Source organism: Scyliorhinus torazame, chromosome 26 (genome assembly GCF_047496885.1).
Source record: "Scyliorhinus torazame isolate Kashiwa2021f chromosome 26, sScyTor2.1, whole genome shotgun sequence".
NCBI classification, from domain to species: domain Eukaryota; kingdom Metazoa; phylum Chordata; class Chondrichthyes; order Carcharhiniformes; family Scyliorhinidae; genus Scyliorhinus; species Scyliorhinus torazame.
Window position 1 is genome coordinate 9,854,239 of NC_092732.1, and position 72,089 is coordinate 9,926,327.

Genomic DNA, 72,089 nt, shown 5'->3' on the forward strand with positions numbered 1-72,089 from the left:
TATTGATTATAGACATATAATTTACAGTGCAGAGGAGGCCATTCGACCCAGCGAGTCTGCACCGACCCTTGTCAGAACACCACACACCTCCACTCTATCTCCATAACCCAGTGACCCCACCCCCTCACTTTAGCGTGGGCAATCCACCTAACCTGCACATCTTTGGACGGTGGGAGGAAAGTGGAGCCCCCTGAGGAAACACACGCACACACGACGGGAACGTGCAGACTCCGCACAGACAGTGACCCAAGCCGGGAATCGAACCTGGAACTCTGGTGCTGTGAAGCACCTGTGCTACCCTCTGTGCTACCGTACTGGTGTGCCCTTTATTTTACAACGTTTCTACGTGTTCACCGGACTGATATGACCGGCCCTGAGAACAGGCCAAAACATTTTAATTTATCAAACAGGATCCTATTTTGTGCTGGTCCGCGTGGGGAGGTATGTTCTTTCTCAAATTCTTTATTCGACACCCTCGATCGGTTGATAAAAGGAGAATTTAAAAGGAACCACATCCTCCGTAATTAACTTCGGAAAATCATTTTTTTTTGTTTCAAAAGAGCAAATAAATAATTACCTTTCCAAATCATCAGCAGCTCCCATGACAAATATATTCTCCCTGTGAGCAGCGCCTATCCTGGCTAATTCTCCCATCCTGTGGCATGCCCTACACTGACTAATTCCCCCTCCCATTGTACAGCCCCAACCTGACTAATTCCCCACTCCTAATGTGCAGTCTCTACCCTGACTAATTTCCCCTCCCTGTGTACAGCCCCACCCTGACTAATTACCTCTCCCTGTTTACAGTCCCGACCCAGACTAATTCCACCTCAAATAAAGAATGAACAAAGAAAAATTACAGCAACGGAACAGGCCCTTCGGCCAACCAAGCCTGCGCCGATCCAGATCCTCTATCTAAAACTGCCCCCTATTTTCTAAGGATCTGTATCCCTTTGCTTCCTGCCCATTCATGTCTAGATACCTCTTAAATGACGCTATCGTGCCCACCTCTACCACCTCCGCCGGTAATGCGTTCCAGGCACTCACCAGCCTCTGCATAATTAACTTTCCACACGTATCTCCCTTAAACCTTCCCCCTCTCACCTTGAACTCGTGATCCCTCGTAATTGTATCCCCCACTCTGGGAAAAAGCTTCTTGCTATCCACCCTGTGCATACCTCTCATGGTGTTGTAGCCGCAATGAGGTCCCCACTCCACCTCCGTCTTTCTAATGAAAATAATCCTAATCTACTTAACCTCTCTTCATAGCTAGCGCCCTCCATACCAGGCAGCATCCTGGTGGACCTCCTCTTCACCTTCTCTAAAGCATCCACATCCTTTTGGTAATGTGGCGACCAGAACTATATGCTGTATTGGAGATGTGGCCGAACCAAAGTCCTATACAACTGTAACATGACCTGCCAACTCTTGTACTCAATACCCCTTCCGATGAAGGAAAACATGCCGTATGCCTTCTTGACCACTCCGTCGGCCTGTGCAGCCACCTTCAGGGTACAATGGACCTGAACACCCAGATCTCTCTGCACATCAATTTTCCCCAGAGCATTTTCATTTGATGTATAGTTCGCTCTTTAATTGGATCTTCCAAAATGCATCAGCTCGCATTTGCCTGGGTTGAACTCCATCTGCCATTTCTCCGCCCAACTCTTCAATCTCTCTATATTCTGCCATATTCTCTGACAGTCCCCTTAACTATCTGCTACTCCACCAACCTTAGTGTCATCTGCAAACTTGGTAATCAGACTAACTATCCCTTCCTCCAGATCATTTCTGGATACCACAAACAACAGTGGTCGCAGTACGGATCCCTGAAGCATACCACTGGTCACAGTCCTCCATTTGAGAAACTCCCTTCCACTACTACTCTCTGTCTCCTGTTGCCCAGCCAGTTCTTTATCCATCTAGCTAGTACACCCTGGAGCCCATGAGACTTCACTTTCTGCATTAGCCTACCATGGGGAACCTTATCAAATGTCTTACTGAAGTCCATGCGAATGACATCTACAGCCCTTCCCTCATCAATCAATTTCGTCATTTCCTCAAAGAACTCTAATAAATTGGTAATGTCATAATACACACCAGTATATCATGGTGCAGATACACACACACTGATGGACACACAGCGGGACCAATCAACACACATACCACCGCAGCCAATCACCAATTAGAGCACACGCACTATAAAGATCAGAGTTTCCGCTCATCGAGATGCAGCCTCCTAGTAGGACAGAGCTTACAGTTTGCAGCACAGATCTTCACAATTTGCCGAGTGCAGAGACTGGTTAGGACAAGGCATAGGTCTTTAATTCAATCTAATGTCGTGTTAACCCTCAGTGAAAGTATGTTCAACAGTTTCTGACTTAATAAAATAGTGTTGCACCATTTTAAGTGTTGGTGGCCGGTCTGTGTTCCACGGGGCCCGAGCACCCAACACATCATGGTACCACTTGAGGGATATTAGAACTTCTTTGACCTACCTGCAAGTGATCTGCCTTCCACGAGCATACAGTCATCCTGCAAAATGGACAGCGTCTGCACGCTGCCGCCGCTCCGCATCACCGGTAACCTAGGGGCCAACTGGAAGATATTCAAATAACGCTTCCAGCTCTCCCTTGAAGCCTTAGCCCGGGAGGATGCCTCAGACACCAGGAAGATCGATCTCTTCCTGTCCACAGCCGGGGACCATGCCATCCACATTTTCAATTCTCTCACCTTTGCGGATGATGAAGATCAAACAAAGTTCAAAACGGTCCTCCTCAAGTTTGACACTCACTGCAGCACAGAGGTGAATGAAAGTTTCGAGCGCTATGTATTCCAACAGCGTTTGCAGGGTAAGGATCAACCTTTCCAGTCCTTTCTCACCCACCTCCGCATCCGTGCGTAGCCCTGTAGCTAGGGCCGACCTCCAACTCCATGATACGTGACCAGATCGTTTTCGGTGTTCAGTCGAACCCCCGATGCCAACAGCTCCTCAAGGTAAAGCAGCTCACCCTAGCGACCGCCATCGAGACCTGTGTGCTATACAAAAACGCCACTGGTCGTTATTCCCACATCCAAGCGGCTGAAACGGCGCGCCAAGGTCCCCACGAGGCGGAAGGGATCCAAGCAATCGAGCAACTCCAGGGCCTCAGCCTGGATGAGGGCGGCCATTTCGCACGCTTGTCACGGACTCCCGCGCTTGTGCGCACCAAACGAGGGAACGACGACGTCGACAAACGTAATGCGCAGGCGCGCAGCACGTACGACCGCACCGCGCATGCGCGGTTGCGTAGCGTACGTACTGACGCTACGACGTGAGGTAACTGTGGCTCCACCCATTTAAACTTGCAATGCCCTGCCAAATCCCGACAATTCCTGAGATAATGCAAACTTGGCCACTATTGTCCTTTATGCAGAGCAGCTCAGCTTGCCAACTCATATCGTTTTAGCCAGCCTCGCAGGAACGTCCGGGTCATTCAACACACGGTCACCGAGTCCGATTTGGTCCTGCTACCCAATATTGACACTGAGGACCCAAAGGGGCCTTTTCGAGTCAGTATCGTTACAAAACACAGGGTGCCCCGAAGCAAAGAATCCAGCCTCTATCGGTATACAGCATGGACCCAGACGATGAGTAGTGTGCCACCCTGACGGTCAACCAGTTCCAAATACGATTCCGCCTGGACACTGATGCCTCCACCAATCTCATTGCGCGGTCTGACCTCCAAAGCCTCTGTGTCAATCTAGCCATCCTTCCATCAGCCTGCCAGCTAATAGATTACAATGGCACTGCCATTGGTGCCAGCGGCCCGTGCCAACTTGAACTGATGCACAGAGATCACGCAAAGCCATCCTTCCCTTTGAAATCGTGGTTTCCTTGAAAGCCTCCCTGCTTGTCGCGCAGGCTCGCAAGCTGTTAAACCTAGTACAGAGAGGTCACTCTCTCTCTCCTGCTGACACGTGTGCCTTTCAGGACACAGACTTCAGTGCTCAACTCGACGCCATTATGAACCAGCACCATGACGTCTTCGAGGGCATGGGCACGCTCCCATACACCTACAAGATCTTATTAAAACAGAAAGCTGCGCCTGTAGTGCACGCACCTCGCAGGAACGCAGCACCCCTTAAGGACCTCCTCAAGCAGCAGCTTCAGGACCTCCAGAACCAAGGAGTGATTTCCAAAGTCATGGAACCAAACGACTGGGTCAGTTCCATGGTATGGTATGTGGAAAAAAAACTTTCCGCTGAATTGAGAATTTACATTAAACCCAAGGATCTAAATCGCAATATACTGAGGAAGCATTATCCAATTCCCAAGCGCGAAGAGCTCACATGTGAGATGGCTCACGCCAAGCTCTTCACGAAACTCAACGCCTCAAAAGGATTTTGGCAAATCCAGCAGGAAACTTTGCACAGTTAATAACCACTTTGGCAGATATTGTTACAACAGGATGCCGTTTGGGATCATATCTGCTTCAGAAGTGTTCCATAGGATGATAGAACAAATGATAGAAGGCATTTAAGGTGTTCGCGCCTATGTCCACGACATAATCATTTGGCCCACCACCCCGCTGGAGCATGTTAGTCGGCTCCAGCGCGTATTCAAACGTATACATGAGCATGGCCTCCGCCTCAACAGGGCCAAATGCTCTTTTGCTCAGACGGAACTCAAGTTCCTCGGGGACCACATCTCTCAATTGCGTGTGCAGCCGGATGCGGACAAGGTAGCTGCTATCACAGCTATGAAAACACCAGAGGACAAAAAGGAGGTCCTCCGATTTGTGGGCATGGTCAATTTTTTAGGGAAATTTATCCCTAACCTCGCCTCCCATACCACGGCTCTCAGGAACCTGGTCAGGAAGACGACAGACATCTAGTGGCTCCCTGCCCACTAGCACCAATGGAGAGCACTCAAAACAAAACAAAGCTTTCTTCGATCCAGCAAAGGAGACCAAAATTTCGACCGATGCCAGCCAATCCAGCATTGGGGCAGTGCTCCTTCAACGTGATGAGGCCTCAACATGGGCACCCGTTTCATATGCGTCACCTGCCATGACCCCCCCACGGAGCAGTGCGATGCGCAGATAGAAAAGGAGTGCCTGTGCCTTCTGACCAGTGTGGTTAAGATTCACGATTATGTCTACGGACTTCCTCAACTCACCGTCGAAACCGACCATCGTCCGGTGGTCAATATAATACAGAAAGACTTGAACGACATGACGCCTCGCCTCCAGCATATTCTTCACAAGCTTCTGCGATATGACTTCCAGATGGTATACACCCCAGGCAAAGTCCTCATCATTGCTGACGCTCTCTCCAGGGCAGTCAACACTCCATGTGACCCAGAGTAATTTGTCTGCCAGGTTGACGCCCATGTGGCATTCGCGGCCTCCAATCTACCTTCCACGGATGAACGCCTCGTCCAAATTCGCCGCGAGACGGCGGGTGACCCTTTGCTAAAGCATGCCTTGCGTCACCTAACAGAAGGGTGCCTCAAGGTCCAATGCTCTCAGTTCTATAATGTCAGAGATGATCTGGCGGTAGTAGACGGGTTCTTCTGAAACTGGACCGCATTGTCATCCCGCATAGCATGCGCCAGCTTGTCCTGGAACAACTACACGAGGCCACCTTGGCGTGGAAAAGTGGCGCCGACCGGCCCGAAAGGCAGTGTACTGGCCCGGCATTAATGAGGACATAGCCAACACAGTGCTCAACTGCCCCGCTTGTCAGCGCTTCCAGCCGGCCCAACCACGTGAGACCCTGCAGCCCCATGAGTTTGTCACGTCACCATGGACCAAGGTGGGCATTGACCTGATCCACGAGCTGGGTAGAGACTATGTCCTGATCATGGACTACTTTTCGATTTACCTGGAGGTGATACGGTTGCACAATATCACGTCGTCTGTTGTGATTCGTGCCTGTAAAGAAACCTTTGCCCGACACAGCATACCGCTCACGGCTATGTCGGACAATGGCCCCTGCTTCGCCAGCCAGGAATGGTCCAACTTTTCCAGGTGGTACAATTTTGCCCATGTGAAATCCAGTCCCCTGTACACCCAATCCAATGGCAAAGAGGAGACGGGAGTACATATAGTCAAACGGCTCCTCTGCAAGGCTGCAGATGCTGGGTCCGTGTTCTACATCACCTTGCTGGCCTATCACTCCGCCCCACTTTCCACTGGCGTGTCGCCAGCCCAGTTGCTCATGGGTCGTACCCTGAGTACGACGGTGCCGTCCATTCATGTTCCACACATCGACCACGATCCGGTCCTTCGCCGGATGCAGCTATCTCATGCCCAGCACAAGGCGGCTCATGACTCCGTGCAGCTGAGCGCCCTGCTCTGGCTCCAGATGACAACGTCTGCATCCATGTTCCGGATGGTGGCTGGTCTGCAACCGCTGTTGTCCTTCGGCAGGTGGCCCCCCACTCGTTCCTGGTTCGCCTACCGGATGGCTCCATTCTGTGCCGCACCCGACGTGCCGTTCTTCTCTTGCCATGCTCGCTACGTGATCCTCCACTGTCGCCTCGACCACCTGCTAACCCCGCCACGGACTATGCAGAAATCCCTGTCACTCTGCATCTCACTGACTCTGCCGCAGTCCAGCCCGCTCCAGAACCGGCGGCTCTCGACCCACCCTTGAGGCGGTCAACCAGAATTCGTCACCCACCTCAGAGACTTAATTCATGAACTTTGCGGACTGAAAGACTTTCTGAACTGTTCCGTAGCTTCGTTTGATCGTTTCCCTTGTTTGTATATAGTGCTAATCTCGTTATCCTTGTTGCATACTAGCTCTGCACCAGGCGCATTCCCATTTAAATAGCTTAGTTCTCATGTACGTAGTCCGGTAAATATGTCTTCGCACCCCACACGTAGTTAGGAACATTCTCGCCATACATTATTTATTGCCACACACATACATTCTTGTATAAAAGGGGGGATGTCATAATATACACCAGTATATCATGGTGCAGATTCACACACACTGATGGACACACAGCGGAACCAATCAACACACACAACACCGCAGACAATCACCAGTTAGAACACACGCACTATAAAGACAGGGGGCATCAGAGTCATCGCTCATTCGAGATGCAGCCTCCTAGTAGGACAGAGCTTACAGCTTGCAGCACAGATCTTCACCATGTGCTGAGTGCATAGACTGGTTAGGATAAGGCATAGGTCTTTACTTCAATCTAATATCGTATTAACCCTCAGTGAACGTATGTTCAACAGTTTCTGACTTAATAAAATAGTGTTGCACCATTTTAAGTGTTGGTGGCCGGTATGTGTTCCACGGATCCCACGCACCCAACACATCATGGTACCAGTTGAGAGATATAAGACCTTCTTAGACCTACCTGCAAGTGATCTCCCTTCCACCAGCATACGGTCATCCTGTAAAATGGACAGCGTCTGCACGCTGCCGCCGCTCCGCATCACCGGTAACCTAGAGGCCAACTGGAAGATATTCAAAGAATGCTTCCAAATCCTCCTTGAAGCCATAGACCGGGAGGATGCCTCGGACACCAGGAAGATCGCTCTCTTCCTATCCACAGCCGGGGACCATGCCATCCACATTTTCAATTCTCTCACCTTTGCGGATGTTGAAGATAAAACAAAGTTCAAGACGGTCCTCCTGAAGTTTGACACTGACTGCAGCATAGAGGTGAATGAGAGTATTGAGCGCTATGTATTCCAACAGCGTTTGCAGGGTAAGGATGAACTTTTCAGTCCTTTCTCACCCACCTCTGCACCCTTGCGCAGTCCTGTAGCTACTGGCCGACCTCCAACACCATGATAAGTGACCAGATCGTTTTCGGTGTTCAGTTGGACCCCCTACTCCAACAGCCCCTCAAGGTAAAGCAGCTCACCCTAGCGACTGCCATCGAGACCTGCGTGCTACACGAAAATGCCACTGGTCATTATTCCCACATCCATGCGGCTGAAACGGCACGGCAAGGTCCCCACGAGGCGGAAGGGGTCCAAGCAATCGAGCAACTCCAGGGCCTCAGCCGATATGAGTGCGGCCATTTTGCGCGCTTTTCACGGACTCCCACGCTTGTGCGCACCAAACGAGAGAACAGCGACGTCGACAAACGTAATGCGCAGGCGCGCAGCACGTACGACCGCACCGCGCATGCGCGGTTGCGTAGCGAACGTACTGACGCTATGACGTGCGGCGAATGTGGCTCCGCCGATTTAAAGTGGCAATGCCCTGCCAAATCCCGACATTGCCTGAGATAATGTAAACTTGGCCACTATTGTCCTTCATGCAGAGCAGCTCAGCCTGCCAACTCATATCGTTTTAGCCAGCCTCGCTGGAATGTCTGGGTCATTCAACACATGGTCACCGAGTCCGATGCGTTCCTGCTACCCAAAATTGACACTGAGGACCCAAAGGGGCCTTTTCGAGTCAGTATCGTTACAAAAAACAGGGTGCCCCGAAGCAAAAAATCCAGCATCTATCGGTATACAGCATGGATCCAGACGATGAGTGGTGTGCCACCCCGACGGTCAACCGGTCCCAAATACGCTTCCGCCTGGACACTGATGCCTCCACCAATCTCATTGCGCGGTCTGACCTCCAAAGCCTTCATGTTAATCCAGCCATCCTTCCATCAGCCTGCCAGCTATTAGATTACAATGGCAATGCCATTGCTGCCATCTGCTCGTGCCAACTTGATCTGATGCACAGAGATCACGCAAAGTCATCCTTCCCTTTGAAATCGTGGGCTCCTCGAAAGCCTCCCTGCTTGACGCACAGGCTCGCAAGCTGTTGAACCTAGAGCAGAGAGTTCACTCTCTCTCTCCTGCTGACACGTGTGCCTTTCAGGACACAGACTTCAGTGCTCAACTCGACGCCATTATGAACCAGCACCACGACGTCTTCGAGGGCATGGGCACGCTCCCATACACCTGCAAGATTTTATTAAAACAGAAAGCCACGCCTGTGGTGCATGCACCTCGCAGAGTCCCAGCACCCCTTAAGGACCGCCTCAAGCAGCAGCTGCAGGACCTCCAGAACCAAGGAGTGATTTCCAAAGTCATGGAACCAACCGACTGGGTCAGTTCCATGGTATGGTATGTGCAAAAAATAATTTTTTTTTAAAAATAAACCTACCGGTGAATTGAGAATTTGCATTGAACCCAAGGATCTAAATTGCAATATAATGAGGAAGCATTATCCAATTCCCAAGCGCGAAGAGCTCACATGTGAGATGGCTCACGCCAAGCTCTTCACGAAACTCAACGCCTCAAAAGGATTCTGGCAAATCCAGCTCGACAAATCCAGCAGGAAACTTTGCACAGTTAATAACCACTTTGGCAGATATTGTTACAACAGGATGTCGTTTGGGATCATATCTGCTTCAGAAGTGTTCCATAAGATTATAGAACAAATGATGGAAGGCATTGAAGGTGTTCGCGTCTATGTCCACGACATAATCATTTGGTCCATCGCAGGAGGATGTTAGTCGGCTCCAGCGCATATTTAAACGTATACATGAGCATGACCTCCGCCTCAACAGGGTCAAATGCTCTTTTGCTCAGAGGGAACTCAAGTTCCTCGGGGACCATATCTCCCAATTGCGTGTGCAGCCGGATGCGGACAACATAGTTGCTGTCACAGCTATGAAATCACCAGAGGAAAAAAAGGAGGTCCTCCGATTTGTGGGCATGGTCAATTTTTTAGGGAAATTTATCCCTAACCAAGCCTCTCATACCACGGCTCTCAGGAACCTGGTCAGGAAGACGACAGACTTCTAGTGACTCCCTGCCCACTAGCACGAATGGAGAGCACTCAAAACAACACAAAGCTTTATTTGATCCAGCAAAGGAGACCAACATTTCGACCGATGCCAGCCAATCCAGCATTGGGGCAGTGCTCCTTCAACGTGATGAGGCCTCAACATGGGCACCCGTTTCATATGCATCACGTGCCATGACCCCCATGGAGCAGCGCTATGCGCACATAGAAAAGAAGTGCCTGGGCCTTCTGACCGGTGTGGTTACGTTTCACGATTATGTCTACGGACTTCCTCAAATCACCGTCAAAACCGACCATCGCCCGGTGGTCAGTTTAATACAGAAAGACTTGAATGACATGACACCTCGCCTCCAGCGTATTCTTCACAAGCTCCTGAATTACCCAGAGGTGATACGGTGCACGATATGACCTCGTCTGTAGTCATTCATGCCTGTAACAAAACCTTTGCTCGACACGGCATCCCGCTCATGGTTATGTCGAACAATGGCCCCTGCTTCGCCAGCGAGGAATGGTCCGACTTTGCCAGGCGGTACAATTTTGCCCATGTGACATCCAGTCCCCTGTACCCCTAATCCAACGGCAAAGCGGAAAAGGGAGTACATATAGTCAAATGACTCCTCTGCAAGGCTGCCGATGCTGGGTCCGAGTTGTACATCGCCTTGCACTCCGCCCCACTGTCCACTGGCCTGTCGCCAGCCCAGTTACTCATGGGTCGTGCCCTGAGGACGACGGTGCCGTTCATTCATGTCGCAGACCTCGACCACGTTCCAGTCCTTCGCCGGATGCAGCTGTCTCGTGCATAGCACAAGGCGGCTCATGACTCCCGTTCAGCTGATCTCCCTGCTCTGGCTCCAGATGACAACGTCCGCATCCATGTTCCGGATGGTGGCTGGTCTGCAGCCGCTGTTGTCCTTCGGCTGGTGGCCCCCCTGCTCGTTCCTGGTTCGCCTACCAGATGGCTCCATTCTGCGCCGCAATCGACGCGCCGTTCGTCTCTTTCCACGCTCGCAACGTGATGCTCCACTGTCGCCTCGACCTCCTGCTAACCCCGCCACGGACTATGCAGAAATCCCTGTCACTCTGGATCCCACTGACTCTGACGCAGTCCAGCCCGCTTCTGAATCGGCGGCTTTCGACCCACCCTTCAGGCGGTCAACCAGAAAGGGGGTATGTCATAATATATACCAGTATATCATGGTGCAGATACACACACACTGATGGACACACACAGCGGAACCAATCAACACACACAACACCGCAGCCAATCACCAGTTAGAACACACGCACTATCAAGACAGGGGGCATCAGAGTCCCCGCTCATTCGAGATGCAGCCTCCTAGTAGGACAGAGCTTACAGCTTGCAGCACAGTTCTTCACAATGTGCTGAGTGCATAGACTCGTTTGGATAAGGCATAGGTATTTACTTCAATCTAATATCGTGTTAATCCACAGTGAAAGTATGTTCAACAGTTTCTGACTTCATAAAATAGTGTTGCACTATTTTAAGTGTAGGTGGCCTGTATGTGTTCCACGGATCCCGAGCACCCAACACATCAGGTAAGACGTGACCTTCCCTGCACAAAACCATGTTGCCTATCAGTGATAAGCCCATTTTCTTCCAAATGGGGACAGATCCTATCCCTCAGTATCTTCTCCAGCAGCTTCCCTACCACTGACGTCAGGCTCACCGGTCTATAATTACCTGGATTATCCTTGCTATCCTTCTTAAACAAGGGGCTAACATTAGCAATTCTCCAGTCCTCCGGTACCTCACCCGTGTTCAAGGATGCTGCAACGATATGTGTTAAGGCCCCAGCTATTACCTCTCTCACTTCCCTCAGTAACCTGGGAGAGATCCCATCCGGACCTGGGGACATGTCCACCTTAATGCCTTTTAGAATACCCAACACATCCTTCCTCCTTATGCCCATTTGACCGAGAGTAATCCCTGTGTATATCCCCTATACTGACTAACTCCCTCTCCCTGTGAACCGCCCCTAACCTGACTAATTCCCCCTCCCTGTGAACAGCACCTAATCTGACTAATCCCGCTCCCTGTGACCAGCTCCTTCCCTGATGTGGAGATGCCGCCGTTGGACTGAGGTGAGCATAGTAAAAAATCTTACAACATCAGGTTAAAGTCCAACAGGTTTGTTTCAAATCACTAGATTTCGGAACACTGCTCCTTCCTCGGGTGAATGAAGAGGTATGTTCCAGAAACATATATATGGACAAAGTCAAAGAGGCAAGACGATACATTGAATGCGAGCATGTGCAGGTAATTATGTCCTTACAGATCCAGAGAGAGGGTGAACCCAGGTTTAAGACATATGAATTGTCTCAAGCCATGACAGTTTGTAGGATTTTGCAAGTCCATGCCTGATGGTGGTGGGGTGAATGTAATGCGACATAAATCCAAGGTCCTGGTTGAGGCCGTATTCATGTGTGCGGAACTTAGCTATACATTTCTGCTTGGCTATAAGATTCTCCGTTGTTGCGCTTCCTGAAGGCCGACTTGGAGAACGCTTACCCGAAGATCAGAGGCTGAATGCCCTTGGCTGCTGAAGTGTTCCCCGACTGGAAGGGAACATTCCTGCCTGGAAATTGTCGCGCGACGTCCGTTCATCTGTTGCCGCAGCATCTGCATGGTCTCACCAATGTGCCACGCTTCGGGACATCCTTACCTGCAGCGTATGTGGTAGACAACATTGGCCGAGTCGGACGAGTATGTACGGCATACCTGGTGGGTGGTGTTCTCACGTGTAATTGTGGTAACCATGTCGATGATCTGCCACGTCTTGCAGAGATAGCCATGGCAGGGTTGTGTGGTGTCGTGGTCGCTGTTCTGGAGGCTGGGTAGTTTGCTGCAAACAATGGTTCGTTGGAGGTTGCGCGATTGTTTGAAGGCATGTAGTGGGGGTGTGGGGATGACGTTGGCAAGATTTTCGTCTTCATCGATGACGTGTTGAAGGCTGCGAAGACGATGTCGTAGTTTTTCTGCCCCGGTGACCTACTATACGACAAGGGGTACTCAGTCGATTGTGTCCCATGTTTGTGTTCTGAGGAGGTCCGTGCGGTTGTTTGCTGTAGCGTGGTGGAACTGTCGATCGATGAGTCGGGCGCCATATCCCGTTCGTACGAGGGCATCTCTCAGCATCTGTAGATGTATGTTATGCTCCTCCTCGTCTGAGCATATCCTATGTATACGGAGGGCTTGTACATAGGGCATGTCTTCTTTAGTGTGTTTAGGGTGGAAGCTGGAGAAGTGGAGCATCGTGAGATTATCCGTGGGCTTGCGATAATGCGAAGTGCTGATCTGACCGTCCTTGATGACCGTTCGTGACGGAGTCATATTTTTGGTTAATTTTTATCTGAAGTCTAGTCTTTCTTTTATTGAGTAAATTAATTTAAAAGTTGGTATTGGGTTCGAAGAAGGTGCGTCTTAAACCAGCTTTAAATAGAGTTTCTCAGGCTCTACTTGCAGCTGAATCTTGTTAATTAGTTAATTGGATTAAGCCAGTTTTCAGTGGCGACAGTGAGACAGTATGAAAATGGACAATTCTACAGTGTTGGCTTTGCACTGAAGTGCTGACGGGGCTGCATTTTAGTGCTAAAGTGGGAGTTCGGTGATGGAGGAAAATTAAAGATTATTTTTTATCTCAAGTCTAGTCTTTAATTTGTTTAGTAGATTAACTTAAAAGTTGCTGTTTGGGTTAGAAGAAGGTGAGCTTTTAACCAGCTTTTATTTTCCTGTTTTTCAGTTAAAAGTTCAGTGTCGAGCTGGCCCCGCACTACTTTCTGAGTGGCAGTCATCTGTCAGTCACCTGAAGCCTGAATAAGTGGAAAAAGGTGTGAATTGCATTCTTCTATTTAAGTTTAAGTAGTGTGAGTCATCTTAGTTTTGCTGGGTCCCCTATAAGAGAGGCATAAAGCGCACACTCAGTAAACTTTGCGTAGGTGATGTTTGCCAAAGTCTGAATGAGTGAGACAGTCAGCTTGGGGATTGGAACTTGGTAATTTGGAGCAGTGAGGTAATTCGGTATAGAGTTGGGAGGGGGGGGGGGGGGGCATGATTTTCCCCTTTTTGTTTTGTTTTCTTCTTCTGGCTTTGTAACTGTTAATCTGCAGGGAGAGACCTAGAGAGCATCCGGGGAAGGCAAGTGACACAAATACCGTTTCAGATTGTGGTGAAAAAAACTGAAGTGACATCACAGTAAAGCTGTGAATTGGCTGTTAGGAAATCTGTTAAATTTGAAAAAGAAAATGCTTGAAAAAAATACGAAACACACTTATAACTAGGTAGAGTAGTAACCAAACCTGAGGGCAGAGATTAGTATTTATTAATTAATTTTACAGTAAAAATCTAGCACCATGGCCATATAATTAATCGTAACTCAATCTCACAATAATTCAAATATTTATTTTTAGTTAATTAACTAGTGCTTAAATGCCACTCAGTGGGGTGCAGTGCTACTGCTGTGAGATGTGGCAGATGCGCGACACTTCCAGCGTTCCGGTTGATTAAACCTACAGCAAATGGAACCAATGGCAATTCATCACAGAGAGCGTGGTTGGTTTCGACCAGCAGGTGAATGCACTTAGGAGCATGCAGGTGGCGGAAAGCGTCAAAGAAAGGCGTCATCGAGACGTGGTCAAACACATGGTACAGGCACACAGATGGGTGACCGCTAGAAATGGCAGGCCGTCAGCGCAGAAATCCCCTGTGGCTGTCCCTTTTCCTAACAGGTGTACGCTTTAGTTGCTGTTGAGGGGGATAGCCTCTCAGGGGAAAACAACAGCAGCCAGAACAGTGTCACCACAAGTGGCTCTTTTGCACAGCACAGGAGGGCAAAGTGCAGGAGAGCGATAGTTATAGGGCACTCTGTAGTAAGGGGCACAGATATGCGCTTCTGTGGACGAGATACACCAAGATGGTATGTTGCCTCACTGGTTCTGGGGTCAAGTATGTCGTTTAACGAATACATAACATCCTGAAGGGAGAGGTCTGAGTATACAAAGATACTGACGACATAGGCAGGAAGAGTGATGTGGTCCGACAGAAGGAGTTAAGTGAGTTAGGCAGTAAGCTAAAAAGCAGGACCTCTAGGATTGTAATCTCAGGATTACTCTCTGTGCAACGTGCCAGTTAGGCTAGAAATAGGAGGATAGTGCAGCTAAGCACGGGGCTAAACTGGTAGTACAGAAGGGAGGGTTTAAGATTTTTGGACTATTGGGATCTCTTCCGGGGCAGGTGGGACCTGTAGAAGGAGGACGTCTTGCATCTAAACTGGAGGGGCATCGATATCCTCGCTGGGAGTTTGGCTAGGTTCACTCACGGGGATTTAAACTAGCATGGCAGGGTGGTGGGAACCAAAATGTGAGCTTACAATATATAATAACTGAAGGGGGAAGAAGGACCAAAATAAAATAACAGCATCACCCTCAGCAGAGCCAAAACGGTGACAAGTGTAAAAAGGGAGATGGTCAATGCTGGATTGAGGATGTTGTACCTAAATGCATACAGTTTACGAAACAAGGGAAATGAGCTAGTTGGCACATTCCTTAAAAGTCTCCCACATTTCAAATGTGGATTTTCCCATAAAGAGCTGCTCCCAATACACATTCCCTAGCTCCTGCCGAATTTTGTTATACTTGGCCTTTCCGCAATTTAGCACTTTTCTTTTAGGACCACTCTCGTCTTTGTCCATGCGTATTCTAAAACTTACGGAATTGTGATCGCTATTCCCAAAGTAATCGCCGACTGGCACTTCAACCACGTGTCCGGGATCATTCCCCAATACGAGGTCCAGATTGGCCCCTTCCCGAGTTGGACTATTTACATACTGCTCTAAAAAACGTTCCTGGATGCTCCTTAGAAATTCTGCTCTATCTACGCCTCCAACACTACATGAGTCCCATTCAATGTTGTGAAGTTAAAATCTCCCATCACGACCACCCTATTGCTTCGACATTTTTCTATAATCTGCCTACATATTTGTACCTGTACTTCACGCTCGCTTTTGGGAGGCCTGTAGTAAAGTCCTGAACAATGTTACTGCACCCTTCCTGTTTCTTAGATCTACCCATATTGCCTCAGTGCTCTAATCCTCCATCGTGCCCTCCTTAATCACAGCTGTGATATCACGTCTGACCAGTAATGCACCTCCTCCACCCCATTTACCTCCCTCTCCATCCCTCCTGAAGCATCTATACTCTGGGATATTTAGTTGCCAGTCTTGCACTTCCCTCAACCGAGTCTCAGTAATACCAATAACATCACATTCCAGGTTCTAATCCAAGGCCTAAATTCATCTGCCTCACCTGCTACACTTCTCGCAGTGAAACAAATGCGCCTCAGACCACGTGTCCCTTTGCGTTCATCACCTCTTCCCTGTCAACTCTTCCCCTTAGTCACATTGAGTTTATTATCTAGTACATTACTGGCTTTACTTGCTGACTCTTTACTGACCTCTAACTTCCTAATCTGGTTTCCATCCCCCTCCCACGTTAGTTTAAAACCTCCCATTAGTTTAAAACCTCCCATTAGTTTAAAACCTCCCATATCTATTAAAGAATTTAAGTAACTCCTCCACAGTACCCTACCGGCAAAACTACTTGATGAACTTCTGCCCACTTTTCATCCGCCTGCATATTTGATGGTCTCCATTTTCTCATCAAGACTTCACTTTTCCGGTAATAACACTCTGGTATACACTCAGATTCCTCTTCCTTATATGCTGTCTTATACATCCGTTTTATTTCTACATCTTTCTGTTGTAACTCCACCAATTTTCCTGAAATAAAAATATCCACCACATCCTCCACCTGTTCTTGTTCTTTATCAACCATCTGATCAAAAATCGTTTCTGATAATTGCACTTCAATCTTATCTTCACTCTTTGATTTCTCCTCTTGTCTTAACCTGTGACTTTGCGACATTGTTACAACACAATCCGGAAAAATCCGAGGATATTGGTCCTTCAATACTTCAGTTGTCTGATTTTCCACTGGCTTATCAACTACAGTAGGCATCACTCCCACCTGCGATCCAGCTATATCATTACCCAAGATAAACTGTATACCTGGACAAGATAGTTTCTTTATTACTCCTACTACCACTTCTCCACTCTTCACTGGACTTTCCAACCTTACCTTATAATGGAACACTACTTCTCTCACCCGGAATTCAACATATCACTACCTTTTCTGGCAACATTCTTCCCAAACTACATAACTCCTCAGCTCTTACCATTAAAGATTGACTATCTCCCGTATCTCTTAAAATTGTGACTTCTTTACCTGCTCCTCCTGATACACATGAGTAAACTTTACCCACACTTGTAAATTCTTTAAGTAGATCTGGCACCTCCTAATCAATCACCTCCTGATCAGGCTGTACAATATTTTGTACCTCCTTCGCTTCACTTGAGCTTTCCTTTACCACTTTAACAAACCCCACTGTCTTATCCTGTTTTACCACATCAGCCACTGCGATTTTGCTTGGCCTTGTTTAATACAGTGAAAACATTTGAAACTTTTCATTTCTTTTCCACTCTCCTGGATTTAGTTTTTAGTCTGAGGTACACTCTCCTTATTATCTCCTATCAGATCACCCTTACCTTTACCACTTGAGTATTTCTCATGTCCCCAGTTTCTATCTCTCACAGGCTGAAACTGATGCCGGCAACCAAGCTTTGATTTATGAACTAATTCATAATCATCTGCCATTTCTGCCGCTAATCTCGCAGTTTTAACCCTCTGTTCTTCCACATGAGTTCTCACTCCATCACAAAATTATAATTTCCCTGAGAGCTTCATATGTTTGATCTATTTTCAAAACCCTTATCCACCTGTCATAATTACTCTGTTTGAGCCTTGCAAACTCCATGTATGTTTGACCAAATTATTTCCATAAATTTCTAAACCTTTGTCTGTAAGGTTCAGGCATTAGTTCATATGCACCTAAGATGGATTTTTTCACCTCCTCATACGTCTCAGATACCTCCTCCAGTAATGAGGAAACTAGCCATAATTACCTCATCGTTTCGCATTTTGTCAGGTAATGTTTCCTGCGATGTTTTTCGCCAAATCTGACCGTCTGTTTTTAGTCTTTGGCCGTAAGGTATTGCATGTGACCGTCTCCATCCCCAAAAGCTTCTAAGACTCTGAAAGAACCATTGTCCACAACACACTCCCTACTTAAACTAAAATACCTGAAATGCACCCACAATATGCTCACCCCTCATTGTCTTTAAGTTCACTGATCCAATCCAATAGATAGACTTTTAGCACCCCCCCCGAGCCCCCAATTTGTTATGGGCCAGGGTTTAGAGAACCCCAAAGTGTATCATGGAGTTCACCTGACTCACAACTTTGAATATATTGTGGTACGGGGAGCACACGCCCCACTCTAAAGGTGTGGTAAAGCAGAAATGGAAAAATATTTTTTAAAGCAAAACAATGTTTATCCTATTAACTCACGTTAGCCTGTTTAACAGTGAACATCTTAGCAACCGTTAATTCAAGTACAACCCCCAAAGAATACAACACTAAGTAATCGGTAAGATGTCCTTTTAACATTCATAAGACTTAAAAAAAAACCTTTAAACAGAAGCACATCAGGTTAATGTCACTACTTCGAACATTTATAATTCTGAATTCACCAAATGATCAAGAGATAGTCTTTTGAGAGAACAGCAGTACACCTAGTTGGTCTGGCTTCAGCTCCAACACTGAAAACGAAACTAAGACACACTCTGCAGCAAACATCCTAAAACGAAAGTTAAAACCTGACAGGCAGCCCGGCTCCACCCACACTCTGTCATCACTGCAGTAATATGGGCAGCCAAACACATCTCAAAGCGACATTCTCATGACACTTGCCATAGAGTGAATTCGGCAAAAGGTTACCAGACCGATTCCTGGGATGGCGAGATTGGCGTCTGACCAGCCACTGAGGATAAAATGCACGGGTCAACCTGGAGAGTCAGCTTTTCAAAGAATTTACAGTGCAGAAGGAGGCAATTCGGCCAATCGAGTCTGCACCGGCTCTTGGAAAGAGCACCCTATCCAAGTGCACCCCCCACACGATTACCACGGCCCAGGAACGCCACCCAACACTAACGGCAATTTTGGACACTAGGGCAATTTAGCATGGCCAATCCACCTAGTCTACACATCTTTGGACTGCGGGAGAAAACCGGAGCAGCCGGGGTAAACTCACGCACACACGGGGAGAACGTGCAGACTCCACACAGTCAGTGACCCAAGCCGGACATCGAACCTGGGACCTTGGAGCTGTGAAGCAATTGTGCTAACCACTATGCTACCGTGATGCTCCAGCCGAAGGAGATTTTTGACAGGCTCCAATGTGATTTCTGGCTGGAAGGGAATCCTTTCTTTCCGACAGTCTTTCCTCATCATCAGCTCAACCTGTCCATGATCAGAGGGAAGGTGTCAAAGAAAAAAGAACAAAGAACAATACAGCAGAAGAATAAGCCCTTCGGCCCTCTAAGCCTGCGCCGATCATGATACCTGCCCAAAGTAAAACCATATGCACTTACGCCGTCCGTATTCTTCCATTCCCACCCTAATCATATATTTGACTAGATGCCCCTTAAATGCTATTATCGTAACGTGTTCCCACCACCTACCCAGGCATGGCGTACGATATATTCAGCAAACTCTGTGTAACAAATGTGTAAAGATCAGCCTCACAATTCTGTTTGCAAAATTTCCCCACGAACTTTAAAATTATGTGCCCTAGCACTTGGCTCTCCTAACCTAGGAAGCAGCATCTGACTATCCACTCTGTCCATGTCTCTCAATATCTTGTAGACCTTTATCAGGTCGCCTCTCAACCTCCGTCGTTCCCGTGACGACAGACCGCGTTTAGCCAACCTCTCCTCATAGCTAATGCTCTCCATAGCAGGCAACATCCTAGTGAAGGACCGAGCCATCCTACCGAGCCATGTAATAATACCACATTTGATCTTTTAACTTTTCCTTATCTCCCTTCCTTCCATGTTTGTCAGTGTATTTGGTAAAGGTATGAGGAGATTGGGGCATTGACTCACTGTAGACAGCCCAGTGGCTACCACATATCATGAACGACTACATTGCGAGTGCGTTGTATTTGGTCAGGGACTTGTCCATCTGATATGCTTTATTATTCCATGAAACTGACAAAAGCATTTCCATCACCCTTTTCAAAAGAAGCGAGTGTGCTGTGGTGACGGAATGGCGCTCATCACTCAGAGTTGATGACGTCCTGAATGTTGTAAATATGAGAATGTATTGAACAGTTTGTGTTCAATTTGTAATATATTGAATTATGTAGCCAATACCAGTCGGAGACAACCATAGCCTGTTTTGTGAACAAAAGAATGGTTTACATTTGGAGTCTCCACTTCTATGAAATGTCTAAAGTTGACCAGTGCTGTATAATCTGAATGTTGTACAACATTGCCAGTATTTCAGGAAGTGGTCTTGATGTACCGCCTTCACCTCCGGACTACAAATATTGGTATTAACCTCCACTTGGATGGGGAATATGCGACTTCGCAAGGACAGAAGCCCCAGGTTAGCGTGCACCAAAGTAATTAAATGGGAAATGGAAAATGCACCTTCTTCGACCCATGTCATCCTTGAATGGGAAATGAAAACTGCACCTTCAACGCATGTCATCCTTGGAGGCTAGTGTTGAGTGTTTGCAGACAGCTTGCACACATCACACCAAACAAGATGAGAGACCTATTCAACACACTTTATAAAAAAAGTTGTATATGATATTTATACTTGAAGCATGGGAGTTGAGCTCTCTTTAAAAAACAATAGAGCAGCACGGCAGCACAAGTGATTACCACGAGGGCTTTACAGCGCCAGGGTCCCAGGTTCGATTCCCTGCTGGGTCACTGTGTGTGCGGAGTCTGCACGTTCTCCGCGTGTCTGCGTGGGTTTCAACCGGGTGCTCCCGTTTCCTCCCACAGTCCAACGATGTGCAGGTTAGGTGGATTGGCCATGATAAATTGCCTGACTAAGGTCCTGTACAGCTGTGATATGACTTGCCAATTTTTATATGCAATGCCCCGACTGATGAATGCCAGCATTAATTATGCCTTCATGAACACCTTATCCACATGTGTTGCCAGTTTCAGAGATCGGAGGGCATGCACGGCCAGATCTCTCTGTGTAATTCTGAAAGAGCAGAGTACGGTGGCTTGGCCCGTGTTCAGTGAAAACAAAAGTGTAAATTATGATGAGCAACTCACTTTCCAAAGTGATATCATCAGCTTTAAATGTAAGTAATTTTGTATTTTCCACAGCAATCCATTTACCACCGATTACTTCCCCCTTCACAGCTACTGGCATTTAATGCCTTTATTTTTATTTATGTAAGCATAAATGTTCGGATTAATGATAATAATGGAATTATTGAGACATGATTGGCTCCTGTATCGGCTTTCCTTCTCCTTCGCGATGGTGGAGGTCGTGGGTGTGGAAGGTGCTGCCGTAGGAGCCTTCGTGAGTTACGGCAGATGGTGTCGAGATTCCTGTGTTGTCAGAGCTACTCATGCCATCACAATTCGAGAGTATTCCATAACATTCCTGACTGGTGACGTAGAGGAGGATTTGAGAGGCAGAAAGTGAGTTTGGCTCTGCAGATTTGCCTTTGACACGCAGGTGGACTGGCAGAATGAGGTTGGTAGTGGATCCCAAGAAAATAAATTGTGGAATGCCTAAGAGATATTTTTTTGTAGAAGCTTGTGATATAGCGTACGAGGCAGCAGACAGTTCTGGCTTTGGTGAAATGTACTGAGAGAGACCTGATTATGGAACTTAAGGTGAAGGAACCCTTTGGGAGCAGTGACCACAATATGATCAAATTTACCCTGCAGTTTGAGAGGTAAACCTGCAATCAGATGTAACGGTTTTACAATTAAATAAAGGGAACTGCAAAGACATGAGGGAGGAGCTGGTCGGAGTTGATTGGGAAAGCAGCCTATCAGAGAGGACAGCGGAACAATAGCAGGAGTGTTATGGGGGTTATTCGGGAGGCACAGCAGAAATTCATCCAAAGGAGGACTGCACATGCGAAGGGGAGAACCAGGCACCATGCATGACGAGGGAAGTCAAGGACAGCATAAAAGAAAAAAGCATACAAAGTGGCGAGGATTAGTGGAAAGCTAGAGGACTGACAACCCATTAAAATTGAGCAGAGGACAACTAAAAAAGCAATAAGGGATGGGAGGCGTTTGGGGTGGAGAAGATGGACTATGAGTTCAAGTTAGCTGGTAATACAAAAGATGATAGGACGAGTTTTCTTCAATATATGAAGGTAAGAGATAGGCAAAAATAGACATTAGTTCACTGCAAAATGGGGATGGAGAAGTAATAATAGGTAACTAAGAAATGGCAGAGAAACTGAACAGTTACTTTGCGAACGTCTTCACGGTGGACGACACCAGTGGTATGCCAGAGCTCCAGGAGAACCATGGGGCAGAGATGAGTACAGTGGCCATCACTAAGGAGAATGTTCTGGGGTAACTGAAAGATCTGAAGGTGTATAACTCACCTGGACCGAATGGACTGTACGCCATGGTTCAAAAGGAGTTTGCTGAGGAAACCGTGGATGCATTGGTGGTGATCTTTCAGAATCACGGGAGGCAGGAAGTGTCACAGAGGAATGGAACTTTGCGAACGTAACACCGCTTTTTAAGAAGCGAGGAAGGCAGATGACGGAAAATGATTGGCCGGTTAGCCTGAATTCGGTCATTGGTAAGAGTTTAGAGTCCATTATTAAAGAGGAGATTGTGGAGTGCTTGGGAGTGCATGATAAAATAGGATTGAGTCAGCACGGCTTCATCCAGGGGACATCATGTCTGACAAATCTGTTCGATTGCTTTGAGGAAGCAACAAGGAATATAGGCAAAGGAGAATCAGTGGACGTGATGTCGTTAGATTTCCAGAAGGCCTTTGACAAGTTGCCGCATAGACTGTTGAATAAGATAAGAGTGCATGGTGTTAAGGGTAAAATTCTGGCATTGATAGAGGATTGGCTGACTGGCAGAAGGCAGACAGTCGGGTTAAAGGTGTATTTCTCAGGATGGCAGCCGCTGACAAGTGGTGTGGGCTGAGGGGTCTATGCTGGGACCACAATATTTCACAATATACGTTAATGATATGGAAGAAACAACTGAAGGCACTGTTGCGAAGTTTGCAGATGATATAAATATCTGTCGTGGGAAGTATTGAGGAAGCAGGCGGGCTGAAGAAGGACTTCGGCAGGATGGGAGAGTGAGCAATGAAAATACAGATGAAATACAATGTCTGAGGTTATGCATTTTGAAGGAGAAATGGAGGCATAGACTATATACTAAATGGGAAAATACGTAGAAAATCAGAAGCAAAATGGGACTTGTGAGTATTATGGTCCAGGGTATAGAGAACCCCAAAGTATATCATGGAGTACGCCTGACCCACAACTTTTAATATATTTTAGTTATGGGAAACACAAGGGCCCACTTTACCGGGGTGATGCAACAGAGATCTAAAAGTATTTTTAAACAAAAACAATATTTAATTAATGAACCCAGTTAACATCTTATAAACACACAGTAAACAGTTCATCAACTATCAACCCTGACCACCCGCCAAAAGATACAGTACTCCCGATAACTCTAAATAACTTCCTAAACAACATCCATAAGGTAAATCATTTTTAAAATAAAGACAGCAGATTTAAATGCTGTAAGGAAACAGGTATTACTTTGAAATCATCAATGATCTGAAGACATACCTAAGCTTGTAGAGAGAGAGATCATTATACAGCTTCTTGATTTGAATGCAGCTACCCACCTCTTAAAACGAAACTAAACACACTGCAGCTGCCAGCTCAAACACGAAAGTGAAAGACAGACAGACGGGCTCCACCCACACACTTACATCACTGCAGCCTTTTGATAAACGCCCATTTCTTAAAGGTACATCCACCTGAGAAGCACAAAACGAAAGTAAAAAGCAGAGCAAAGGCCAGCTTCACCCACACACTGACATCACTGCAGCTTTTTGATCAATACCCATTTCCACATTGTTCCTGCGGACCGGGCAGAGAGGGAAGCGTTGTTTGGAGGGGAGAGCTGGAAGGAAAGCTGAGTTTTTGATTTTTAACTTACTTTTTCGGAGCAGGAAACTGGAAATCGGCCGTGGGGAGACCTGGAAATGTTGCATTACCAATAACTGTGAACGGTGAGGAAACCGAGACACTACACGTGTAATGTCTCCCACCCTCGCTCCTCCTTTAACCTAAAAAAGACTCAGTGGTATGAGCAGGTAAGCTATTTACTTTTTTTTAAACTGGATACTAAGTAGAGGTGATGGCAGCTAGGGCAGTAGAATGCCCCTCCTGCAGAATGTTCGAGCTAAGGGATACCACCTGTGTCCTTGCTGAGTCACCTGCGGGAAGTGCAACCATCTCCAGCTCCTCACAGACTGTGTTCTGGAACTGGAGTTGGAGCTGGATGAACCGAGGACCATTCGGGAAGCGGAGGGGGTGATAGGTAGAAGCTACAGGGACACAGTTTCACCTGAGAACAAAGGTAGCTGGGTAACAGTTAGAAACAGTAGGAAGAGGAGGAAGCAGTCAGTGCCGGGATCCCCCGTGGCTGTTCCTCTCAACAATAAGTGTACCGCTTTGGATACTGTTGGGGGGGATTACCTAGCAGGGGTAGGCTGCATTACCGGGTCTCTGGCACGAGTTCCGGCTCTGGGGCTCAGAAGGGAATGGGGGAGATTAGGAGAGCACTAGTTATAGATGACTCAGTAGTTAGAGGTACAGGCAGGCGGTTCTGTGGGCACGGGCGAGAGTCTCGGATGGTTTGTTGCCTGCCGGGTGCCAGGGTCCATGACGTCTCGAAGCGTGTCTTCAAGATCCTTAAGGGGCAGGGGGAGCAGCCAGAAGTTGTGGTGCACATTGGTACCAACGACGTAGGTAGGAAAAGGGTTGGGGAAATAATAAAGGAGTTTAGGCAGTTATGCCGGAAGTTAAAAGCCAGGACAGACAGAGCTGTCTTCTCTGGTTTGTTGCCGGTGCTACGTGGTCGCGAGGCGAGGCATAGGGAGAGAATGCAGCTGAACACGTGGCTGCAGGAATGGTGCAGGATGAAAGGCATCAAGTATTGGATAACTGGAGCGCATTCTGAGGAAGGTGGGACCTGTACAAGCAGGACGGGTTACATTTGAACCAGAGGGGCGCCAATATCCTTGGAGGGAAGTTTTATAGTACTCTTCGGGAGAGATTAAAGTTCGGCAGGGAAATGGGAACCGGATTTGTAGTCCAGCAACTAAAGTAGCCGATGTCCAGGACGCCAAAGCATGTAATGAGGCAGTGGGAAAGGTAACACTGACAAAGGAGTACTTGCAGACACGGAGATGGGTTGAAGTGTGTCTAGGTCAACGCAAGAAGCATCAGGAATAAGGTGGGTGAACTCAAGGCATGGATCGGTACTTGAGACTATGATGTGGTGGCCATCACGGAACCGTGGATAGAAGAGGGGCAGGAATGGTTGTTGGAGGTTCCTGGATATAGATATTTCAATAAGATTAGGGAGGGCGGTAAAATAGGTGGGGGTGGCATTGTTAATTCGAGATAGTATAACAGCTGCAGAAAGGCAGTTCGAGGAGGACCTGCCTACTGAGGTAGTATGGGTTGAAGTCAGAAATAGGAAAGGAGCAGTCACCTTGTTGGGAGTTTTCTATAGGCCCCCCAACAGCAGCAGAGATGTGGAGGAACAGATTGGGAACCTGATTTTGGAAAGGTGCAGAAGTCACAGGATAGTTGTCATGGATGACTTCAACTTCCCAAATATTGAGTGGGAACTCTTTGGATCAAATAGTTTGGATGGGGTGGTGTTTGTGCAGTGTGTCGAGGAAGCTTTTCTAACACAGCATGTAGACTGTCCAACCAGAGGGGAGGCCATATTGGATTTGGTATTTGGCAATGAACCAGGGTAAGTGATAGATTTGAAAGTGGGGGAGCATTTTGGAGACAGTGACCACAATTCTGTGATTTTCACTTTAGTAATGGAGAGGGATAGTTGCGTGCAACAGGACATGTTTACAATTGGGGGAAGGGTAAATACGATGCTGTCAGACAAGAACTGAATTGCATAAGTTGGGAACGTAGGCTGTCAGGAAAGGACACAATTGAAATGTGGAACTTGTTCAAGGAACAGATGCTACGGGTCCTTTCAACTACAAGATGGTTTCATATTTCACATTTTCCCTTTCCTTTAAGCAATACTGTCAGTAAAATACTTTTTTTTCAACAGAGTAAAACACGCAAAAATTTAAAATAACATTGTCTATTTTAGTTTTTTTTCCTGCAACTGAACCCCCACTTCATTGACAGTCTCTTTGGACAAGAAGATCTCTGCACGATCCACCCATTTCTCAACGCATCGGTATTCCTCTTTAAGGTCAGATACTTTAGTTCAATTCGATAACCGAGCCCCTTGTAATTCTCCAACACAGGAGCATTGGTTATCACAGCCTTGAGACTTTCAAATGCGTGTTGACACTCCGCTGTCCATTTAAATTTGCTACGCTTCATTCGCAAGTCCGTCAGTGGAGAAACCACACTGCTGAAGTTTGGCACAAATTTCCGGTAAAATCCACTCACGCCAAGGAATCGCATTACTTCCCTTCGTGTCGATAGTATTGGAAACTCCCCAAGAACGTTTCTTTCACATCCCTTGGGACCATTCGGCCCTGTCCGATTGAATGGCCAAGGAAAGTGACTTGGGTTTTCACAAATTCACTTTTGGCGAGGATTACCACCAAACCCGCCTCCTGAAGTTGATCGAATAACTCCAAGCAATGCTTGGACATAGTTAAATAAATCCCCATCAAGCCTTCGCCTATGACGCTCTTTCTCTTTATCCTCATCACTATCCTCCAATTGTATGTTTCCTTTTACATCCACCAATTTTAACTGATAGTCTTGTTCCATGGCCATTTTCTGAAGTTCAAACACTCTCTCTCTTTTTTTCCTCTCTCTCTTTTATTTTTTCCTCTCTCTCTTTTTCATGTTGTTCTGCTAGGTCTATTCTTTCTTTTCCCCTCATTTCGTATTCAGGCTGCTTTAATTCTTTTTCATGTTCCAGTTATTTAATCTGAAACTGAATTTTTGCCATTTCTAATGAGTCAGACTGTAACTCAGGCAATTTTAAATGCTCAGCTAACGCCTTAAGTACATCCTATTTTCGTGTGCCGTCAGATAACGCTAACTGCAATATTTTTGCCAATTCTAAAAGCCATTTTTTAGTCTCTGATGGTAAGGTACTGCATGTGACATTCGCCGAACCTCTGAAAAAGTTATTATCCACAACACACTTCTTACTTAAACTGGAATGCCACACCGGAAAAGTTAACACCAATATGCTCACCCCTCTCTGTGTTTAAGTTCACTAAGCCTGTCCAATCACGAAATATGGACTTTTATCACACGAGCACACAATTTATTATGGGCCATAGCTTAGAGTACACAAAAGTCGACATGGCGTTCACCTGACCCACAACTGTTAATAGATTTTGGTTATGGGGAGCACAAGGGCCCACTTTAGATGTGTGACGCAACAGAGAACTAAAAGTATTTTTAAACAAAAACAATGTTTATTCTATGAATGCAGTTAACGATTTATAAACGCAAAGTAAACATTTTCTCAACTACCAACACTGATACTTTCCCAAAAACAATATTCTATAGGTAACCCTTAGTTACTTTCCGAACAACATCCATAAGACCAAAACAATTTTTTTGTCAAAGAGAGCAAGTTTACATGCTCTTCAGAAACAGGTATTACTTTGAAATCGTCAATGAGCCGGACATTCTTTAGCTTGCAGAGAGAAAGATCATTGCATAAATTTGCTTGGTTCACATGCAGCTCTTAAACTCTGAAAGCGAGACTAAACATAGAGCCCAAACCAGCTTTCAGCACAAAACGAAAGTAAAAAGCAGAACAGAGCCCAGCTCCACCCACATACTGACATCACTGCAGCTATTTGATAAACTCGCATTTCTTAAAGGTACATCCACCTGACAGGAGTCCTTGTTCACGATTCTCTTAAGATTAACGTGCAGGTTCAGTCTGCAGTTTGAAAGGCAGATGCAATTATAGCATTCATGTCGAGGGGGCTAGAATACAAGCCGGTCGTGTTCTTCTGATGTTGTATTAAGCTATGGTCATACCTCATTCGGCGTATTGTGAGGAGTTTTAAGGAAGGAAGTGCTGGCCTGGAAACGTCCAGAGTAGGTTCACAAGAATGATCCGTGGAATGGACAGCGTGTCGTATGAGGAACAGTTGAAGATTGGGTCTGTACTCGTTGGAGTTTAGAAGGATGAGGGAGGACCTTTTTGAAACTTACAGGATACTGGGAGACCAGGATAGAGTGGACGTAGAGAGGATGTTTCGACTTGTAGGAAAAACTAGAAGCAGAAGACACAATCTCAGATTAATGGGACGATCCTTTCCTTGTTAATAAATGGTTTCCATTACACTTTTAAATCTTCTACATATGTCTTATTGAAAGGTCAAAAAACAGATGAGGAGCAGTTTCTACAGCCTGAGGTGAAATATTGGAACTCTTTGTCGCGGAAGGACGTGGAGGCCAAAACCCTGAATGTCTTTAAGACAGAGACAGATAGGATCTGGTTTGAGAAGGGGACCAGGGGTCAGGAAGGATAATGAGGATGAGGAAAATATAAGCCATGATTGACACTCCCCTGTCCCCCACTCCCTTCCCTACCCCGTCTATCTTTCCTCCGCCCACCTTCTGTCCTCCCTCCCCTTTCCTACAGTTCAATCCCCTCCCTTTTCTCCCCGTCTACCCTCCCTCCCCTTCCCCCTCCCCCTCCTCTTTGCCCTTTTCCCAAACCTCCCGTTTACAAATTGACAGATCAGTGGTGTTGACGTCCAACAATGCATTTTATTGATGGTTATGTTTAAGTGAGAATATATATATATATATATATTATTGCAAAAAATTTGGAAAAGTTCAGTGCTTTAATGCTATCGTTGACCTAATTAAGTTAAATGTTAAGTTAAATATTATCTGGTTTCAAAGTTTTGTATTTCCTTGTTAATAAATGGTTTCCATTACACTTTTAAATCTTCTACATATGTCTTATTGAAAGGTCAAAACACAATATTTAATAATTAGATATACATTAATTAACAACCTAATTGAAGCAAACACGACAGAATCATGTTTCACACGGTGACACACTGTTTAGCACTGCTGCCTCACAACACCAGGATCCCGTGTTCAATTCACTCCTTGGGTGATTGTGTGGTATTTCTACATCCTCACCGTGCCTGCATGTGAGGTCTGGGACGACAGAAGAGAACCATAGAGGCTGCAGAGCGGTCCAGTGGTCAGCACTGCTGCCTCACGGCGCTGAGATCTTGGGTTCAAGTCCTGCCCTGGGTCACTGTCCGTGTGGAGTTTGCAGAATCTCCCCGAGTTTCCGTGGGTTTCACAACCCAAAGGATGTGCAGGGCAGATGGATTGGCCACGTTATATTGCCCTTTAATTGGAAAAAATAATTGCGTACTCTAAATTTGGAAAACAAAATGGAACCGTTGAATTCGGCCACTGCAGAAGGCGGCCATTCTGCTCATTAAGTCTGCACCGACCCTCTCATTGACCACCCTACCGAGGCACCGGAGAACCCGGAGCAAACCCACGGAGACAAGGGGAGAATGTACGAATTCCACACAGTCAGTCGCTCAAAGCCGGAACCGAACCCAGGTTCCTCCTTTGTGAGTCCACCGCTCCACTACCGTTTCCTCCGAGATCTTGAGTTTCCTTCCACACTCCAAAGGTGAGCAGTTCGTTGGTTTGTCCGCGATAGATTAGTGTCCAAAGGTTCGCTTGGGTTACGGAAATGAGTTGGAGGTGGGGCTCGGCAGGGTGCCTTTCCGACCATTAGTACAGACATAATGGGCCGAGTTTACTCCTGCACTGCAGTCATTCTGTGATTCTAGAAACACAAATCAACCAATATCAGATGTTAAAATGACAGTGACAGCAAAAACCGTGCTTTTAAAATCCTATGAGCAGAATCTAAATGAAAATATACCAACACTTTTAAACATGTTACGCGTTATATAATAATATTGTTCAGATTTAAATAGTTTCGCACGTTTGGAACACATAAAGAAACATATATTCACTGATCAATAATCACCTTTAATTATCAAACCGTAAAATTGAAAATTACTTTTAAAGAACCAATTACAACTGCAGCGTCTGTAGAAAAGAAAGAGCACAAAACTGTTCAAAAACGTTCAATAAACCTTTCAAAATCTAGCTGAGTATGTTGCCTGTTGCGTTCAATCTAAACCTGCTTTTAAAATGAAAGCCATCAATGGATTTCTAAGCATGGCGTGTCCTCAATGGGAGTTCCCAAGCTTGCCTCTGCCAAACGGACGTCCCCAAATTGCCCTGCCCTCAATGGGCTTTCCCATCCAGAGACCATAAGACCATAAGACAGAAGAGCAGAATTAGGCCACTCGGCCCATCCAGTCTGATCCGCCATTCAATCATGGCTGATACTTTTCTCATCCCCATTCTCCTGCCTCTCCACATAACCACTGATTCCCTTATTGATGAAAAACCTATCTATATCTGTCTTAAAGACACTCGGTGATTTGACCTCCACAGACTTCTGTGGCAAAGAGTTCCACAGAGTCACCCCCCTATGGCTGAAGAAATTCCTCTTCATCTCTGTTTTAAAAGATCGTCCCTTTAGTCTGAGACTCTGTCCTCTGCACCTAGTTTTTCTTGCAAGTGGAACATCCTCTCCACGTCCACTCTATCAAGGCCACCTGCCCTCATTGGACATTCTGAGCCTGCCCTGCCCTCAATGGGCGTCGCCAACCAGGCCATGCCCTCAATGAGAGTTCCCAAACTGGCCTGCATTCAATGGGCGTTCCCAACCTAGCCTATCCTGAATGGACATTCCCAACCTGACCCTCCCTCAATGGCTATTCTCAACGTTGCCTGCCCTCAATGGGAGTTCGCAACCTGGTATATCGTGAATGGACATTACTAAACTGACCAGCACTTTATGAACGTTCTCAACCTGGCCTGTTCTCAATGGGTTTCCCAACATCACATGTCCTGAACAGTTAGGCAGCTATATGGCATGTTGGACTTCATTGCAAACGGATTTGATAACAGAAGCAAGGTTGTCTTTCTGCAGCTGTACAGGGCTTTGGCAAGAATATATATGGGTTATTGCCGTGTCCTCATCTAAGAAAGGTGCTATTGCCACAGAGAGTGCAGCAAACGTTCACCATACTGATTCCTGGGGCTGATAGGATTGTTGTATGAGGAGAGATCTGGACAATTGGGCCTGAATTCACTGGAGTTGAGAAAAATGAGAGGAGATATCATTGAAATCTATAAAATTCTGACAGTGCTAAACAAACTGCACTGTGGGATGTTGTCTCCTCTGGGTGGGGCGTGTGTAGATCCAGGGGTCGCAATCTCAGGATTGGGTATCAGGACTGAGATGAGGAGTGTATTTACTCCAGAGGCTGGTGGTCCTGTGAAATGCTCCACCACAGTAAACTGAGGTGGCTAAGACACTGAATAAGACAAGCGGCATATTTCTCGGCGACAAAGTTATGATGTGGAATGGGGAGATCAGAACTGTCGCGCTGAGATAGCGGATCAGCATGAACATAATGAATGGTAAAGCAGATTCGAGGCGCCGAATGGTCTGCTGCTGTCCCTCATGTACAGATGTATTTGTAGGCTCTCCTGTACAATCCTCTCATCCAACCCACCACCTACTCCTGGAGCCCTCACACTCTTCACCCTCACCAAATCCCCACACCCTATTCCTGCATGCTGCCGGTTAGCCATCACCCCTTCACCCTTATCTGTCCCCCACCCCAAATTCCTGTGTGCCGCCTGTTAGCGCTCCACTCTAAACCCCAACCCACCCGCACACCCTATTCCTATCCGCTCCCAGTCAGCCGACACCCTATTCACCCTCACCAATTCCCCACACCCTATTCCTGCAAACTGCCGGTTAGCCCACACCACCTCAACCCGCACCCAACCATCCCCCTGTTCCCGTAGAGATAATTTAAAGAGAACGTGTTTTGAAGAAAGTTAGAGAGAATTGAGAGTTATAGACAATTTGAAGGGAGTTGCAGGAAAATGCAATAGTGCTCGATAGAATGTTAAGCGCATCAGAGAATGCGAAGTGAGTTCATAGAACAGTGAATTTTACAGGGCATAATGCCATTCGGCATATCGAGTCTTGGGAAGAGCAGACCACCTGAACCTACTTTGGGGGAACTAAGGCGCAAGTTAACATGGACAATCAACCTAGCCTGCACATATTTGGACTGTGGGAGGAAACTGGAGTCCCCAGAGGGAACCAACGCAGACATAGGGAAGAAGTGCAAACTCCACATCTGATGTGGCGATACCGGCGTTGGACTGGGTGGGCATAATTCGAAATAAGAATTCATTTTAACTGTTTTATTTCGAATCGGAGCCAATCTCTTTCATCAGGTGAGTGATACACAGACAGTGAGCCGAAACCGTAATTGAACTCGTATCTGAAGTTGTGAAGCAGCAGCGCTAACGGCTTTGGCACCATGCCGAACGAGAAATTAAGGAGAGTTATAAGTGGTATCAACTGGGATGTGGAATTAGTCACGGTCGGTGTTCTTCACAGCGAGTGGGATTCGTCAGGGTACAGGCTTTTCAAAGGGAAGGAGTATTACTCAGGGTCGGGGCTGTTCACATTAAGGGGTAATTAGTTAGAGTAGGGGCTGTTACGTAGCAAGGTTGAAAAGCCAGATTAAGGTCTGTTTACGCAGGCGGGAAATTAGTCAGGTTTGGAGCTGTTCACATGGAGCGAAAATGGGCCAGTGTTCAGTCTATTCACAGCGAGGGAGCTTATTAAGGGTTGAGACTGTTCACAGAGATGGGGAAACAGTCAGGTTAGGCATTATTCACAGAGACAGGCGTTATTCAGGGGAGGAACTTGTCACAGGGTTGCGGACATAGTCAAGGTACAGGCTGTTCTCACGGATGGGGAATTAGCCAGGGTACGGGCTGTTCACAGGGAGGGGGATTTTGTCAGGGTAGGGGCTGTTCACAGGAAGGGGGAATTAGTTAGGGTCGGGGCTGTTCACAGAGTAGGGGAATTATTAAGGGTAGGGGCAGTTAATAGGGAGGGGGATTTAGTCAGGGTAGGGGCAGTTCACAGGGAGGGAGAATTAGTCAATGTAGGGGCTGTTCACAGAGTGGGGGAATTAGTTAGAGTACAGCCTGATCACAGGAGGGGATAATTGGCCAGCGTAAGGGCTATTCAAAGTGACGTAGAATTAGTCAGGGTAGGGACTGTTAACAGGGTGGGCGAGTTAGTCAGGGTTGGGGCTGTTCACAGGGAGTGGAAATTAGTCAAGGTAGAGGCTGTTCACAGGGAGTGGGTATTAGTTAGGGGAGGGGCTGTTCACTGGGGGGGGGGGAGGTGGCGTTAGTCAGGGAGGGATGATTCACAGTGAGGGGGAATTAATCAGGATAGCGGCTGTACACAGGGAGGGGGAATTAACCAGCATAGGGACTGTTCATTGGGAGGGGGAATTAGTCATCGTACGGGCTGTTCACAGGGTGGGGGAATTAGTCAGGGTTGGAGCGCTTCATAGGAAGGGTGAATTAATCAGGGTAGGGGCTTTTTACAGGGGAGGGAGTTAGTCAGTGTAGGGACTGTTCACAGGGAGTGAGTATTAGTCATGCTCAGGGCTGTTCACAGGCAGTGGGAATTAGTCAGTGTAGGGGCTGTTCATATGGTCCGATAATTAGTAATTCGCTGTTTCTGAACAAAAAGTTAGCCACGGGGATTGAGGTTTATTCTAAATTATCCTATTTTCAAGGGGACGGGTGCATTGAATGAGGAACTGGAGACAGCACATTCTTCCTCACCCTGCACTAGTACAACAGTTTGGGAACTGAACAATTTCGGCAATCCTTTCCCAGGACCGGCAAACATCTAAAAACTGGCTGAACAGAAAAGGTACATCAATATAACCAGCAAGAGCAGAAGGATTGCCGTTGAATAGTGGGACATTTTGAGTGAATATAGAATCCAATATCTTTCAATAAGCTTTATTGATAGGGGAATAGAATACAAGAGCGTTTAACTTGGAAAGGTCTGCGCTGGAGTATTGTGCCCCGTTCCATGTGACGCAGTTCACGAGAGATTTGAATGCGTTGCAGATAGTAGATAAATTATTCACCAGTACCTCGTGCTGAGTGTCTTCTATTATTTGGAGAGAGTGGAGACATTGGGTGAGCTTTTCTCGGAGAAGAGAGATCTGAGAGGAAATTTGATTGAGGTTTCCAGAATCATGAGTGGTCTGGAGGAGATGGGGAGAAAGATTTCCATTTGTGAAAAGGTTGTGAATGAGCGGCTCTGGTTTGATTGGATGAGTAAATGAAGCAATGATGATATAAAGGATGACTTTTTCACACAGCGGGTATTGAGGATGGTGAGTCCACGGCCCGAGTGTGTGGTGAAGACCGGCTCAATTGAAGCATTCAAAGGGGAATAAGATTGTGAACCGAAAGTGAATCCAGTGCAGGGTTATGTCTTGGGCGGGCGACACATCCATCAGACTTTGGGGAACCTCTGTCTTCTCACCAGCTGTGGCTACAACATGCAACCCATGGTTGGACCACAACCCTCGCTGGGGACGGCACAAGGTGGTCACGGCTGATTGGCTGAGGCACCAGGCGGAGCTCGATGATTGGCTCATCAGACTGTGAATGATCTGGTTCAGGCTCCCAGATAGATTGAGGCTGATCTCAGTCACACATTGAGCTCCCTGTTTGGTTTAGCCTTCTGTCTCTCACGGAATAAAGCTCCGTGAGTGGATGGAGCAGCTGGCAGTCAGCAGGCGGTATCTCTGATTGGCTGCGGCGTCTGTAGGTCTGATAGCGGCGTTTCTGATCAGCTGAACCCTCTGCCAGGCAATGTTCCGACTTCCCTGATTCGCTTCACCGTGTTGTCAGGCAGCACAGGTGACCTCTGAGTGCCTGACGCGACTTTCAGTCTTAGGTTAGAGCTCCTGATTGGCTGAGGGGCTGTCAGTCAGTTTCATTTATTCATTAATTTAATAATTGATGTAACCGGATATTTTGCCGCTATCTTGATCTGCTCCCTGAACCTAGACTGGGTCAATACATAAATACATGTGTTTGTGCAGCAATTTAGATCTCGTAGCATCAATCCGACTTGTTGCAAATTATATTGAGGATCTGTAATGTAATATAATTTTCTCACATCCAAATAGAAAAATTTACCAACAGACACGGTCCAGAGGAGAATGAAAGTTCCGGAGATGCTGAAGAGTAAAATCATTGACTTCCTTCTGCTCTCCATCTCTGGGTCTTTGCGATTGTCTCCCTGACTCTGAGCCCTCAGTGTCTTCCGGACTCGACTGGTGAGTAAAATATGTCTGACTGTCAGAGCGTTGATCAAAAGAATTGAAAAGAATGGGATCAATGGGGTTAAAACCTGAGAAAACCAGTTAAATAAAACCCACCCGGGGTCAGTGTAAAAGCTACTTTTTGTCCAACACTGCCACTGGACATTGTCGATTGTATCTCCAGGTTTATATATGAAGTACCCGGGGATGTTTTTTACACAGAGAATGAGGACGGTTATTGACAGAACCACAGCCGCAGTTTTACCGGTGCAATATATAGTTTTTAGTTTTTGGCAGCGAATGGCCACAAATCGATCAAAGGAGAAAGTGAGAGTGAACCAGACAGAACAGTCCATGGCTGCAGTCAGAAGAGCAAGGACAGCACTGCACACAGGGGTGAGGGAAAGGAAGTTCCGGGGGAAATAGTAACCATTGATCCTGTTCAGTATGGGTTTCGTGATAATAAACAGCAGATCCGCCATTGCCATGGCCACCAGGTAGCGAGTGGTGCAGGTAGAGAGTCCACACTTCCCCCGACACAGAATCGCAATTCCAAGTAAATTAACTGTTGGAGAGAGAAGGGAGAAGAGCCACGAAATTACAGATGAAACATTCTCCGTGTGTGAACTAGGGCATGATTACAATTGACGTTGCATAGAGGGAAGTAGTAAATGTAACTCAAGTGCTTAAGATGGGGGAGGGGACAAGTGTGAATTGCAGCCTTCCCATCAGTTTGATGGCAGTTGTTGGAAAATGTTCATAATTTAAATGCTCATAATGAGGTTACATTTCTCACTAGCCTGATTTACAGGGTTACCTCAGACTGGCCAGGTTTCCCAAACCAGATACAAACATACCAGAGATTTTCATCCCTCCTCACTCAATTATTGGGCCACACCTCGGGTTAGAAAAATAGTCATAGATGTTTACAGCATGGAAACAGCTTGCCCATTACGCACAGTTTCTATCACTAAGCTAGTCCCACTTGCCTGCATTTGGCCCATATCCCTCTTTACCCACACTGCCCATGTAACTGTCTAACTGTATTTCAAAGGAAAAAAATTGTACCCGCCTCTACCACTGCCTCTGGCAGCTCGTTTCAGACACTCACCAGCCCCGTGTGAAAGAAATTCCCCTCTGATCTATTTTCTATCTCTTCCCTCTCATCTTAAATATATGCCCCCAGTTCTAGACTACTCTGCCTTTGGGAAAATATGCTGACTATCTACCTAAAAGATGTTGACTATCTACGTCATCGATGCTCCTCATTGTTTTATAGAACACTATAGGTTCACCCCTGAGCCGCCTACGCTCCAGGAAAAAAAGTCCCCGCCTATTTAGAGTCTGCTTACAACTCAGAGCATCAATTCCTGGTCGCATCCTCGTAAATTCCTTTAACGCTCTTACTAGTTTAACAATATCCTTCCTAAGATAGTGTTGGATTGTTCCATGGACATGATTCTTGATGGAGTTCGAGACCATGCCTGGATTATTGGAATCTCTCCGCGATCAATGGAAAAACAATGAAAATCGCGCAGGACCTCTCTGGGTCATAATTATGGGAGGAAGAGAGTCTCACCAGTCTCTAAAAAATTCTCAGGGTACATCGTTCCCTGCTTCAGTCATTCGGAAGACATCCTCTCCCAGGAATACTCCATCGTCATGTTCGCAATATCCCCACATCACACTATTCCCAGGAATACTTCCTGTCCAGGTTTGGAAACAATCCCTGAAAGTTCCCAGTCTAAAGTTGCTGAAGGTAATGACCCTGAGGGCTGTAACATCCTAATTGGAAGATGAGATGCTGCTCTTCCAGCTTGCGTTGAGCTTCATTGGATCCCTCCAGCTGGCTAAGGACAGACATGTGGGCGTGAGAGCAAATTTCTGAGTGTGGAATGTGTGATGACAGTGGTATGAGGAATGAATTGAACAAGGTTGAGAGCCCTGTCAAAGAAAGGAAGGTGATGATGGCATCCCTGGTTCTGTACGAACATGGCATCATCAGCACAGAGGTGTAGATACTGGTAGACTGGGGTTCAGTCCTACAGGAATCAGGGTATGAGGATCTGTACACGAGGTACAGGTGGATTAGATGGGTTTGGAATGAATGTAGATGGTCATTCTATCGCTGTAAATGGAGACCAACAGGTTAAGGAAGAAGAGCTAAGTGCCGGAGATGGACCTTGTAAAGGTGAGAGAGGGATGGCATTTGGAAGCAAAATCGATTCATGTTTCCAGGTCCAGATAGAAACATGAATTGTCACCAATACAGTCTTCATTGCAACATTAATTGATTTACGGGACGAAAGCTGAGGTGAACTGGAATCTGAAGTGTTCACATAACACAAAAGACAAACATATCGGATGCCATGAGGGATCCCGTCTCATGATTCTCGGTAGCAATCTCTCATTTTTGGTGAAGCATCTTTTCACTTCTGCTTCCTTGAATTTGGTCTATTGTCTTCCCTGGTCCCAATACCGTCTCCGCTGCATTTGGTAGACTAAACGCAGACTATAGGACCAAGAAATGAGACAAGTTAAAGGAGACATTATTGATGGACAGAACAAGGTCAGAAAGGCAGAGGTGATGGTCAAGGATTGCTCCGGTCTCCGATCAAAGAAGAAGCTGAAATATGTCAAACCCTCGTGTTGGGGGCAGGGGGCGGCGGTGAAGAGGGATTGGACATACATAGTAAAGATCAAGCGGTTAAGACTAGGAACCTGAATCTTGTTTGTAAAACATGTCGTACCAGAGGAATAAGGACCGTCGATCGGAAGGGACAGAATACAGAGAGAGAGGATGGCATCGAGACAGGATGAAAAGAGCTTGGTGGGGCTGGAAGAGGCCGAAACAATGGACCTACTGGAACATTCCTGATTGTGGATTTTGGGAAGGAGGTAGATGCGGGAGGTTGATGCAGGATGTCCGAGGCTGTTTGGTGGTGGGGTCCTGGTCCAGCGGGACGCAGCAGGACGTGCCAGGGAGCTGACGCTCAGCCTCTATGAGGAACAGGTCACTACACCAAACAATAATGGCACCATCCTTTTGAGCAGCTGAGGTCACCAGAATCATTGTTGGATATCAGAGAGAGGATAGAAGCAAGTTCAGACGAAGTGGGTGAGAGGGGCAGAGTAATTGAGATGGTCGGTGTGCCACTGACAGCTCTCAATGAAAAGACCAAGAGCAGTTGGGGTGGGGTCCAGGTAGAGGGAGGTTACTGGAGACAGATGAATTTCAACAACACATATTCACACAATAGACAGTAAGAAACAACAGATACACTATTATCTGTTCAATAATTATCATCAATTATTATCAAAGAGTTGAAAGGGAGCAGTCGGTTTCTGTTATTCGTGAATTTAAAACAGAAAACGAAACAATTCCAGAGAACAATCTTCCAATCAGAATGTGAATAGTCAGAACAATGGAATTAAAATTACAACGAAAAGTTCTAATCACATAGACTATAATAAATAGTCAGCGCAAATTCCAAAGTCAACATCACCACAGACAGATTTAATTGAATTGTTTCAAAAAAAAATCAGAAACTACTGACTTGATTAGTATGGTCGATGTCAAACAAATTGGTATTCTGAACTCCCTCAATAAGATTCGACATAAAGGACATGAGTAATGGCAGAACACTTGGAGTTCGGGTACACAGCAGCAGGATGAACTGCAAGCTGGAGACACACACAGAAAACAGGAAGAGGAGTTTAAGGAGTTAAATAAGATTGGCGGAAGTTGGAAAGCGGTGTTCCACAAGGATCAGCACTGGGATCATTCTCATTCAACATTTCCATCAACAATAACGAACCGGGAAACAGGACGATAGTTACAGAATCTACAGACAAAACTAAATTGACAGTGACAGTGAATATAAAGGAGGAATACAACTTAACACAGTCACACATTAATCATCAATTATAAACTTACAAAGTGGGTATTTCAACGGACAATTAATATCCCGAGAGCTCAGAGTCCTTGCTGCATTTTGATCAGAACAAGGAGTCTCCCAATCACTCCTTCGAAAACAAAAGTCTGAATGGAGTGGAGAGGTTTCTGGGTTCAGGCGAACAGATTCACAAATAGTTTGAAGCAACAACACAGTTTAAACACACCCATAAAAATGATGAAATATTGGAGTTAATTACGGGATGATTAGAAATGAGAAGAATATGGCCAATCTATTGGACTACTGCACTGTTTTGGTTGTTGAAATATCAGGGTATAGGTGATACATGTGTCTGTTGGAACAGTTCAATACAAAGACGAGATATCGAGACGTTTCACATCACACAATAAATGTCAAACATCTGCAACTCATAGCCAAACATTTTCTATTCCAAGGGCAAAACATAGAGAGAGAGAGGGAGAGGGAGAGAGAGAGAGAGAGAGAGAGAGTAGCGTCTTTCTACACTGACAGATGCATGCAGTAATACTTGTTCACTGCTGTCAGATATTCCACTTTCGTGAGTGACCCGCATTCAGTAGAATTCTATACCGACAGCGACTTCCAGTAATCTTTGGTCAATGCTGTCAGAAATGCCACGCTGGCTGGTGATCGATGCTCATTTTCATTTCATTCTTATTTCCGCTGAAAATTCCTTCATGATATTTTGTTCACTGAGTTCAAAGCCAACATTATACTACGACTATGATATATGGCCATTACTGAAACATGGTTAAAGGATGGTCACGACTGGGAGTTAAATATCCAAGGGTATCAAAATATTCGGAAGGACAGAGCGCATGGTAAGGGAGGTGGTGAAGCTCTGTTATTTTGGGATGACATCCGGGCAATAGTAAGGGATGACATCGGTGCTATGAAAGATAAGGTTGAATCCATTTGCAGGAAATCATAGAACATAGAACATAGAACATTACAGCGCAGTACAGGCCCTTCGGCTCTCGATGCTGCGCCGACCTCTGAAAACACACTAAAGCCCATCTACACTATTCCCTTATGGTCCATATGTCCATCCAATGACCATTTGAATACCCTTAGTGTTGGCGAGTCCACGACTGTTGCAGGCAGGGCATTCCACGCCCTTTCTCTCTCTGAGTAAATAACCTACCTCTGACATCTGTCTTATATCTACCTCCCATCAATTTAAAGTTAGGTCCCCTCGTGCTAGACATCACCATCCGAGGAAAAAGGCTCTCACTGTCCACCCTATCCAATCCTCTGATCATCTTGTATGGCTCAATGAAGTCACCTCTTAACCTTCTTCACTCTAACGAAAACAGCCTCAAGTCCCTCAGCCTTTCCTCATAAGGTCTTCCCTCCATACCAGGCAACATTCTGGTAAATCTCCTCTGCACCCTTTCCAAGGCTTCCACATCCTTCCTATAATGCGGCGACCAGAATTGCACGCAATATTCCAAGTACGGCCGCGCAAGAGTTTTGTACAGCTGCAACATGACCTCATGGCTCCGAAACTCAATCCCGCTACCAATAAAAGCTAACACACCGTACACCTTCTTAACAAACCTCTCAACCTGAGTGGCAACTTTCAGGGATCTATGTACATGGACACCGAGATCTCTCTGCTCATCCACACTGCCAAATTCTTACCATTAGTCCAGTACTCTGTCTTCCTGTTATTCCTTCCAAAATGAATCACCTCACACTTTTCTGATTAAACTCCATTTGCTACCTCTCAGCCCAGCGCAGGAGCTTATCTATGTCCCTCTGTAACTTGTAACATCCTTCCGCACTGTCCACAACTCCACCGACTTTACTGTCATCTGCAAATTTACTCACCCATCCTTCTACGCCCTCCTCCAAGTCATTTATAAAAAATGACAAACAGCAGTGGCCCCAAAACAGATCCTTGTGGTACACCACTAGTAACTGGACTCCAGTCTGAACACTTCCTATCATACACCATCCTTTGTCTTCTTCCAGCTAGCCAATTTCTGATCCAAACTGCTAAATCTCCCTGAATCCCATGCTTCCGTATTTTCTGCAGTAGCCCACCGTGGGGAACATTATCAAACGCTTTACTGAAATCCATATACACCACATCAACTGCTTTACCCTCATCCACCTGTTTGGTCACTTTCTCAAAGAACTCAATAAGGTTTGTGAGGCACGGCCTACCCTTCACGAAACCGTGTGGACTATGTCTAATCAAATTATTCCTTTCCAGATGATTATACACTCTATCTCTTATAAACCTTTCCAAGATTTTGCCCACCACAGAAGTAAGGCTCACTGGTCTATAGTAACCGGGGTTGTCTCTACTCCCCTTCTTGAGCAAGGGGACAACATGTGCTATCCTCCAGTCTTCTGGCAATATTCCGGTTGACAAAGATGACTGAAAGATCAAAGCCAAAGGCTCAGGAATCTCCTCCCTAGCTTCCCAGAGAATCCTAGGATGAATCCCATCCGGCACAGGGGACTTATCTATTTTCACCCTTTCCAAAATTGTTAACACCTCCTCCTTCTGAAACTCAAGCCCTTCTAGTCTAGTAGCCTGAATCTCAGTATTCTCCTCGACAACATTGTATTTTCCCTGTGTGAATACTGACGAAAAATATTCATTTAGCACCTCCCCTATCTCCTCGGACTCCAAGCACAACTTCCCGCTACTGTCCTTGACGAGCCCTACTCTTACCCTAGTCATTCTTTTATTCCCGATATATCTATAGAAAGCTTTAGGGTTATCCTTGATCCTACCTGCCAAAGACTTCTCATGTCCCCTCCTGGCTCTTCTTAGCTCTCTCTTTAACGTCCTTCCTAGCTAACTTGTAACTCTCGAGCGGCCTTACTGAACCTTCATGTCTCATCTTTACATAAGCCTCCTTATTCCTCTTGACAAGTGTTTCGACTGCCTTAGTAAACCACGGTTCCCTTGGTCGACCACTTCCGCCCTGCCTGACAGGTACATACTTATCAAGGACACGCAGTAGCTGTTCCTTGAACAAGCTCCACATTCCCATTGTGCCCATCCCCTGCAGTTTTCCTCTCCATCTGATGCATCCTAAGTCTTGCCTCATCGCATCATAATTGCCTTTTCCACAGATATAACTCTTGCCCTGCGGTATATACCTATCCCTTTCCATCACTAAAGTAAACGTAATCGAATTGTAGTCACTATCACCAAAGTGCTCAACTACCTCCAAATCTAACACCTGGCCTGGTTCATTACCCAGTACCAAATCCAATACGGACTCGCCTCTCGTTGGCCCATCTACATACTGTGTCAGGAAACCCTCCTGCAGCATTGGACAAAAACGGACCCATCTAAAGTACTCGAACTACAGCGTTTCCAGTCAATATTTGGAAAGTTAAAGTCCCCATCATAACCACACAGTTGCTTTCGCTCCTATCCAGAATCGTGTTTGCAATCCTTTCCTCTACATCTCTGGAACTTTTCGGAGGCCTATAGAAAACCCCTAACAGGGTGACGTTTGAAGAGGACTCGTCGATTGAGGTACTATGGGCTGAGGTTAGAAATGGGAAAGGAGAGGTCTTTTCCCATTTCTAACCACAGCCCATACTACCTTAATCGGCGAGTCATCTTCAAACGTCCTTTCTGCCACCGTAATACTGTCCTTGACTAACAATGCCACCCCTCCCCCTCTTTTACCACCTTCCCTGAGCTTACTGAAGTATCTAAACCCCGGCACCTGCAACAACCATTACTGTCCCAGCTCTATCCATGTCTCCGAAATGGCCACCACATCGAAGTTCCAGCTACCGACCCATGCCGCAAATTCACCCACCTTATTCCGGATGCTCCTGGCATTGTAGAAGACCCACTTTAAACCACATTTCTGCCTGCTGGTACACTCCTGCAACTTTAAAACCTTACTCATGACCTCACTACTCTCAACACCTGTATCTTGGAGCTACAATTCAGGCTCCCAAGCCCCTGCTGAACTAGATTAAAACCACCGGAAGAGCATTAGCACATTTTCTCACCAGGATATTGGTCCCCCTCTGGTCCAGGTGTAGACCATCCCGTTTTTAGAGGTCCCACCGACCCCAGAATGGGCCCCAATTATCCAGAAATCTGAATCCCTTCCTCCTGCACCATCGCTGTAGCCACGCGCTCAACTCCTGTCTTTCCCTACTCCTCGTTTCGCTATCACGTGGCACGGGTAACAACCCAATGATAATAACTCTGTTTTTCCTAGATCTAAGTTTCCACCCTAGCTCCCTGAATTCCTGCCTTACATCCCTATCCCTTTTCCTACCTATATCGTTAGTACCTATGTGGACCACGACTTGGGGCTGCTCCCCAATCCCCCTTAAGGATCCCGAAAACACGTTCCGAGTCATCACGCACCCTGGCACCTGGGAGGCAACACACCAACCGCGAGTCTCTCTCGTTCCCACAGAACCTCCTATCTATCCCCCTAACTATGGAGTTCCCAATGACTAATGCTCTACTCCTCTCCCCCCCTTCCCTTCTGAGGAACAGGGACAGGCTCTGTGCCAGATACCTGCACCCCATGGCATACCCCTGGTAAGCCCCCCCCCCCCCCAACAGTATCCAAAGCGGTATACTTGTTACTGAGGGGAACGACCACAGGGGATCCCTGTACTGACTGCTTCCTCCCAGCCCCTCTCACCTTCACCCATCTATCTTTATTTTTCGGTGTAACTACTTCCCTGAAGCTTCTGTCTATGCCCACCTCTGCCTCCCGAATGATCCGAAGTTCATCCAGCTCCATCTCCAGTTCCCTAACGCGGTTTCTGAGGAGCTGGAGATGGATGCACTTCCCACAGATGAAATCAGCAGGGACACTGTCGGCGTCCCTCACCTCAAACATTCTGCAGGAGGAACATTGCACTACCTTCCCTGCCATCCCCTCTCGATTAAAAAAAAGAAAAAGAAAGAAAGAGCTTGCCTGTTATTCACTCCCCTTCTCAGCAAGCACTCGCTCAGCAACCTCTGCCCCCTGCAAGATAGCACCTGAGGGAAAATAAAAGAAAAACTACTTACCAGGCACCAGCCAATCCCTTGCCTTCAGGCTGTGGCGTCACGGTTCAACTTCTTTCTACTTCTACCTGACCTCGAGCCTTCCTCTTGATCTTGACAGCGGTTGTTCTTTTTTGGTTAGAGGAGGGGGTAGGGAGGGAAACACTGAAGAAGTGTTTCGGGTTTAAATGTCACTTGACAACAGCTCCTCCACAAACCACCTTCAAATTAGGGTGACCACAACGGAGGTATGCAAATTTGCTTTGCAACAGCCAATCAGCAGCTCCGCTCTCCTTCCCTCTGCTGGACCTCTCATATCACCTCGGACTCCAATCACAACTTCCCACTACTGTCCTTGACTGGCCCTACTCTTACCCTAGTCATTCGTTTATTCCTGACATATCTATAGAAAGCTTCAGAGTTATCCTTGATCCTACCTTCCAAAGACTTCTCATGTCCCCTCCTCCCTCAGGAATAATATGGCGAAAAAGTCACTGATAGGAGTAGTCTATATACCACCAAATAGTAACATTATGTTGGGACAGGCAATAAACAAAGAAATGACTGCTGCATGTAGAAATGGTACAACAGTTATCATGGGGGATTTTAATCTACATGTCGATTGGTTTAACGAGGTCGGTCAAGGCAGCCTTGAGGAGGAGTTTATAGAATGTATCCGCGATAGTTTCCCAGTACAGTATGTAATGGAACCTACGAGGGAACACACGATCCTAGATCTGGCCCTGTGTAATGAGACAGGATTGATCCATGATCTCATAGTTAGGGATCCTCTCGGAAGGAGCGATTACATTATGGTTGAATTTAAAATATAGATGGAGGGTGAGATGGTAAAATCAAACACTAGTGTTTTGTACTGAAACAAAGGAGATTAAATGAAAAATGAAATGATAAACATTGGGATGAGAGAAGAACTAGCTAAGGTAGACTGGGAGCAAAGACTTTATGGTGAAACAGTTGAGGAACAGTGGAGAACATTCAAAGCGATTATTCACAGTGCTCAGCTAAGGGTTATACCAACAAAATGGAAGGACGGTAGAAAGAGGGAAATTCGACCGTGGATAGCTCAGGAAATAAGGGAGAGTATCAATCTGAAGGAAAAAGCAAACAAAGTGGGATAGATTAGTGGGAGACTAGAGGACTGGGAAATCTTTAGGGGGCAACAGAAAGCTGCTAAAAAAGTTATAAAGAAGAGTAAGATAGATTATGAGAGTAAATTTGCTCAGAATATAAAAACAGATAGTAAAAGTTTCTACAAATATATGAAACAAAACGATTGGCTAAGTTAAATATTTGTCCTTTCGAGGATGAGAAGGGTGATTTAATAATGTGAGATGAGGAAATGGCTGAGGAACTGAACAGGTTGCTTGGGTCGGTCTTCACAGTGGAAGACACAAATAACATGCCCGTGACTGATAGAAATGAGGCTATGACAGGTGAGGATCTTGAGAGGATTGTTGTCACTAAGGAGGTAGTGATGGGCAAGCTAATGGGGCTAAAGGTGGACAAGTCCCCTGGCCCTGATAGAACGCATCCCAGAGTGCTAAACGAGATGGCTCGAGATATTGGAAATGCACTAGTGATAATTTACCAAAATTCACTAGACTCTGGGGTGGTCCCGGGGGATTGGAAATTAGCAAACGTGACACCACTGTTTAAAAAGGAGGTAGGCAGAAAGCGGGTAATTATAGGCCTGTGAGCTTAACTTCGGTAGTAGGGAAGAAGCTTGAATCTACCATCAAGGAAGAAATAGCGAGGCATCTGGATGGAAATTGTCCCATTGGGCAGACGCAGCATGGGTTCATAAAGGGGAAGTCGTGCCTATCTAATTTAGTGGAATGTTTTGAGGACATTACCAGTGCGGAAGATAACGGTGAGCCAATGGATGCGGTATACCTGCATTTCCAGAAAGCCTTTGACAAGGTGCCACACAATAGGTTGCTGCATAACATAAAGATGCATGGCATTAAGGGGAAAGTAGTAGCATGGATAGAGGATTGATTAATTAATAGAAAGCAAAGAGTCGCGATTAATGGGTGTTTCTCTGGTTAGCAATCAGTCGCTAGTGGTGTCCCTCAGGGATCAGTGTTGGGACGACAATTGTTCACAATTTACATAGGTGATTTGGAGTTGGGGACCAAGGGCAATGCGTCCAAGTTTGCAAAAGGCAGTAAGATGAGTGGTAAAGCAAAAAGTGCAGAGGATACTGGAAGTCTGCAGAGGGATTTGGATAGGCTAAGTGAATGGGCTAGGATCTGGCAGATGGAATACAATGTTGACAAAGGTGAGGTTATCCATTTTGGTAGGAATAACAGCAAAAGGGATTATTATTTAAATGATAAAATATTAAAACATGTTGATGTGCAGAGGGTGTGCTTGCGCATGAGTCGCAATAAGTTGGTTTACAGATGAAACAGGTGATTAAGAAGTCGAATTAAATTGTGTCCTTCATTGCTAGAGGGATGGAGTTTAAGACTAGCGAGGTTATGCTGCAATTCTATGAGGTGTTAGTGAGGCCACACCTGGAGTATTGTGTTCAGTTGTGGTCTCCTGACTTGAGACAGGACGTACTGGCACTGGATGGTGTGCAGAGGAGATTCACTAGGTTAATCCCAGAGCTGAAGGGGTTGGATTACGAGGAGAGGTTGAGTAAAAAGGGACTGTACTCGTTGGAATTTAGAAGGATGAATGGGGATCTTATAGAAGCATCTCGAAGTATGAAGGGAATTGATAGGATAGATGAGGGCAGGTTGTTTCCACTGGCGGGTGAAAGCAGAACTGGGGGGCATAGCCTTAAAATAAGGGGAAGTAGATTTAGGACTGAGTTTCGGAGGGACGTCTTCACCCAGAGGGTTGTGAATCTATGGAATTCCTTGCCCAGTGAGGCAGTAGAGGCTCCTTCATTCAATGTTTTTAAGATAAAGATAGATAGTTTTTTGAAGAATAATGGGATTAATGGTTATGGTGTTCGGGCCGGAAAGTGGAGCTGAGTCCACAAAAGATCAGCCATAATCTCATTGAATGGCGGAGAAGGCTTGAGGGGCCAGATGGCCTCCTCCTGCTCCTAGTTCTTATGTTTTTATACAAGATTCCAACCAATATAATAACTTCAATAATCAAATGTCCCGTGAGTTACAGACAGAGGTGTATTGTGAGTTGATAAATAAAATTGGAACCATAGGCATTTTTGACGAAATTTGACCCCTTTGAATTATATTACTGATCCGGTGTCCATTCCAGTCAGCACGAAATCAGCATTAAATATTTTGAGTCACAGTTTAAAATAAGAGAGCCACTCACACGCGGATTTGCACAACTTCAATGGCGATAATCACTTACCAGGAACACCAAAAACAGCAAGTATTGGGTAGAATATTTTCTCAACGATATCAATTGGAAGAGGATGCATTTTCAGTGTAAAATTCCTTCGTATTGCTGGTAGTCTCTCTGTCTTAAACTCAGTTATATGTTCCTAAATCCTTTAATTTATACCCTGAGGAATCACCTCAGGGGATTTCCAGGTTGCAAAATCGTTCAACTTATTTTTCTCAAGATACGATGAAACAGATTACGACATTGGATTCAGTGATAGAAAATATTATTCTTTCAATAAGTGGCGACCTTCCACACTCTGGACTGTGCTGATTACATTTACCAACTAATAATAACAAAAAGGATTGAAAGACCACCATTCCCATCCCGAGCTATCAGATTGTTTCAGTGACATCCGTCACTCTACTGACACCATCAAATGATTCAGTTCCAATTGCCATTGTGTTTCTCTGGGTGGTTCCACTGCACTCTGGCATGCAGCTGCCTCTTTAACTGTGACCATTCAGTGATTCAGTTCCAATTGTCAATGTGTTTCTCTGGGTGGTCCCACTGTATTCTGGGGTATAGCTGCCTCTGTAACTTTCACCATTCAGGGATTCAGTTCCAATTGTCAGTGTGTTTCTCTGCGTGGTCCCACTGCACTCTGGGGTGTAGCTGCCTCTTTAACTGTGACCATTCAGAGATTCAGTTCCAAATGAAAATGCAATTATCTGGATGGTTAGAATCGCTGCATCACTGTAATTCCTACAGTGCAGATAGAAGCTATTCGGCAGCACTAGTAAGCACCGGTCTCTAAAAGAGCACGCTACATAGGCCATATCTCCTCCCTGTCTCTGGAAGCTTGCCTAGTGGTAACTTACCCTGGTCAATGATCAGCATATCTGCCTCACGGCGCCGAGGTCCCAGGTTCGATCCCGGCTCTGGGTCACTGTCCGTATGGAGTTTGTACATTCTCCCCGTGTTTGCGCGGGTTTCGCCCCCGCAACCGAAAGATGTGCAGGATAGGTCAATTGGCCACAGGAAGTTAACCCTGTAATGCGCATTCAAATTTGTCCTACCAAAATAAATCACCTCACACTTATCAGGGCTAAACTCCATCTGCCAATTTTCAGCGCAGCTCTGCATCCTATCAATGCCTCTTTGCAGCCTACAACAGCCCTCCACATTATCCACTACTCCACCAATTTGGTGTCATCAGCAAATTTACTAACCCAACCTTTAACTCCATCATCCAAGTCGCTGATAACAATCACAAAAAGCAGAGGACCCAGCACTGATCCCTGTGGAAATCCGCTGGTGACTGGCCTCCAGGATGTAAATTTACCATCTACCACCACCCTCTGTCTTCATTGTCATAGCCAGTTACTGATCCAATTGGCCAAATGTCCCTCTATGCCATGCCTCCTTACTTTCTCCATGAACCGACCATGCGGCACTTTATCAAACGCCTCACTGAAATACATGTATACGACATCAACTGCTCTAACTGCATCTATTACTTAGTTACTTCCTCAAAGAATACAATCAAACTTGTGAGGCAAGTCTTCCCCCTCACAAATCCGTGCTGGCTATCCTGCATTAAGCTGTATCTTTCCAATGATCATCAATCCTACCCTCAGGACCCTTTCCAATAATTTATCTCTGACCGAAGTGAGACTAACCGGCCTATACTTCCCGGGGTTATACCTATTCCATTTCTTGAACCAGGGGACAACATTCATCTCTCTCTAGTCTTCTGGCATATTCCTGTAAAAAGTGCGGACATAAAGATCAAAGCCAAAGTCTCTGCAATATCACCCCACGCCTCCCAAAGAATCCTAGGATTGATCCCAACAGGACCAGGGGACTTATCTATCCACAGGCTGCTCAAAATATCTAACACATCTTCCTTCCTAATATCTACCTCCTCCGGCCTACCAGCTTGTATCGCACTACCCTCAACAACATGGCCCCTCTCCTTTGTGAACACTGAAGAAAAGTATTCATTTCGGGAACGAATATCATTGGAAGTTAGTGTGAGAAGGGGGGAGTTTGGGACAGGGTAGGGTTGTGTATGGGTGTGAGTGTGAGAAAGGGAGGGTGGGAGAGGGAGGAACTGTGAGAACGGGAGAGGGTGTGAGAGAGGGCTGGAGCGTGAGTGAGAGAGAGGGCGAGAGAGGAACGGAGGGTGAGAGTGCGGAATTTGAGCGAGGGACAGGGTGTGAGCGGGAAAGAGAATGTGAGCGAGGGAGGGAGTGTGAGGAGGGAGGGCGCGTGAGCAAGGGAGATTCTGTGAGAGGTAGCCCTCGGTAAATCGGTTACAACCCCGGTATCTACAGACCAGTGAGCCTTAGTTCTGTTGTGGGCAAAGTCTTAGAAAGGTTTATAAGAGATAGGATGTTTAATCATCTGGAAAGAATAATTTGATTAGAGATAGTGAACACGGCTTTGTGAAGGGTAGGTCGTGCCTCACAAACCTTATTGAGTTCGTTGAGAAGGTGACCAAACAGGTGGATGAGGGTAAAGCAGTTGATGTGGTGTATATGGATTGCAGTAAAGCGTTTGATAACTTTCCCCACGGTAGGCTACTGCAGAAAATACGGAGGCATGGGATTCAGGGTGATTTATCACTTGGATTAGAAATTGGCCAGCTGGAAGAAGACAAAGGATGGTGGTTGATGGGAAATGTTCAGACTGGAGTCCAGTTACTAGTGCTGTACCACAAGAATCTGTTGATGGGCCACTGCTATTTGTCATTTTTATAAATGACCTGGAGGAGAGCGTAGAAGGATGGGTGAGTAAATTTGCAGATGACACTAAAGCCGGTGAATTTGTGGACTGTGCCAAAAGATGTTACAAGTTACAGAGGGATATCGATAAGCTCCAACGCTGGGCTGAGAGGTGGAAAATGTAGTTTAATGCAGAAAAGTGCGACGTGATTCATTTTGGAAGGAATAATAGGAACACAGAGCACTGGGCTAATGGTAAGATTATTGGTAGTGTGGATGAGCAGAGAAATCTCGGTGTCCATGTACATAGATCCCTGAAAGTTGCCACGCAAGTTGAGATGGTTGTTAATAAGGCGTACGGTGTGTTAGCTTTTATTGGTAGAAGGATTGAGTTTCGGAGCCATGAGGTCATGTCGCAGCTGTACAAAACTCTGGTGCGGCCGAATTTGGAGTATTGCGTGCAATTCTGGTCGCCGCATTATAGGAAGGATGTGGAAGCATTGGTAAGGGTGCAGAGGAGAATTAATAGAATGTTGCCTGGTATGGAGGGAAGATCTTATGCGGGAACTCTGAGGGACTTGAGGCTGTTTTCGTTAGAGAGAAGAAGGTTAAGAGGTGACTTAATTGAGGCATACAAGATGATCAGAGGATTAGATATGGTGGACAGCGAGCGCCTTTTTCCTGGGATGGTGATGTCTAGCACGAGGGGACATAACTTTAAATTGAGGGGAGATAGGTATAGGACAGATGTCAGAGATAGGTTCTTTACTCAGAGGGTAGTAAAGATGTGGAATGCCCCGTCTGCAACCGTAGTGCACTCGCCAACACTAAAATAATTCAAATGGTCATTGGATAGACATATGGACGATAAGTAAATAGTGTAGATGGGCTTTAGAGTCGTTTCACAGGTCGGCGCAACATCGAGGGCCGAAGGGTCTTTACTGCGTTGTAATGTTCTATGTTCTATTGGTAGGGGCTGTAAGAGATGGAGGGAGAGTGAGAGATGGAGGGAATGTGACAGAGGCAGAGAGTGCTAGAGAGAGAGTATGAGAGAGGGAAGGAGTGTGAGCGAGTGTAACAGGTAAGGCGTTTAAGGGGGGAGATAGTGTGAGGGACGGCGAGAGAGCACGAGAGAAGAGAGAGTGTTAGCGAGGGAATATGAATGAGGGAAGGCGTGTGTGGGAGGGATCCCTCACACGCCTTCCCTCTTTCATATTCCCTCGTAACAGGGCGGGAGTTTGAGGGAGGGGATAGTGTGAGAGGCAGAGAGCATGAGAAAGGGAGGGTGTGAGAGACGGAGAGGAGGGAGAAGGCGCGAGTGTTAGAGGAGGAGGAAGTGAGAGAGGGAATAAGTAGAGAGGGGACGATTGTGAGAGAAGAAGAGAGTGACAAAGTGTGAGTGTAAAATAAAATGACAGAAACCATGTAAGAGATTGAGAGAACAGTGTATGTGAGTGTGTGAGAACCGAAGTGTGAGAGAGCCGGAGACGGGCAGTCGGAGTGTGAGAGCCAGGGTGTGACAGCTGGGCCTGAGAGCATAAAACAGCCTGTGGAATCTGGTGTGTGAGAAACAGACTGAGAGAGGTGGTTAGAGAGCATGTGAGTGTCCGACTGTGAGTCGGAGGGTGAGAACTGTAATGTGAGAGCTCCAGTGTGAGACGGTGTGTGGCATCCAAAGTGTGACAGCGTGCGTGAGAGTCGGTGTTTGAGTGCGAGTGTGAGAATCTGTTTGTGTTTTCCAGTGAACCACCTCTCGCCTTCCCGCCCTATCCTACTCCCAGCCCGGAAAGGAATTCAATTTAGTTCATTGCCATTTCGCATTTTTAATACCCGTTCCCGTAATTTGGGGGTCCGTGTAGCCCATAATTGGGTTTGGCTTCACAAATTATCTAACTCAGGCTCATCAATAATGTTGGAGTAGATCTTGAGCGTTGGAGCAGCCTCCCTCTCTCCATGGCGGGTAGAATCTTAATGATCAGAATGAATGTGCTTCCCAGGTTTCTATCTTTATTTCCATGCTTCCCGATTTTGTTGGTCAAATTCTTTTTAATTAAGGTTAGCAAATGGATTTCTGTTTGTTCTTTTTTTTTGGGTGGGGCGCTGCTAACTGTAACCGATCCCGCAATGTTCTACTCCAGCGAGACGGCTGGGCGGGAGGCCGAGCTCTGCCAAAATTGTTGTTTTATTATTGGGTTGCCAACATTCAAAACATTCCGCACTGGCTTGGACACACTGACTCGATTTGGGGCAAAAATGGTGGGTCGCTCATACGTGACATCCACTCGTCATGCGAGAATTACTAAACCTCTGCCTTTCTCTCCTGCTAATATTTCCTCAAATTCTCTGGCGATTTCCTCCCAAAGGATTTGGAAACTATTTCAGCAGCAGTTTAAGCTTCCGTTCCCGTCTTCTTTGGCCCCTCTTTATTCGAAACTTCAAAGAGTCGTAAACACACCGCAGTCCATCACGCGAATCAGCCTCCCATCTATTGACTCGATCGACAGCTCCCGCTGCCTGGGGAAAGCGGGCAGCATAATAAAAGTCCCCTCACTCCCAGCTTAATCTCTATTCCTACCTCTTCCATTGGGCAGGATATACAAAAGTCTGAGAACACGCACCCATAAGTTCAAAAACAGCTTCGTCCCCTCTGTTGCCAGACTTCTAAACGACCCTCTTATGGACTGAACTGATCTTTGTGCGCATCTTTTCTACCGCTGTAGCACTATTCTCAGTAGCTTCCATGCCAATGCCTATTTCGATATATTGACATTGTGTATCTGTCGAATGATCTATCTTTTCATGGATGGAACGATGTATGCACTATATGCTGAACAATGTGTTTCACTGTTCCTCGGCACACGTGACAATGAATCTAAATCTAAGTGTTGTCGATGAGCCTGGACCCTTCATTTCAATTTTGGAGGGAAAGGTGACCTGCGAATTTGGGGGACCGATTCTCAAAGGGGAGATTCAGCATTTTCAAAGAGTTGGATGAAAAAGTTCAGTTGGGCACTTCTAGCCTATTTGGTTATTTTGAGATTCATGGGTTTTAGATCGATATTTTTTGATCGGTTTCACATTTATTTACAACAACATGGGGAGTGGTTCATTTGGGCCCCTACGGATAGTTGTCACAAAGGGAGTGTATTATTTCTATAAATGTTGCCTCCTTGTATTGTAACATATCTGGGGCGTGTTTCGTGCCAACCGGGCATATCTTGGTGTTCTAGTATTCGTCGGACCCATTTGTCTCCTTGTCCTCTTGTCCCCTCTGGCTCCTCTGCCCTGCTTAACTTGTGCTCTGATTATATCCGCCCCTCCCGCTGCCAAAACCGCCAATACTCACCGCTTGCTTTTCACCTTTCATTATCCGTTGATATATTTCCCTGTTATCACCGCCTTAGGTGCCTTCCAGAATGTGGAGGATGAGGCCTCTCAATAATTATCTTAATTAATGTCACTAAATTGAAATGAAGCTACTATAAAAAGCTCCTAGTCGTCACACTCCGGCGCCTGTTCGGGTACACGGAGGGAGATTTCAAAATGTCCAATTCACCAAACAAGCAAGCCTTTCTGGACTTGTTGGAGGAAACCGGAGCACCCGAAAGAAACTCTCGCAGACACAGGGATAATGTGCAGACTCTGCACAGACAGTGACCCAGTCGGGAATCGAACCTGCGACTCGGTAGCTGAGAAGTCGCATTGCGAACCCTTGTGCTACCGTGCTTCTCCATTCTGATTTCAGGTCACACATCCAACAATGGCTTATTACACTCTTTTGTCAGCGAGGACAGCTGCGGGTTTTTTTCGTTGTTGTTATTTTGCTGTGTAATTTACGAAATAAAAGTGCTGAAGTTGAAGAGCCCATGGAAAGCCGCCTTTCGTTCGACTTCTCAGCACATCACCGCCACTGTAACAATATAAACGCCGTCTACAGACAGTTCACTTCAGTCCACAGATTCGCAATATTTGCGCGAAGTTTTTCCTTTCTTTCCATTGCCCCACCTCCCTACTTGCTGAGGAAGGATTTATCCTTGGCTCAATCTGGAAAGGGGCCTTTTTCAGAAATAGACGGCGACATTCTCTCGTCATATCCTGCCCTTTGGATGGGGTGAGGGCAAGATATGAGAGGGAGCCAGGCCTGTGCCCGGCTGAGTTTAATCTTGTTCAACATATTACACAGGCACACTTGATCAGGGTGAGGTTGACGGTCTTTCCCCCAGACGTCGGTTGTGCCAGATAACCTCACTCATATGCTTTTGCCTTGGTCCAAAGTTGACAACTTCTGGTTTTCTTTTTTGAACACTAAATCGGAGATGTTTTTGAGTGGTTGTAGAACCATGTCCATTCGCATCCATATTTGTGGTCTCAGACTCACTGACGTTTCTTTCTGGGGTGGGGTGTCACCTTTTCCTCATTGGTGGTCAGGAGGCGAATATTACTTGGATTGAGGTGCATCTGTCTGCTTGGGCGATTGCATGCAATTTCTGCACTTGGAAAAAATAAAATGTACATTATGGGGTCGGTTTGGACGTTCTACATTAAACGCCATGAATCTCCTGTTTTAAATATCTAGATGACGTAAGTTGTTAGATGTTTAGTTGTCTTCTTTAAGCATAAATTTGTGATTTTGCTCGAAGATTTGTGCACAACTATTTGACATTGTATCATTGTATCTTTGTTGATTGATTGTTTATAATATTGTTCGTGGTTGGATATAAAAATTCAATAAATACGTATATTTCAAAAATTCTTGCACTGCATGAAAATCTAGATGTAGATTGGGTGTTTTCTCTGACCGGTGAGATTAGAATCAGGGCACATGGTCTCGGAGTCAGGGATAGACTATTACAGGCTGAGGTGGGGAGACATTTAGTCCATCAAAGGGTGGAGAATCTTCGCAATTCTCTAATCCAGAGGGTTGTGAAAGCTCAATCATTGAAAATGTTCCAGACACAAATCGACTGTGTAATAAAATAGTAACGTGTGTGTGAGTGTGCCTGTGTCTGTGCATGCGAGGATGTGTTTATATAGTGGAGCAGGCTCGAAGGGGCCAACGCCTGTTCCTTTGACACTTAAACGCATACACTGACACACACATATTAACAGATAGACACACATTCAGAGATACACACGTGCACAGGCACATGCGTACATGCACACACGGCCACACACACATCCAAAGATACACACACACACACATAGGGCGTGCACACACATATAGAGTTTTGCTGTGTATATTAGCCATTTAAGACAATGTGTGGAATTTCAAAATGTACAGATATTTCACAGTTGGATTCACAAAATACTAGAGAGGGGGCTGCATTAGACCTGGTATTCGGGAATGAGCCCGGCCAGGTCATCAAAGGTGCAGTGGGAGAAGCTGTAGCGAACAGTGAGCACAATTCCTAAAGCTTTCGGATACTCATGGAAAAGGAGGAGTGTTGGCCTCGGGTTAAGGTTTTACATTGGGGTTGGCAAACTAGAAGCAGATTAGGCAGGATTTGGAGGCTGTTGTTTGAGACAGGCTGTTTGAGGGGAAATCCATATTGGGCATGTGGGAGTCTTTAAGGAGCAGTTGATCGGAGTGCAGGACAGACATGTGCCGTTGAAAAGGAAGGGCAGGTAAGGCAGGATTCGGCAACCATGTATGGCGAGGGAAATTGAGAATCTTGTCAAAAAGAAAAAAGATACATACGTGAGGTACAGGCAACTAAACACAGATGGAACACTTGAGGAATACAAGGCAAGTAGAAAAGAGCTCAAGCACGGAGTTAGGAGGGCAAAATGGGTCAGGAAATGTCCTTTTCAGACAGGATCAAGGATAATCCCAAGGCATTTTGTACGTATATTAGGAACAAGAGGATAGCTTGAGAAAGAGTTGGTCCACTGAAGGACAAAGGAGAGAAATTATGTGTGGAACCAGTGGAAGTAGGTGAGTTCCTCAATGAGTATTTTGCATCGGTATTCACAAATGAGAGGGACATGTTGTTTGTTGGTGTCTCAGAGGGTTGTGTAAAAACTTTAGAACAGGGCGTTATTACAAGGTTGGAAGTATTTGGTGTGTTAAAAAACATTAAGATAGACAAGTCCTCAGGGCCAGATGGCATCAATCCCAGATTCATGAGGGAGAAAATAGATGAAATCGCTGGGCCTGAAACAGAAATCGTTGTGCCCTCGTTGGCCCCCAGGTGAGATCAGAGAATCTTTGGATCATAGAATCATAGAATCATAGAATCAAATCAAAGAAGCATAGAGTTATAGAATCTTAGAAACATAGAATCAGAGAATCAGAGAATCATAGAATCAAAGAATCAGAGAATCATACAATCATAGAATCATAGAACCGTAGAATCATGGAATCATAGAATCATAGAATCTGCAGTGCAGAAGGAGGCGATTGGGCCAAACGAGTCTGCACCGGCCCTTGAAAAGAGCATCCTACTCGACCCACGTCTCCACACTATTTCCGTAACCCAGAAACCCCACATAATCTTTTTTTTTGAACAATAAGGGCAATGTAGCATGGCGAATCCACCGAACCCGCACATCTTTGGACTGTGGGAGGAAACCGGAGCACCCGGAGGTAATTCACGCAGACACGGGGAGAACATGCAGACTCCGCACAGACAGTGAACCAAGCCGGGAATGAGAACCCGAAAGCTGTGAAGCAACATTGCTAACCACTGAGCTACCGTGCTGCTCCCAGAGGATTGGAGGATAGCCAATGTTGTACCGTTATTTTAGAAGTTCTGCAAGAAAAATGCGGATAATTATAGGCCAGGGATCTTGACGCCAGTGATAGTGAAATTGTTGGAAAATATTCTTTGAGGTAGGATCAATGCACATTTGGAAGTGAATGGTCTTATTGACAGCAGGCAGCAGTGTTTATAAGAGGGACGCCATGTCTCACTAATTTGATTGCATTTTTTGAGGAGGTGATAAATAAGATTTACGAGGGAAGGGCTGTGGACGTTGTGTGCATGAACATAAGTAAAGCATTTGATAAGGTCCCTCATGGCAGGCTGGTGCAAAAGATTGAATACTTGGGGTCAGGAGTGAACTGGCTGGATGGATTCAGAATTGGAATGGCCACAGGACACAGAGGTAGCTGTGGAAGGGTGTTTTCCGGAATGGAGGTCTGTATTTGGTGCTGTTCTGAAGGAATCAGTACTGGGACCTGTGCTCTTTGTAATATATATAAATGACTTGGTAGAAAACGTAAAGAGTCTGACTAGCACATGTGGGATGATACAAAGATTGCAGTAGTTACAGACAGTGATAAAGATTGCCAGGGAATACAACAGAATACAGACACGCTGCAAAATTGGACAGAGAAATGGCAGATGGAATTTAACCGGGACAAATGCGAGGTGTTGCATTTTGGTAGAATCAATTCAGGTGGGAGCTGTAAAATTGAAGGCAGCATCATCAAGAGCAGAGAGACACAGAGGGACCTGGGAGTACAGTTCCACAGATCCTTAAAAGTGGCGGCACATGTGGAAATTGGGGTAACGAAAGAATTTGGCATGTTTGCCTTCAAAGGAAGGGCTATCGAGTATAAAAGCTCGAAAACTATGGTTCCAGTTACATAGAACGTTGCCTGGGCCACATTTGAAATCCTGTGTCCGATTATGGTCACCACATTACCAGAACAAAGAACAAAGAAAATTACAGCACAGGAACAGTGCCGTTTGGCCCTCCCAGCCTGCGCCGACCCAGATCCTTTATCTAAACCTGTCGCCTATTTTCCAAGTATCTACTTCACTCTGTTCCCCGCCCGTTCATATGTCTGTCGAGCTGCATCTTAAATAATGCTATCGTGCCCGCCCCTACCACCTCCGCTGGCAAAGCGTTCCAGGTACCCAGCATCCTCTGTGTAAAAAAACCTTCCAGGCACATCTCCTTAAACTTGCCCCCTCTCACATTGAAATCGTGACCCCCCTGTAATTGACACCCCCACCCTTGGAAAAGGCTTGTTGCTATCCACCTTGTCCATACCTCTCATAATTCTGTAGACTTCTATCAGCACCACCGCCCCCTCCCCCGCCCCCAACCTCCGTCTTTCCAACGAAAACAATCCTAATCTATCAACCTTTCTTCATAGCGAGCACACTGCATACCAGGCATTCTGGTAATGTGGCGACCAGAACTGCACGCAGTATTCCAAATGTGGCCTAACCAAAGTCCTATACAACTGTAACATGACCTGCCGACTCTTGTACTCAATACCGCGTCCGATTAAGGCAAGCATGTTGTATGCCTTCTTGATCACTCTATCGACCTGCGTTGCCACCATCAGGGTACAATGGACCTGAACTCCCAGATCTCTCTGTACATCAATTTTCCCCAGGACTCTTCCATTGACCATATCGTCCGCTCTTGAATTAGATCTTCCAAAATGCATCACCTCGCATTTGGCTGCATTGAACTGCATCTGCCATTTCTCTGCCCAACTATCTAATCTATCTATATTTTGCTGTATTCTCTGACAGTCCTCCTCGCTATCGGCAACTCCACCCATCTTAGTATCATCTGCAAACGTGCTAAACAGACCACCTGTACCTTCGTCCAGATCATTTCTGTATATCACAAAAAACAGTGCTCCGAGCACGGATCCGTGTGGAACACCACTAGTCACCTTTCTCCATTGCGAGACACTCCCTTCCACCACTACTCTCTGTCTCCTGTTGCCCAGCCAGCTCTTTATCCATCTAGCTAGTACACCCTGAACCCCATACTACTTCACTTTTTCCATCAACCTGCCATGCAAAACTTTATCAAACGCCTTACTGAAGTCCAGGTATATGACATCTACAGCCCTTCCCTCAATTAACTTTGTCACTTCCTCAAAGAATTCTATTAGGTTTGTAAGACATGACCTTCCCTGCACAAAACCATGCTGCCTATCACCGATAAGTCTATTTTCTTCCAAATGTGAATAGATCCTATCCCTCAGTATCTTCTCCAATAGTTTGCCTACCACTGACGTCAAGCTGACAGGTCTATAATTACCTGGATTATCTCTGATGCCCTTCTTAAACAAAGGGACAACATTAGCAATTCCGCAGTCCTCCGGGACCTCACCCGTGCTCAAGGATGCTGCAAAGATATCTGTTCCGGCCCCAGCTATTTCGTTCCTCGCTTCCCTTAGTAACCTGGGATAGATCCAATCCGGACCTGGGGACTTGTCCACCGAAATGCCTTGTAGAATACCCAAAACTGCCCCCTTTCTTATTCCGACTTGACCTCGAGTATTTAAACGTCCATCCCAAGCCTCAACATCCGTCATGTCCCTCTCCTTGGTGAATACGGATGCAAAGTATCATTAAGAATCTCTCCCATTTCCTCTGACTCCACGCATAAATTCCCTCTTTTGACTTTGAGTGGGCCAATCTTTCTCTAGTTATCCTCTTTCTGCTTATATACGAATAAAAGGCTTTGGGGCTTTCCTTACCCCTGTTAACCAAAGATATGTCATGCCCTCTTTATTGCGCGTTTGAGATTTGTCCTACTTTCCCGACATTCCTCCAAGGCATCATCAGTTTAAGGTCGCCTACATCTTATGTATGCTTCCTTTTTCATCTTTGCTAGTCTCACCATTCCACCCGCCATCCATGATTCCCTAATCTTGCCATTTCTATCCCTCATTTTCACAAGGACATGTCTGTCCTGCACTCTAATCAACCTTTCCTTAAAAGACTCCCACATTTCAAATCTGGATTTACTCTTAAGCAGCTGCTCCCAATCCACATTGTCTAGCTCCTGCCGAATTTTGTTATACTTGGCTATTCCCAAATTTAGCACTCTTCCTTTAGGACTACTCTCAGGTTTGTCCATGAGTATTCTAAAATTTACGGAATTGTGATCGCTTATCCCAAAGTAATCACCGACTGAAACTTCAACCACCTGTCCGGGATCATTTCCCAATACCAGGTCCAGTATGGCCCCTTCCCGAGTAGGACGTTTTACATACTGCTCTAAAAAAAACTCTCCTGGATGCTCCTTAAAAAAATCTGCTCTATCTACGCCTCCAACACGACGTGAGTCCCATTCAATGTTGGCGAAGTTAAAATCTCCCATCACGACCACCTTATTGCTCCTACATTTTTCCATAATCTGTCTACATATTTGTACTTCTACTTCACGCTCGCTTTTGGGAGGACTGCAGTAAAATCCCAACAATATTACTGCACCCTTCCTGTTTCTTAGAAGGACGTGGCGGCTTTGGAGATAGTACATAAATGGTTCACCAGGATCTTGCCTGGTATGGGGGATATTAGCTATGAGGAGAGATTGAATAAACAGGGATTGTTCTCACTGCAGAGACGGAGCCTGAGGGGCGACTTTATAGAGGTCTAAACAATTATTATCGGTATAGATAGGGTGAACAGTTCGAAGCTTTTTTCCCCAAGGCGTAAATGACAATTATAAAAGGGCACAAGTTCAAGGTGAGGGGGAAAAGGTTCAGTGGAGATGTGTCGGGCAGGTGTTTTACACAGAGGTGTTGTTCTCCTGGAAAGTGAGCTGGTTGTGGCAGATAATTTAGCGACCTTTAAGAATGATCTGGATAGATACATGAACAGACCGGTAAGAGAAGGATTGGATTGGATTAAATTTGTTTATTGTCACGTGTACCAAGGTACAGTGAAAAGTATTTTTCTGCGAGCAGCTCAAGAGATCATTAAAGGGAACAAAAGAAAATACATAATAGGGCAACGCATGGCATACAATGTAATGTTCGTCATAGAATTACATTTTAAAAGATTAGAACGAGTATAAGTTAAGTAAAAAGGTGATCTGTTGGGGAGAGCTCGCAGAGAGTCGCCTCGCTCCGGCACCATGCTGTAGGTGGATGAATAATAATCGCTTATTGTCACAAGTAGGCTTCAATGAAGTTACGGTGAAAAGCCCCTAGTTCCGGCGCCTGTTCGGGAAGGCTGGTATGGTAATTGACCCCACGCTGCTGCCTTGTTCTGCATTACAAGCAAGCTATTTAGCCCAGTGTGCTAAACCAGCTGATACAGGTCTACATAAGGATACGTGATCGGCGCAGCCTTGGAGGGCCGAAATGCCTGTTCATGTGTATTGTCTTTGTTTCTTTGTCAGGCACCAATTGACCTTAAGTTTTGTAAGTGCCACAGAGGGTGTCAAACGCAGTACGTAGGGCATATGAATGTTACAGTGTTACTCAGAAACTTTCATCCCACAGTGGCAACATTTATGTTAAATAGGATTGAAGATGAAGCTACAATAGTTCCGTTTCCAGGCTAATAATGACCAGTCACTTTTAGAACATAGAACATAGTACAGCACAGAACAGGCCCTTCGGCCCTTCATGTTGTGCCGAGCTTTGTGCGAAACCAAGATCAAGCTAACCCACTCCCTGTCATTCTGGTGTGCTCCAAGTGCCTGTCCAATAACCGCTTGAAAGTTCCTAAAGTGTCCGACGCCACTATCACAGCAGGCAGTCCATTCTACACCCTAACCACTCTCTGAGTAAAGAACCTACCTCGGACATCCCTCCTATATCTCCCAGCATGTATCTTATAGTTATGCCCCCTTGTAACAGCTACATCCAACCGAGGAAATAGTCTCTGAACGTCCACTCTATCTATCCCCCTCATTATCTTATAAACCTCTGTTAAATCGCCTCTCATCCTCCTCCACCCCAAACAGAAAAGCCCTAGCTCCCTCAACCTTTCCTCATAAGACCTTTCCTGCAAACCAGGCAGCATCCCGGTAAATCTCCTTTGCGCCCTTTCCAATGCTTCCACATCCTTCCTATTATGAGGTGACCAGAACTGCACACAATACTCCAAATGTGGTCTCACCAGGGTCATGTATAGTTGCAGCATAACCCCGCGGATCTTGAACTCAAGGCCCCTGTTATTAAATGCTAACACACTATAAGCCGTCTTCACGGCTCTATTAACTTGAGTGGCAACATTCAGAGATCTGTGGACATGAACCTCAAGATCTCTCAGTTACTCAACATTCCTCAGAACCCTGCTGTTGACCCTGTAATCCGCATTCAATTGTTTTCTTTCAAAATGAATCACATCACACTCATCAGGGTTAAACTCCATCTGCCATTTTTCGGCCCAGCTCTGCATCCTATCAATATCTCTTTGCAGCCTACAACAGCCCTCCACCTCATCCACGACTCCACCAATTTTGATGTGATCAGCAAATTTACTGACCCACCCTTCAGCCCCCTCCTCCAAGTTATTGATAAAAAACACAAATAGCAGAGGACCCAGCATTGATGCCTGTGGTACACTGTTGGTAACTGGTCTCCAGTCAGAACATTTTCCATCCACCACCACCCACTGTCTTCTTTGCGATAGCCAGTTACTTATCCAATTGGCCAAATTTCCCTCTATCCCACACCTCCTTACTTTCTTCATGAGCCGTCCATGGGGAACCTCATCAAAGGCCTTACTAAAATCCATGTACCTAACATCAACTGCACTACCTTCATCTACACACTTAGTTACCACCTCAAAGAATGCAATCGAATTCGTGAGGCAAGACCCACCCTTCACAAATCCTTGTTCACTATCCCGGAATGAGCTGCACCTTTCGAAATTGTAAAAAACCTATCGTTCAGGACCTTTACCATCATCTTACAAACCACCGAAGTAAGAATAACTGGCCTATAATTACCAGGGTCATTCCTATTCCCTTTCTTGAACAGTGGAACAACATTCCCCACTCTCCAGTCCTCTGGCACTATCCCCGTGGAGAGCGAGGACCCAAAGATCAAAGGCAAAGGCTCTGAAGTCTCATCCCTGGCCTCCCAAAGAATCCTTGGATATATCCCATCTGGCCCATGGAACTTGCCGACCCTCAGGTTTCTCAAAATTGGTAATACATCCTTCCTCAGAACATATACCTCCTATAGCCTACCCGCCTGAATCACACTCATCCTCAAAATATGGCCCTTCTCCTTTGTGAACACTGAAGAAAAGTATTCATTCAACGCCTCTCCTATTTCTTCTGACTCCATGAACAAGTTCCCACTATTGTCCTTGACCGGCCCGACACTCACTCTGGTGATTCTTTTATTTCTCACATAAGAGTAAAATGCCTTGGGGTTTTCCTTGATAATACCCGCCAAGGAGTTCTCATGCCCCCTCTTACATCTCCTAAGCTCTTTTAACAGCTCATTCCTTGCTACCTTGTAACCCTCCAGCGATCGTACTGAACCTTGTTTTCACATCCTTACATGCGCTTCCTTTTTCCTCTTGCTAAGAAATTCAATCTCTTTTGTGAACCATGGTTCCCTCACACGGCCATTTCCTCCCTGCCTGACCATGGACATAATTGGCAAGGACACGCAGTATTTGTTCCTTGCACAAGCTCCTATTTTCATTTGTGCCTTTCCCTGACAGTTTCTGTTCCCATCTTATGTCCCCTAATTCTTGCCTAATCGCATCATAATTATCCCTCCCCCAATTATAAACCTTGCCCTGACGTATGGCCCTATCCCTCTCCATTACAATAGTGAAATACACCGATGTAGGGTCACCATCTCCAAAGTACTCTCCCACAAACAAATTTGTCACTTGGCCCGGTTCATTACCCAGCACTAAATCCAATGTGCCCCCCACTCCTGTTGGACTATCCACATATTGTGTCAGGAAACCCTCCTGCACACTCTGTACAAAAACTGCCCCATCCGAACTGTTCGATCTATAGAGGTTCCAATCAATATTTGGAAAATTAAAGTCACCATGACAACTACCCAGAGACCTCCACACCTATCCATAATCTGTTTTTCAATTTCTTCCCCCCTATCTCTATTACTATTTGAGGGCCTATAGAAAACTCCTAACAATGTGACCTCTCCTTTCCTATTTCTACCTAAGGCCCATATTACCTCAGTCGGCAGATCCCCTTCAAACTGCGGTTCTGCAGCCTTTAAACTATCCTTGATTAACGATGCTACTCCTCCACATCTTTTACCACCTTCCCTATGCTTACTGAAACATGTATACCCCGGAACTTCCAACAATCATTCTTGTCACTATTCTAACCATGTCTCCGTAATGGCCACAATATCGTAGTCCCAAGTACCAATCCACGCTCCATGTTCACCTACCTTATTCCGGATGCTCCTTGCATTGAAGTGGACACACTTCAACCCACCTTTCTGTCTGCTGGTACACTCCTATGACCTTGATACCCTCCTCAGAACCTCACTGCTCTTTACACTGGCTTCTGGACTTCAGCTCGTTTTCCCAGGTCCCTGACAAATTAGTTTACCCCCCCCCCCCCGAAGAGCACATTTCCCTCCCAGGATATTGGTGCCCCTCTGGTTCAGGTGCAAACCGTCCTGTCTGTACAGGTCCCACCTTCCCCACTATGTGCTCCAATTATCCAGCTACCTGAAACCCTCCCTCCAACACCATTCCTGCAGCCACGTGTTTATCTGCACTCTCTCCCTGTTCCTCACCTCACTAGCACGTGGCACCGGCAACAAATCAGAGATGACAACATGGTTTGTCCTGACTCTGAGCTTCCACCCTCGCTCCCTAATTTCCTGTTTTAAATCCCCGTCCCTTCTCTTACCTATGTCGTTGGTACCAATGTGTACCATGGCTTGTGACTGCTCCCCCTCTCCTTTAAGGATTCTGAAAACAAGGTCCGAGACGTTACGGACGCTGGCACCCGGGAGGCAACATACCACCCGTTAGTCTCCTTCGCTGCCAACTAACCGTCTACCTGTCCATCTATCTATCGTGTCCCCAATAACTATTGCTCTCCTGCTCCCCCTCCTTCTCTTCTGAGCCACAGGGACGGACTCAGTGCTGGAGATCCGGTCACCGTGGCTTACCCCTGGTAGGTCTACCCCCTCAACAGTATCCAAAACGATAAACTTGTTACTTAGGAGAACTACCACAGAGAATCCCTGCACTGACAGCTTCCTCCCAGCCAATCAGCAGCTCCGCTCTATTGCCCTCTGTGGCAGTTTTCGGAACCTGTCAGTAGAATTTAGTTTATGCAGTCAAGTGTTCACGTGCGTATTTGGAAATGATTCGAATAAGTTTCGATGGCGATATTCCTATATTGTGAAAATGCGTGACACATATTTTGGGATAGGAAATTGAATGATGATCAAGGGATGCGTTTTTTTGTCAAGTAGATTAAATTGCGAGTCTTGAAGATTTACCACTTCTATCTGTTAAGGGAAATGATTGATTCAACAACGGCGATTATTCAATTTCTTCAGACAAGTGAAAAGCAAGAGGAACAGAGAATACACAGGCAGCAAGACAAGAACGTTCCTGTAATCGGATTTTAAGGTTCACGTTTTAATGTGAAGGGCTGAGCACATGATTGAAATAAGCATGAGTCTACACTGGGATTCTGTCTCGCTTGAGCTCCGTTTTTCTCAAAAACAAAAATAAAAATCTGCAATGAAAAATTCCTTGGACAGAACAGAGGGACGTTTACACTGCACTGAACCCTCTATCAGGATGTGAGTGTTTGATGAACAGTACAGATGAAACTTTACTCTGTACTCTGGTGATTTAACCAAATGCTTCAGAATACTAACTACTATTGTACATCTCATGGATGCTGTGGATCAACTATCCGCCAACCACTGTGTGACCGTGCTATGTGTCAGTGACAACTCTGAAACATGTACAGCACAATCTCATCCTGTTTCTGCGCCTCTTTGAATCTGCATCTTTCGCTCTTTATCTCTAAAATTAGTTGGACCATTTCCCAAAATACCAGTGATTAGATTTCAAACTGCCTGACAATCAGTTTGGGGGATAGCCAAAAGTCATGAAATGCGCTTTAGAAATGTCCATCCCCAAGCTGCAAGACGATTTTCAGAGTCATATACAGGCCATTGCACCTCTGCAATTGAAATATGTGGATGTGATCTCGCTCCATTCAAAAAGGTTCTGCAGGAGAAGTTCATGGAATATGGTAATATGTTAAAACACGTCCAGACTGGAATCACAGGATTACTCGCTTGCCACGCGCAAGTGAGGATAGAAATAGTAGGACGGTGCAGCTAAATACGTGGCGAAACGGGTGGTGCAGGAGGGAGGGTTTCAAATTTCAGGACAACTGGAATCTCTTCCGGAGAATGTGTGACCGGTACAATAAGGACGGGTTGCATCTAAACTGGACGGGAGCCAATATCCTGGCAGGGAGTATTTAAACTGGCATGGCAGGGGCTGGTAACCAGAGCGTTTGCGAAGAAGGTGCAGTAACTGGATGCGAAATAGAGAACACAAACGAGAGAAAAGGATCATCCTCACTGCGCAAACGCAGTGATATGAAGTGTATTTGTTTCAACGACCGAATTTTCGCGGGTTTGGCAGATGAACTTAGAGCACTTATCATTGTTTGGAATTATGATCTTGTGACTATCACATAAATCTGGTCAAAGGAAGGGCAGGATTTAAAGCTGAACGTTGGAGGATACAGATGCTTCAGGAGAGATAGATGGGGGTGTAAAAGTGGTGGGGGAGTAGCATTACAGATTAAGAATAGAAGAAAAGAAGAATTAACAGCAGGACTAGGCCATCTGGCTCTTCGAGCCTGCTCCGCCATTCAATGAGATCATAGCTGATCTTTGGTGGACTCAGATCCACTTTGCCACCCGAACACCATAAGCCTTTTGTCGTCAAAAAACTGTCTGTCTTAATGTTGAATTTTTTTTACGAAGGAGCCTCAACTGCTTCACTGGGCAGGGAATTCAACAGATTCACAATGCTTTGGGTGAAGAAGTTCCTGCTAAGCTCAGTCCTAAATTTACTTCCGATATTTTGACGCTATGCCCCCCCCCCCGCCCCCCAGTTCTGCTTTCACCCGCTAGTGGAATCATTCTGCCCACATCTATCCTATCAATTCGGGTTTAGCATGGTCCTGGTTTAGCACAGTGAGCTAAACAGCTGACATGTCATTCAGAACAAGACCAACAGCGCGGGTTCAATTCACGTATCAGCCTCCCCGAACAGCCACCGGAATGTGGCGACTTTTGTTTTTTCACATTAACTTCATTGAAGCCTAATTGTGCCAATAAGCGATTATTACTATCATCATATTTCCCATCAGAATGGTATATGTTTGTCCAAGATCGCACCGCATCCTTCTAAATTCCAAAGAGTACTGTCCCGATCTGCTCAACTCTCCTCGTAATCGAACCCCCTCAATCTGGCATTAACCTAGTGAATCTCCTCAGCACATCTTCCAGCGCCGGTGCGTCCTTTCTCAGGTAAGAAGACAACAACTGAACACAACTGCCCAGGTGTGGTTTCACTAACATCTTATAGAGTTGCTGCATAACCTCCCTAGTCTTCAAGGAGTTGCTTGTGTACGGGCATGTATCTATTCTATAATTTCAACCTGCAGAGAATAAGGGCTCTTTGTAATATTACTTATACTCGATAATAGTATTTGATGCTAAAATGTTGCATTTTATTTAAAGGGGAACACATGTCAGCGGAGCTCCAAGCACTGGTCTGCCCTTGTTACCATTTGGAAATCAGGGACAAGTCTTCAGCTCCACCAAGCCCGGGTTCCGGAAGCTGGGGAGACTGTGGAGCATCCGCGCGGTGGAGGCAGTGTTGGCCCTGTACGTACAGAGGGGGGGGGGGGGGGGGGAGGGGGGAGGGGGTTCACACCACAAGCGCAGGCATCACATGCAGGAAGGGAATGTGTGACGACCAGGCGCAGCAAGATAGCTATGCAGGTAAAGCAGGAATCCCATATGGCCATTCCCTTGCAAAACAGATATACTTTGCCTTTGTTGAGGGGAATGACTTCTAAACGGAAAGCAGCAACAGCCAAATTTTTGCTCACGATTGCTTCTACTGCAGAGGGGAGGACTACAAATTGTGGGAATGCAATAGTTTTAGGGGATTTGAATATAAGGGGAGTTGTCATGCGTTTCTGTGGCCGCAAACGAGACTCCAGGATGGTATGTTTCGTCCCTGGTGCAAGGGTCAATGATGTCTCGGAGTGTTTGCAATACATTCTCGAGGGATAATGTCAAGAGCCAGTGGCCGTGGTACACATCAGTACAGACGACATGAGTAAGAAAAGGATCAGGACGTACAAGCAGAATATAGGAGCTGGAAGAAAGTTGAGTTGGACGTCCAAGGTAATGATCTCAACATTCCTACCAGTTCCGTGTGCCAGTCAGTGAATAAATAGCAGGATATATGAAATTAATGGATGGCTGAAGAGATAGTGTGAGGGGGAGGATTTCATATTTCTGGTGCATCGGGACAGGTTCTTGCGGATATGGGACCAGGAGAAACAGTTGAGTTGCACATGGGCAGGACTGGGACTGAGGTGCCTGTGGGGGACTTTCTGTAAAGTGGTTGTGAAGGATTTGAACTAATATGGCGGAGCATGAGAAACTATACAAATAATCAAAGCGAGGGAACCAAGAAAACGAGAATAGGACAGCAAGGAAAATCAGAAATGTATTAAGCAGATAAATCACGGGCTTGTATCAGATAATGACACTGTAAAAAATAATAGGAACTGGGCAACGAATGTTAAAAGGGCTATGCTCAAGGTTTGTATCTGAACGCTCGGAACATTCGACATAAAATGGATGAATTGGTTGGGAAGAGAGATGTAAAGACCATGAGACATAGGAGCGGAAGTAAGGCCATTCGTGCCATCGAGTCCACTCCACCATTCAATCATGGCTGATTTCAACTCCATTTACCCGCTCTCTCACCATAGCCCTTAATTCCTCGAGAAATCAAGAATTTATCAACTTCAGCCTTAAAGACACTCAACGTCACGGCCTCCACCGCCCTCTGTGGCAACGAATTCCACAGACCCAGCACTCCCTGGCTGAATAAATTTCTCCTCATCTCTGTTCTAAAGTGAATCCTTATAATTCTAAGGCTGTGCCCCCGGGTCCTCGTCCCCCCTGCTAATGGAAAGAACTTCCCTACGTCCACCCTATCTAAGCCATTCATTATCTTATAAGTTTCTATGAGATCTCCCCTCAACCTCCTAAACTCCAATGAATATAATCCCAGGATCCTCAGACGTTCGTCGTATGTTAGGCCTACCATTCCTGGGATCATCCGTGTGAATCTCCGCTGGACCCGCTCCAGTGCCAGTATGTCCTTCCTGAGGTGTGGGGCCCAAGATTGCTCACAGTATTCTAAATGGGGCCGAACTAATGCTTTATAAATCTTCAGAAGTACATCCCTGCTTTTATATTCCAAGCCTCTTGAGATAAATGACAACATTGCATTTGCTTTCTTAATTACGGACTCAACCTGCAAGTTTACCTATCGAAAATCCTGGACTAGGACTACCAAGTCCCTTTGCACTTCAGCATTATGAATTTTTACACCGTTTAGAAAATAGTCCATGCCTCTATTCTTTTTTCCAAAGTGCAAGACCTCGCACTTGCCCACGTTGAATTTCATCAGCCATTTCTTGGACCACTCTCCTAAACTGTCTAAATCTTTCTGCAGTCTCCCCACATCCTCCATACTACATGCCCCTACACCTATCTTTGTATCATCGGCAAGCTCAGCCAGAATGCCCCCAGTCCCATTCGTTAATATATAAAGAGAACAGTTGTGGCCCCAACACTGAACACTGCGGGACACCACTCGTCACCGGTTGCCATTCCGAAAAAGAACCTTTTATCTCAACTCTCTGCCTTCTGCCTGACAGCCAATCGTCAATCCATGTTAATACCTTGCCTCGAATACCATGGACCCTTATTTTACTCTGCAGTCTCCCGTGAGGCACCTTGTCAAAGGCCTTTTGGAAGTCAAGATAGATAACATCCATTGGCTCTCCTTGGTCTAACCTATTTGTTATCTCTTCAAAGAACTCTAACAGGTTTGTCAGGCACGACCTCCCCTTACTAAATCCATGCTGACTTGTCCTAATCCGACCCTGCACTTCCAATAATTTATAAATCTCATCCTTAACAATAGATTCTAGAATCTTGCCAACAACAGAGGTTAGGCTAATTGGCCTATAATTTTCCATCTTTTTCCTTGTTCCCTTCTTGAACAGGGGGGTTACAACAGCGATTTTCCAATCCTCTGGGACTTTCCCTGACTCCAGTGACGTTTGAAAGATCATAACTAACGCCTCCACTATTTCTTCAGCTACCTCCTTTCGAACTCTAGGATGTAGCCCATCTGGGCCCGGAAATTTATCAATTTTTAGACCACTTAGTTTCTCCAACACTTTCTTCTTTGTGATGTCTACCAGATTCAACCCTGCCCCCTGACTCTCCTGAATTGTTGGGATATTACTCATGTCTTCTACTGTGAAGACTGACGCAAAGTACTTATTTAGTTCCTCAGCTATTTCCTTGTCTCCCATCACTAGATTACCAGCGTCATTTTGGAGCGGCCCAATGTCTAATTTTGCCTCACGTTTGTTTTTAATTCATTTAAAGAGACTTTTACTATCATTCCTAATGTTACTGGCTAGCTTACCTTCATATTTGATCCTCACTTTCAGATTTCTCTCTTTGTTATCCTTTGTTATCCTCTGTTTGTTTTTGTAGCCTTCCCAATCTTCTGATTTCCCACCATTCTTCGCCACAAAGCTTTCTCTTTTGCTTTGATGCATTCCCTAACTTCCTTTGTCAGCCATGGCTGCCTAATCCCCCCTCTGATAACCTTTCTTTTCTTTGGGATGAACCTCTGTACTGTGTCCTCAATTACTCCCAGAAACTCCTGCCATTGCTGTTCCACTGTCTTTCCCACTAGGCTCTGCTCCCAGTCGATTTTCGTCAGTTTATCCCTCATGCCCCTGTAGTTACCTTTCTTTAACTGTAACACCTTTACATCTGATTATACCTTCTTTCTTTCAAATTGGAGATTGAATTCTACCATATTATGATCCCTGCCTCCTAAGTGTTCCCAAGATCTTTAATCAAGTCTGGCTCATTACATAACACTAAGTTATGGCCTGTTCCCTCGTGGGTTCCATCACAAGCTGTTCCAAAAAGCCCTCCTGTAAACATTCAATGAATTCCATTTCCTTGGGTCCACTGGTAGCATTATTTACCCAGTCCACCTGCATATTGAAGTCCCCCATGATCACTGTGACCTTGCCTTCCTGACATGCACTTTCTATTTCGTGGTGCATTTTGTGCCCCCGGTCCTGACCACTGTTAGGAAGCCTGTACATAACTCCCATTATGTTTTTTTTGCCTTTGTGGTTCCTCAACTCTACCCACACAGACTTCACATCATCTGACCCAATGTCGTTTAGTGCTATTGATTTAATTTAATTCCTAATTAACAAGGCAACCCCTCCTCCTCTGCCACCTCTCTGTCTTTTCGATAGGTTGTGAATCCCTGGATGTTTAAATGCCAGTCCTGAACCCCCTGCAACCACGTCTCTGTGATGCCTACCACATCATACCTGCCAGTCACAATCTGGGCCACAAGCTCATCTACCTTGTTCCGTACACTGCACGCATTTAAATATAGCACCTTTAATTCTCTATTGACCATCCCTTTTTGTTTTCTTAGTGTGGTGGACCTTGGTTTACTGAGCCTTTCCATACACTGTGTCATATTTTGTGGGATTGGGACTATCGTAACCTCTCCTGTGTTTTGTTTTTTCGTGCTTTTTTGTATTCCTAAGCAGCTACGCTTCCCAATGATTACCTCACCTCTTGGTTCCCTGACTTTCCCTTCTCCCCCCAATCTCTAGTTTAAAGTCATATTGACCACCCTATTTATTCTTTTCGCCAGAACACTGGTCCCAGCTCGGTTCAGGTGGAGACCATCCCAACGGGAGAGGTCCCCCCTGTCCCAG